At 39.4% G+C, this 72,089-nt stretch overlaps 4 protein-coding genes across 6 annotated transcripts; 2 read left to right on the forward strand and 2 right to left on the reverse strand.

The window, feature by feature from the left end:
• Nucleotides 1-6,853: 6,853 nt before the first annotated feature.
• On the forward strand, nt 6,854-12,809 carry xt6l (XT-6 like precursor). The gene is given in 4 exon segments (NM_001173439.1): nt 6,854-6,916; nt 8,769-8,917; nt 10,960-11,013; nt 12,578-12,809. Coding segments are annotated over 3 exon segments (276 nt in total). The 5' UTR covers nt 6,854-6,916; nt 8,769; the 3' UTR covers nt 12,652-12,809.
• A 15,045-nt stretch (nt 12,810-27,854) lies between these two features.
• On the forward strand, nt 27,855-39,109 carry LOC116411701 (preprocaerulein type-4-like). 2 transcript variants are annotated; one of them, XM_031904489.1, is made up of 4 exons: nt 27,855-27,875; nt 36,793-36,959; nt 37,448-37,504; nt 38,955-39,109. In XM_031904489.1, the coding sequence occupies exons 2-4, from the start codon at nt 36,794-36,796 to the stop codon at nt 39,026-39,028; spliced, it is 297 nt and encodes a 98-aa protein (XP_031760349.1). In that variant the 5' UTR covers nt 27,855-27,875; nt 36,793; the 3' UTR covers nt 39,029-39,109. The 2 variants fall into 2 exon arrangements, with proteins under 2 accessions (XP_031760349.1, XP_031760348.1); XM_031904488.1 differs by lacking the exon at nt 27,855-27,875 and adding an exon at nt 35,418-35,524.
• An 8,330-nt stretch (nt 39,110-47,439) lies between these two features.
• On the reverse strand, nt 47,440-52,386 carry LOC116411698 (preprocaerulein type-3-like). The gene is made up of 4 exons (XM_031904484.1): nt 52,279-52,386; nt 51,020-51,168; nt 48,740-48,825; nt 47,440-47,585 (listed from the first exon to the last, which is right to left on the reverse strand). The coding sequence occupies exons 2-4, from the start codon at nt 51,165-51,167 to the stop codon at nt 47,577-47,579; spliced, it is 243 nt and encodes an 80-aa protein (XP_031760344.1). The 5' UTR covers nt 51,168; nt 52,279-52,386; the 3' UTR covers nt 47,440-47,576.
• A 9,827-nt stretch (nt 52,387-62,213) lies between these two features.
• Nucleotides 62,214-67,562, reverse strand: LOC116411697 (preprocaerulein type-4-like). 2 transcript variants are annotated; one of them, XM_031904482.1, is made up of 4 exons: nt 67,455-67,562; nt 66,502-66,650; nt 64,657-64,742; nt 62,214-62,359 (listed from the first exon to the last, which is right to left on the reverse strand). In XM_031904482.1, the coding sequence occupies exons 2-4, from the start codon at nt 66,647-66,649 to the stop codon at nt 62,351-62,353; spliced, it is 243 nt and encodes an 80-aa protein (XP_031760342.1). In that variant the 5' UTR covers nt 66,650; nt 67,455-67,562; the 3' UTR covers nt 62,214-62,350. The 2 variants fall into 2 exon arrangements, with proteins under 2 accessions (XP_031760342.1, XP_031760343.1); XM_031904483.1 differs by having other exon boundaries at nt 67,314-67,473.
• Between the last annotated feature and the right edge of the window lie 4,527 nt (nt 67,563-72,089).

Genomic DNA, 72,089 nt, shown 5'->3' on the forward strand with positions numbered 1-72,089 from the left:
CCTGGGTGCTGCAGCAAGAAAATAAAAATAAAAATGCAAAAGAAGCCAGCACTTGCACTCACAGGACTTTAAGAAGCTACCACAAGGTAGGAGGTAGGTAGGTAGAAATGACATACTGTACAAATGCTGACTGGTAGAGGAGGTAGCTACCACAAGGTAGGAGGTAGGTAGGTAGAAATGACATACTGTACAAATGCTGACTGGTAGAGGAGGTAGCTACCACAAGGTAGGAGGTAGGTAGGTAGAAATGACATACTGTACAAATGCTGACTGGTAGAGGAGGTAGATACCACCAGGTAGCTCCAGGGTTCCCCTGTATCAATAGACACAGCAGTTCTTGATTAGGAACAGAAGGCAAGAAGGACTGAGCAGCACCAATTGCAACTGAATGGAAGTGCAAAGAGCATATTTTGATGCAAACACCTTCAGTGAAAGTGGTTTTATTCGCAACTGATTGCGGGGAAGGTGCAGAGACTGCAGCCGTACGTCTGCAAGTACTGTTGCAGTTTGTGTACCTTTCTCGCAATTAGTTGCAAGTAAAACCACATGAGCCCTAGAGTTTTTAAGTGTCTCTAAGGTTTCTTTGCACATATGTCTTTATTGCTGTTTTGTAGCTTCCAGGCCATAATAAGTTATTGTAGTACAGGTATGGGATCCATTATCCAAAAAGTTTGAATTAAAGGAAGGCCATCTCCTATAGACTCCATTATAAACAAATAATTCAAAATGTTTGCCTCATTGGAGGCAAAATAAGCCTATTGGGTTTAATTCATGTCTAAATTATTTTTTAGTAGATTTAAGGTATGGTGATCCAAATTACAGAAAGATCCCTTATTTGGAAAACCCCAGGCCCCAAGCATTTTAGATGTATCTGTACTTATGTGTGGTAAGCTTTTATTTAGCAAACATTTATTTGTGTAAATGCAATGACTAGTGATGAAAATTCACTGGAAAATTTGTAGAACTGCAAAAAAATTAGCGAAACTGCAAAAAATTCGCAAAACACAGCTTCCATAAGACTTTTTTGACACATGCGACTTTTTTGATGCAATCTCAACTTTTTTTGACATGACCACAACTTTCTTGATGTGACCACAACTTTTCTGACGCTACCATGACTTTTTCCTCACTCAACAAATGCTTTTGTGGTAAATTTTTGCGCCCGTTTCACAAAAAATCCGCCAATGTTAAGATGCGGAATTTCACCACGAATCCATGCCTTGCACACAATTTTGCTCATCTCTAGCAATGACTGTATTGTGGGAATTCTACATGTAATAAGTTTTATACAGTAACAGTATTTTAGAATTCAAGAAACTCCGATGGCGGACCAGTCCCTGGATTAACTTGTACTACAGCCATCCCCCATAACCCTGTATTCCCTCGCTTGCTAAGAAGCCATCCAGCCCCTTCTTAAAGCTGTATAATGTATCAGCCAGCACGACTGATTCGGGGAGGGAATTCCACAACTTCACAGCTCTCACAGTAAATATTTAAACGGAACCTCCCTTCTTCTAAACAGAGTTACATAGTTACATAGGGTTGAAAAAAGACCAGTGTCCATCAAGTTCAACCCATCCAAGTAAACCCAGCACACCTAACCCACACCTACCAATCTATACACTCACATACCTAAACTATAAATACAACCACTAGTACTAACTGTAGATATTAGTATCACAATAGCCTTGGATATTCTGATTGATCAAGAACTCATCCAGGCCCCTCTTAAAGGCATTAACAGAGTCTGCCATTACCACATCACTAGGAAGGGCATTCCACAGCCTCACTGCCCTCACTGTGAAAAACCACCTACACTGCTTCAAATGGAAGCTCTGTTCCTCTAATCTATAGGGGTGACCTCTGGCGCGTTGATTGTTTTTATGGGAAAAAAGAACATCCCCCATCTGCCTATAATCCCCTCTAATGTACTTGTACAGAGTAATCATGTCCCCTCACAAACGCCTCTTTTCCAGAGAAAGCAACCTCAACCTCGACAGTCTCACCTCATAGCTTAAATCTTCCATCCCCTTAACCAGTTTAGTTGCACGTCTCTGCACTCTCTCCAGCTCATTAATATCCCTCTTAAGGACTGGAGCCCAAAACTGCACTGCATACTCAAGGTGAGGCCTTACCAGGGACCTATAAAGCGGCAAAAATATGTCCTCATCCCTTGAGTCAATGCCCTTTTTTATACAAGACAGCACTTTATTTGCTTTAGTAGCCACAGAATGACACTGCCTGGCATTAGACAACTTGTTATCAACAAAAACCCCTAGATCCTTCTCCATTAAGGATACCCCCAACACACTACCATTCAGGAGATAGTTTGCGTTTATATTATTTCTACCAAAGTGCATAACTTTGCACTTATCAACATTGAACCTCATTTTCCAGTTTGCTGCCCAGTTATCTAATTTTGTCAAATCGCTCTGCAAAGCGGCAGCATCCTGCATGGAACTTATAGTTTTGCACAATTTTGTGTCATCAGCAAAAATAGAAACAATACTGTCTATACCCACCTCCAGGTCATTAAAAAGCAAAGGCCCAAGGACTGACCCCTGCGGTACTCCACTAACCACACTGGTCCAATTAGAAAATGTTCCATTTACAACCACTCTTTGTAATCTTTCCTTCAGCCAGTTCTCTATCCAATTACAAATATTATGTTCTAGGCCAATATTCCTTAATTTGATCATTAACCTTCTGTGAGGTACTGTATCAAACGCTTTAGCAAAGTCCAAGTAGATGACATCAACTGCCATTCTAGCATCAAGGTTCCTGCTCACCTCCTCATAAAAGGCGACTAAATTAGTCTGGCAAGATCTGTTATGCATAAAACCATGCTGGCACAAACTAATAGTATTGTGAACTGCAATGTATTCAAGTACCCTATCCCTTATTACCCCTTCCAAAAGTTTTCCTACTACTGATGTCAGACTAACAGGCCTATAGTTTTCAGGCTGAGAACAGAATCCCTTTTTAAATAACGGCACCACATTAGCAATCCGCCAGTCTCTCGGCACCATGCCAGACCTCAATGAATCCTGAAAAATTAAGTGAAGAGGTTTGGCAATCACAGCGCTCAGCTCATTTAATACCCTGGGATGAATCCCATCCGGCCCTGGACCTTTGTTTACCTTTACATGTTCAAGTGCTCTTGTGTCAGTTGGAAGGACCTACTGGTAAATAAAGCTTTAGAGAGGTTATGATCCCCTTATATACTGTATTTATACATAGTTATGTCACCTCTTTAGCGCCTCTTCTCCAGTGTAAACAGACTCAACCTGGCCAGTCTTTCTTCATAACTGAGACTTTCCATACCCTTTACCAGCTTAGTTGCCCTTCTCTGGACCCTCTCTAACTCAATAATGTCCCGTTTGAGCACTGGAGACCAAAACTGAACTGCATATTCTAGATGGGGCCTTACCAGCGCTCTGTAAATGGGAAGAATAACACCCTCCTCCCGTGAATCTATACCCCATTTAAGACAGCTCAAAACCTTGTTTGCCCTTGCAGCTGCTGCCTGGCATTGCTTGCTACAGCCAAGTTTATTATCTACAAGGACTCCAAGGTCCTTCTCCATTATGGATTGGCCTAGTGCAGTCCCATTAAGGGTATAAGTGGCTTGCATATTTTTACATCCCAGGAAAGCTTTCAGCAACACAGAACAGCAACTGAAATATGTCACTACCAGCTTCCAGTGAGACCCTGAAAGTTTCTGTCTTTTATAGAAGATGTTATACCTTATCTCAAAAGTATATTACACCCCTTTTACAACTTTCTGTGTGCTCTGTGGTTACAGCTGTGCAAATAACAAAGTGCATGTGGGGTCTTAGCTAGTCAACACTATCATGTCAGGCCCTTGTGATTTTATAAGATAGCATACTAGGCTTTTATATTCTATTTTATATTTTGCATATATAGCATATTTATATACTTTTATCTCTTACCTCACCTGCCTTGGGTTGTCTTTATAGGGACACTGGGGGATTTTATGTGCCCCTTTATACAGAACTTACCCGTCATAAGTGAGTGCCTCAACAAACGGTATCAAATGCTTTGGCAAAATCCAAATAGATCACTTATACTGCATCCCCACTGTCCAGCTTTTTACTCACCTCAACATAAAAAGCAGTTAAATTGGTCTGACATGACCTGTCTTTCATAAAGCCATGCTGATTACTGCTCATAATGCCATTCTCCAGTACATAATTTTGTATGTGATCCCTTAACAAGCTTTCAAATAACTTGCCCACCACAGATGTCAAACTTACTGGCCTATAATTGCCAGGCTGAGATCTTACTCCCTTTTTAAATATAAATGAAATTACATTAGCCTTCTTCCAATCCCTAGGTACCATACCTGATGAAAGAGAGTCTGAAAATATCAGAAACAGAGGGCACTGTAAAACTGCGACTAGCTCTCTCAATACCCCAGGGTGTATTCCATCTGGCCCAGGTGCCTTGTTCACATTAATCTTGTGTAACCCTTTAAGCACCATATCCTGTATCAACCACTGGCTAGTTGGAGCTGAGGCAACAGTGAAGCTATTGAGTGGGACTTGGCACTCTGGCTCCTCTACTGTATACACGGAAGAGAAGAAATGGTTTAGCACATCTGCCTTTTTTGTTTCTGCTGTAACCATATTGTTAATATAAATCAACGGGGCCCCACACTCAACCTGCATCTTTTTACTATTAATATACTTAAAAAACTTTTTGGGGTTAGTCTTGGCCTCTGCCGCAATGAGCTCCTCATTTTCTATCTTTGCCTTCCGGATTGCTGTTTTACAACACTTGTTATAGTGTTTATATTCATTAAATTCAGCTTCTGTGCCCTTTGACTTTTATTTCTTCAAAGTTTCCTTTTTTTCCTATTAACTTCTTTACCTCAGAAAAAAGGGGCCCTTATAACTTTGGGAACCTTAGGCTGGCCTTGTTAATATGGCTAGAAATTCTAGTGGTACATTAATATTGTTTTGCTCTCAACTGATTAAGAATAGAAGGAAATAACATAGATTGGAATTGGCCCTGTTTATAACTTTGGCAAATGCACAGAACTGTTGGCATGTCTGAAGTTGATATGCCCTTTATCAGGTTCATTTAGTAATGTTACTGGGATGTCTGGGGTTAATATGCCCTTTATCAATTTAATGTATGTATGTATGTATGTATGTATAACTTTATTTATCCACAAGGGTATGCAGCGCTGTACAATCTTACAAAATACAAAATTACGCATAGGGAGGACAAGTGTTATAATAAATACAATAAATAAGTATAAATGCACAGGGAGTACAGTAAAGTACAGTAAATGTGGTATGAGACACAGTCGGAAGGAGGTCCCTGCCCCGCATAGCTTATAATCTAATGTAGTCATACTGGCACCTTTGAAGTTAATATGTCCTTTATTCTTGCTATTAACCGGCCTCCCTAACTCCCATCTTTCCCCTCTACAGTCTATATTAAATACTGCTGCCAGAATTCTCCTCCTCTAATCCAGGAGAGTTCAGGCCCTTCCCCTGCTAAAGTCCTTATCGTGGCTTCCTATTAAACAAAGAATATCTTACAAACTTCTTCTCCTAGCCTTCAAAGCCCTCCATTCCTCTGCTCCTCATTACATCTCTTTCCTTGTGTCTCTGTACGTTCCTGGTCGACTCCTTTGTTCCTCGCAGAGCAATCGTTTGGTTGCGCCCCCACTACTACTGCGGTTTCCCGCCTTGCTGCCCCTTACATTTGGAATGCCCTCCCTGATTTCCTCTGGAGAGAATCCTCCCCCAGTCTTTTTAAAACTAAAGTTAAAGACTACCTTTTAGAGCACTCACCCAGCACCTGATCTGGAAACTGGCACTTATATTGTAATGTCACCCACTGCGACCTACAGCACTTATATTTGCCTATTTGTGTCTGTTAGTTACCCTCCCATATAGATTGTAAGCTCTACGGGGCAGGGACCTCCTTCCTCTTGTGTCCTCAACTCTTAATTTATTGCAGCTGTATTTATCTGTTATCTGTTATCTATTATTATCTTATTAACACCCTGTTTGTATTAATGTATTCTACTGTACAGCGCTGCGTACATAAGTAGCGCTTTATAAATAAAGATATACATACATACATACATTCTTTTTATTTAGTGATTATACTGGCACATCTGGGGCATGTAAAGCGGGTGTGTCATGTGGGGGCGTGGTCACAAAGCAGTCGTGGGCAAAAAAAATTTGCCGCACTACCCGCGTCACATATTTTTGTCCCTCTTTCTTTTAATGAAATGTTGGGAGGTATGGGTACTATACGCAGGGGCTATACAGAGGTACTATACGCAGGTACTATACGCAGGTACTATACGCAGGTACTATACGCAGGTACTATACGCAGGTACCATACGCAGGCACTATACGCAGGCACTATACGCAGGCACTATACGCAGGCAATATACGCAGGTACCATACCCAGGCACTATACGCAGGTACTATACACAGGTACTATACGCAGGTACTATATGCAGGTACTATACGCACAGACTCTGGCGCAGTGCGTAAAGCGCGCATTCACCATGCAGAGGTGGGAGCACCAGGAAATCAGCAGTGGGGGTAATAGATCCCGGACTAGGGGTTGGCAACAGAGGGACCTGCCTAGCGCCCCCCTCACTGTTGCACCCTAGGCAGGTGCCTCTTCTGCTTACCCCTAGTTCCGGCCCTGGTACATGCACACAATTAAAAAAAAGGTAATAAATGACTTTGTCATGAGTTCCTAGCGTCAAGCTAAGAGTGTGTGATGTGTGATTCTTTATTTGTATGTGCAAAAAATTTCAAGTATAAGTTGCTATATTAAGGTTAGTGAAACTATCAGAGGCATCACAACACTCCTTACTGAGCACCTTGCAAAATCTCTTGCAATTATCTTTGGAAAGGTAAGTGTTTTTTTCTGAATATTTTGTCACCTAATTTACTGTAGGTTCAATGCAGATTTAATGCAGGCTGGAAAATTCGAGGTGAGCTTTGCTTTTTAAATACAATTATATGTCATTTAAAAACAAATCTACTTGTACCTCTAAAATGTATTTTGGACCTTCTTCCATTTTCACACCTTTTATGTTAAAGGAACGGTAACACCAAAAAAAAGTGTTTTAAATAAAAATATAAAGTAGTGTTGCCCTGCACTGGTAAACTGATCTGTTTCCTTCAGAAACCCTACTATAGTTTATATAAACAAGGTCCTGTGTATCCTTGAGGGTAGCGATTCAAACTGAAATTGGCTAAATGGCACAGGTTACATAGCAGTTAACAGATAAGCTCTGTAGCACATTATTATAAAGCATTCTACAAATCTTATATCCTATCCTACTGTATGTAACCTGTGTCTTTTCTTCTTTGAATAGAGGCCCCCTATGGCATTTAAAAAAAAACCCTCAGTGGCATTATAACAACAATGCATAAACACAAGCAGATACAAGTGGATTCTGGGCAGGCGTCTTCCTTTAACTTCCCCATACTCCATTGCAATTATCAGTAACTTCCTGTTCCCCATAATGCATTGTGTCATTATGTTGGCGTATTTACTGTACATCAATGGAATGATACAGGGCACCACTAATAAAGAGTTACACATTCTTGTGAAAAGTGCTGGTGCTGTGTAAAAAAAGCAGTGTATTTCGGTCATGTGTGGCAGTTACCATTGCATTCACAACTTAATGGCAGTTTTTAGCCAATGTCAAAAAATGCATTTGCTAGTTTCACACCCATTGGAAATTCATGTGTTTACCATTTGGCTGATCCAATGAATTGAGGTATTGGTAGCATTATGCCACACAGGAAATCATTAGAAATGTGTCATTAAACTGCCACGTATGGCATTAGTCTAATGTGTTCAAGTCTCAAATAGCTTGGAGCTACTAGTACAGACATGGGACCTGGGGTTTTCGGGATAAGGGGTCGTTCCATAATTTGAATCTATGACCTTTGTCTACTTAAAAATCATTCAGACATTAAATAAAACCAATAGGACTATTTTGACTCTAATAAGGATTCATTATATCTTAGTTAGGATCAATTATAAGTTAATTAGTTCAAAAGCAAAAGCTTACATAAAAAGAAAATACATGGCGAATGCCAAAATACTACGGGTGGCACAACTTCACAGAACTATGAGACCCAGCAACCAGTATGAGTAAGTGCCCTACAAGGCACGAAATGCATTAGGCTGCTCTCTTTTTTTGTTCTAATAAATGATTATTTGAATTTTACTTTACTATCTTGACAATTATTGATGGTCTGTTTTGCCTTTGAACGATTACATTTGGCATTTCTTACCCCTGACTGAGGGTTTATGAAAACTGCTGCACCATCTATGATCTACTTTAATAGATTATTTTTTTCTTTATTTTATTTTTTGTCTCTATACCGTTTAACTATGTACCAAGTACAAGGTACTGTTTTATTTTTACAGAGAAAAAGGAAATCTTTTTTAAAATTTTGAATTATTTGCTTATAATGGAGTCTATGGGAGATGGCCTTCACGTAATTCAGAACTTTCTGGATAATGGGTTTCCAGATAACGGATCCCATACCTGTATAAGTAAAGGATTCAGATATTGCCTAAATTACCCAGTTTCTAATAATCACTTAACATGTCTGTGGGTTTGCAAATATTTCATTAGTAATGTAAGTATATGCATATAAAGTATTGTCACTTTAAAAAGATAAGCATGACACAAACTTAATAAAGCTATTGATCTTGCCTTGTACTTTCACTCTTCCCTTCAGCATGTTCAAAGGGCTATTTCTTTGTGTACTGTTGGCTGTGCTCTCAGCACAGTCAATGGCTCAGCCAAAAGCCTCTGCAGATGAAGAGGAAATAAATGAACGAGTAGCTCGAGGTTTGCTGGGAACACTTCTGAAGACTGGTTTGAAAGGTAAGTTTAAGCAACATTGCTTACCTCCTGTTCTGTCATTGTCAACTATTGTACAAGTGTGTCAAGTTGTACTGAAACTTTAAAGGAATACTATCATTGGAAAACATGTTTTTTTCAAAAAACATCAGTAAATAGAGCTTGTCCAGCAGAATCCTGCATTGAAATTTCAATGCAGGGGCTTGCCATGTTCTTCGAGTAGCTTGAGCATTAGCAAGTGTTCTGGGAAAAGCTTTCAGGGCTGCTATGAATGGTAAGTTTAAGCAACATGCCATACTTAATTTTATGGACTCAAAACGTTAGGCACCTTCCAGTAATTATAATCACTTATCTGATACTCCGGGGTGGCATTCCTGCTAGCAGAAAACTGCACCAGCCCAGGGTACCTCTGAGTAAATGCAACAGTGCTATCTTCTGCTTCTTAATTCTTCAATGGCCTGAGCCGATGCATGTGTGATAGAATGAAAAGCTAACAGGAACACTGGCCTGGAGTATCAGGTAAGTGATTATAATCACTGGGGGGGTGGTACCTTTCCTTGTCTTTAAAGTGAAATGAAAGGGTTTCCAGGGTCTGTAACCCACAGTAATATTAATGCAGATTAGTTTTATGGCTTATTTCATTCTTCCCACTAACAATTAAATAAATACCTGGTTCTCTGTGGCTGCCAACAGATATGACACACAAAACAGAGCAGATGAAATGAAAGCAGTTTCCAGGTCAGGTTTAAAACCCACCCATGCTAGAAATTATTTACATTGATTCTATGGTTAACAGATTTCTAGATATAGCAACTCAGAATATAACTGCTAATAATAGTGTAATAGAAATGGATAAGGATTCAAAAAATGAAAATATCAGTTTCCATTTATATTGATCCAGAGGAAAAAATAATTTCTTCCTTAGCTCATTATGGTAAGCAGATTTTTCACTGCATCACTTACCTAGGCTACCAACCCATCAAATTATTTATTGGATTTAACCACTGAATCATTTGCTGCACCACAATAGACAAGAAATTTTGTAACTTTTTGATCTTACCCTAAAGAAGCTTTTTTTGGCTGGAACATTATACTGCATCATGTACTTCCACCACCATTGCTTACTCTAAATTCCTGAAAGGGAGAGCTGAGCGGTCCCCCAGAGAGTAGAGCGGGGTTGGGGGTAGAATAAGTTGTCTGACTGGCCTGCCTGGGTACCAGGATTTTGCCCTTTGCCCTTTTTTGGAGCACAGAGCATTAACTATTTTCTACATTTTCCAGGTTCTGCTTCTGTTTCATTTATTCCCTGGAGTGAGAAATATAGGAGAGAGTTAGTTAAGGAGTAAAGTGACTGCCGAAGATAAGCAGGAGAATCCAGGGGGGCTGTTAGTTATAAAAGGGAGAGTTTCTCAGAAAGATTTTACACTGTGTAAATGTGAATAAAATGTTTCCCATAAAATCAGTGAATTGACATCTCGTGGGTAAAACCAGTATCTTCTATTCTAATAATCAGTGTCATTTATTTATTTAATTTACTTTTTATAAAATAATAATTTGAACAATGAGCATCTCAAACATGAGGGTACAAGGATTTTTTTCAATAAGAAGAAAAGGTTTTAGGCTCTGGCTGGTGGGTCCTTAATATTAGCTTCTCTGCTTCTCTGGTGGGCCCTTGGTGTCTCAGAGAGGATTAGAAGACTTTTAGACCATGGATAAAAATAATCTGAAATTCAAAGTTAGGTCCAACTAGACACCTCTAAAAGGGTAAAATATTATTATTACTTTATCTGTACCTCATGTCTGTCATCAACTCATGTATCTAGGTCATTACCTTTAGTAGCCTCTGATGTAGCTGTAGTAGTCTTTCCTATTTGTCATTAGAATTTATCTGTAAAAAAAAAGTTAACATCCCTTTCTGCTGTCAGAAAATGAAGATGGCCTCACATACAATCATCAATCCAACCTTCAAACTGTAACATTCCTCCCATTCCCATTTAGATGTCAATATCATGAATTTTGGTAGATAATTTCCATGATACCAAGAGTTATTCATTTTTATTTTTCAGTGGGTTCAAATCTTTTAGGAAGGCGAGAAGCCAATGATCGCCGCTTTGCTGATGGTAATTGCTTTTTCCTTTTCTTTTTCTTATGTGTGCAGAGAACTGTTGAAGAAAGCTACTATTATTTACCCTCTCAGAAACATGGTAGAAATATGGTCAGAAATATGGTAAATAGGTAGAGAACAGTAGCAACATCACCATTCATTAAAGATGACAAAAACATTCTAAAGTAAATATTACTAGGCTATATATATTAACATACTTCAACATATTTTTACAAGCTAAAGCATGCTGGGAGCAAAAGTTCATTGAAGATATAAACATACAAACACTGAACATGAAAAATGCAAATATATCAGTGGAGTGGGGTGGAAAGATGTTATTCCAGATAATAAATATGCTATTATACTGTACATTTCCTACTGCATTCTAAGCAAGGCTTTAAAGCTAAAATACATAAATATTTAGGTCAGTGGAGGTGCAATAAAAAAAGGGGGATGTGGAACATCAACCTGTGGAGCAAAGTATACTTCTTTTATACTGTGGTTATTGGATTAAAGCACTTGCTTTACAACACTGTACGTGTGCCCTATATTAGCTTTAGTGACAATTTATTTGAAAAATTAATAACCCTTTATTAATCAATATGTATGAATGTGGTGCTGCAGCAGAAACCTTTCCAGAAAGAGGGTAATTTAAAAGTCTAACTCCCGTGTGTAATAAAAGGCACTAAGTTTCCCCAGGAGCAGTAACCCACAGCAACTAATTAGATGTTTGCTTTTAAACAGGTGACCAGTGAATGTTACCTGCTGATTGGTTACTATGGGTTACTGCTCCTGGACAAACTTAGTGAGGGTTGTTTCTAAACACTGGGCAAATTTGCACCAGGGTAATAACCCATAGCAACCAGTCAGATGTTTGACTTCATTGTGGTACTTGCAGCTTTCTGAAAAAGTAAACTAAATTAATTACAGATTGGTTGCTGTGGGTTACTGCTCAGGTGCAAATTTCACCATTGTTTAAAAATAAGCCCCAGTGTCTTTCTTACATAATAATATTAAGTGACAAGACAGGTTGTAGACCTCAAAGTGATAGATTTATTATTGTCACTTGTAAAACATAATAATAAGTTTGGATTTACAAATTATTTTCAGCATTTTTAACAATTCACGGTAACAAGGAAAATGATTAATTATGTCCCTCATACATTGCATTGCAGTAAACTTAGAAAATCTGCTATCTTAACATTGCCCTCTGCACTTTAACATCCCATAGGAAAGTATTAACTAAACTGTGAAATGGAGTTGAATTATTTTTGAAGTGGCACATTTAAAAAACAAAAAAAAACAAATTCAGTTTTATAATTGTACCAGCTCCTTAAAAGCTTTCCTGAATTCTTCTCTTTAAACCAACATTACCTTGCAGCTTGATGTGCCCAAAAGAAAGCAATAACAGCACGGAGGTCAGATCTCCCAGCTGCCAATTTTGCAGGTTGATACTTGGGGTCTGTTAGCAGTTGGAAATACTACATTAACTATTCTACATAATGCCAAAATTAGCTCTATAGCTGACACATGTTCACCATTTCATCCTGTTGTTTAAATAAATCTATTTTAATTTCTAGGACCTAATGCAGTGGGTCAAACAGAGTACGAGGGTTGGATGGATTTTGGCCGCCGCAGTGCCGAAGAAGAGTAATACTGTTCTGGAGAACATTAAATATATAAAAATGCATCTGTTTCTGTACAAATGAAATAAAGCATTCCCTACCTGAAGGAATCTGTGCTTCAATCTATATTAATGTCTATGTTCTTAGTCGTGGGTTAAAAATTTGCATTAAAATTTATATTAGCAGACTATTTTAGAACATTTTTATTGATTATATGTTCCATCATGTGCTAGTAATATGCTATGTGACAGATCTATTATGTATCAAATGGGCAAATAAGAAATATTCCTAGCAGTTAAATATTTTTCACATGTATTTCCTAACTCACTTGGTGCTTCACTAAAAAATTCAGAGGAGCAAAATGGAACTGTTTGCGTAGCTGTTACATCGGCCAAACCCCATTCTTTAGAATTGACTTACCTTAAATTGCCTTTTTTGCTCACCTTTTGTTGTAACTCTGATAAAACCAGGACCAGACTACCTAAAATGGCTAGATGTAATTGTTACATATGGTGTGTATAGCGGCCCATTTGGTCCCACTTAATTTACACACATTGGGACAGATTCAGTGAGAAAAATGTTTATCAAGTAAAAACTCATGGCCGAGATTGAATTTGAGATGCAGTTCAATTCAGAAAAACTTATCTCATTGTTTATTACATAAAAACTCTGTTGAAGTCTATGTTAAAAAGTAGAACTGAATTAAGAGAAGTTTTTTGTCCTTGAGTTGAATCTCGTGAATCCCGAGTTTTCATGTGATAAACCATGAGATAACTTTTTCTCACTGAATTTAATCAGGCCCATTATTTTGCATCCAGCACTTTATAAGAACAAAATGTAAAATTAGCTTACATAAAGTCCAAAGTTAAACACACAGCAATTTGACAAGAAACCTCAAGAAAATTAACTGTTCTTGATCTTTATTCCAGTAATGATATAGGTATTAGGGGTCATTCACGACTGCAGTTGCAGTTTTCCCAGCCTGTTGTGTAAAGAAATCCCATTCATTAATGGTATTTGTGTCAAAAGGCACTCTTGCACTTCCATATAGTTGTGCTCAGCCCAGGCTATCTCTTGTTCCGTATTGGCAGTCAGGGCCGCCATCAGAAATCACGGGGCCCCTCACAACCAAATTTTCTGGGCCCCCCTCCTGATGGCCCCTCCCCCAATGGCCCCTCCCCTCAGTACAAAGGACACAGACATGAGCACTAAAACTGAAAAAGAAAGACTTTTGGCCAAAGAGTTATTAAGCCTGCCACCACGTCAAGGTAGACTCTTTAAGCAGGTACCTATTCTAACCTAAGTTGCACTTAGTGTTAGAATTTTTCTGCATTTCAAATATACAAATAAGAGCCATTTGGTTTAATCCCTTGGCCAAAAAAAAAACTACCAGTCCTAATAAGGCTGATAGAACATGGGAATCTGTCTCCAACTTATATCTGCACTGCTAACTTTGATTAGTATGAATAAATAACACAACAATAGAAATATTCAACTTTATTTTTATTAATATAAATATAAACAAGAACTTTGGTTTGAATAAATAATGCAACTTTAAGTATAAATAAATATAAAAAAAAAAGTCTTAGTATAAATAGAAAAAAAAAGTGCTAGGGGTTTTTGACTTAAGTAACCAGGAACCCCACCAACAAAAAAGTTCTTGAAGGGTGTAATGTAAAGTTATTGTCAAGTGCCATATTCTGGAAGTTTATTGCACATTGGGCTCAAAGTCTTCTTACTTTACTTCTTGCAAAATCTTTAATAAGCTCTTTGAAATCCAGCTTATTTGCAAGTTCGTGTTCTATGGAGAGCATTGCAAGGCTATTCAGACTCTGTTCGTACATTGTTGACCGTAGATAGTTTTTTTATCAAGGACAATTTGCTGAATGCTCTCTCCCCTTCAGCAACTGACAAAGGAAGTGTAATAAAAATCCGAAGGGCAACACAAACCTCTCCAAAAATGCCTTCAAGCTGCAGGTCATAAATAGAATTTAACAATTCCAGTGGACCCAAGAACCCTTCAAATGTTTCACTGTAGACCTTTCTGAGATGCTTCAATTCATCCAGTAAGGAGTCTGTAAGATCTTGAGGGTATTTTGAAATCAGCAACTTGGTTGATGTTTCAAGATCATCTTCTGCTATCTTTCTCAACTTCAATATTGGGGCAAATAAACAGCAGACTTCCTCCATTGATTTAAATCGCTGATCTAGGTCAGAAACGATGGTATCTAGTGTCAAAAGAAAAACATTGACCTTGAAAACATTTTCCGGATCTTGAAGTTCACCAGGGCCCTGTGACTTCTTTCGGCGAAGCTGTTGAGTGTTCATTAGTTCTGCCGGAATCTCCATGCCATCAGCAACCAATCTAGCCTCTGAGAGTAGAGCAGGCCACTTTTCACGAAGAGATTTCATTTCTTCTGCAAGTGCTCGAATATTTTCAGCTCCAATTTCCATGGAAACTGACCGTGACTGCAGAATTTTGTTCCTCTCATCAAAACACTGTAGGACTTTCAGCCAAAATGTTGCAAGTAGAATGGCACGGAAAGATGAAAAATAGTTATAAAGTCCCACAGCCTCTGAATGTGCATCATTTGTAAGCCTTCTAGAGGAAATTACCTTTTCAAGAGCTCGAAGAATGCTTGGGAGTTTCTTAGCAACAGGACGAACTGCTTCAACTCTTGAACTCCACCTTGTGTCACTTAGACCATGCAGTGAACCTGCAATTTCCTCAGTCAGGGTATGCCACCTTTCAGGGCTGTTACTAAACAGAGTGTACAGTCTGTTCACACTTCCAAAAAAGGTCTTTACTTCTGGACAGCTGGATGCTGCATGTACACCAACAAGGTTTAATGAGTGTGCAGCACAGGGGCAAAACATAGCTTCTGGATACCTCTCCTGGATTCTGGATTTTACTCCTTTAATTCTTCCAGACATGTTGGCTCCATTATCATACCCTTGCCCTCTGCAGTCTTTAAGGTCAATATTGTGATCACGCATTCTTGATGTTATCATTCCTGCAATTTCATCTCCAGTCTTCTGAAAAAAAATCAAAAAATTCAAGAAATCTTTCTTGAATGCACCAATTTCCACTCCGAGAGTCTCTGTGAACGTAGCGAAGAACAATGACATTTTGTTCGGTGTGAGAAATATCTGGTGATGCATCGCATATCAGGGAAAAGTAGATAGCCTCTTGCCTTTCAGATAGTATAGCATTCAGAACATGTTGTCCACACAGGTTTATGAATTCATTCTGGGTCCCCCATGATAAATAGTGAGCAGGAAGCTTTTTTCCTTTTTCTTGGCTTCTCTTAACTTTGTCCAGATGTTCTCTTAGTTCAGCATCATAATGACTAACGAGCTCTAGAATACCAAGAAAATTCCCATTGTGTATGTCTCCAATTCTTTGTGAACTACCTCTGAATGCCAAATTCCTTGAAGCAAGAAATAGTGTTACATCAAGAAGCCTCTCCAGGAGCACTGTGAATTTTTCAGCTTCCCTTGCCAAAGTTCTTTGCATGTCATTGTCAACACCATGTCCACCCATAGACTTCTGAAGACATCTCCAGCTCCAGTAGTTCTTCCTGTGCTGCGCAGAATGTTCATGTTCTGGTAATTTTTTGTACAATTTGTGCCACTTTGATTTTGTTGGATCAAACCCTTCCTTCTTGCACAGGACACTTCCTGTCTTACTGCTAGAGTCTGATGAAAAAGCAAGACACGGTGTACAGTACAAGGCTTTCTTACCATCACTCCATCTAAGCCAATCCCTTAGGATCTTTTCACGTCCATTTGATGATTTTGAATACAAGTGAAACTCACTAAAGGCTTGGCCGTCACAATCCTTGGGCAAATACTGCACCATTTTCAACAGCTCTTCTTCACTCATTAATACAGCAAGAACAATGCACTCTCTAGCTTTACTTCTCAGAGTGTCTGGCCAAAATGCAGGGTCTTTCCAGTTTACACCTTCTAAATTTCCAAGACTTTCAAAGGACTGGCACAGATGCTTGACAGACTACATGACATACCTTCTTCTATCAATGTGACTTCGGTAACATTAGAGATGCGGCAGGAAGCACTTTCTTCAACTTCTGCACAAGTAGTGGGACTGGAAGTCTTGTTACAGGAAACACTGTTTGAAGACGTACTGTCAATTGCTCCAGTGTTGCAAAAATTGTCCTGTTCCACTATTCCAGAAGAGACTTTGCCAGCATCCACACAATCTTCCCCTGCATCGCGGTCACTTGATTTTTTTGAAGAACTGGAGCAATGGTTTCTTGTTTTTCATCCTTTCATCTTCTTGCTCTCTCTCTCGCTTCTGCTTGCGTTTCTGAGATCCAGACTTATGGTGATACATCCTGGTGTGTTAAGTCCTTAAACCTTTTAACTCAAAATGAAGGGGATGGAGTCCACTTGTTTGTTAGAAAAGTGCAACCAATATACCTCTTCACACACCGCAAAAAAGGTTACGCAAAAATTATGGACACAAAGGCAAGTACAAAAAGCAGCAGAAACGTAATTACTTAAATATGGATGCCAAAAATTAAGTGCAAAATAAAGCTAAATAAAATAAATGAAACCAAAAGTAGTGCAAATGAATTCAAGTGCAAATTTTGCAAGGTAGAAACCAAAAAATCTGACACACACCAAAGTATCTCAAAACACAGAGTAAAGTGCCAAATGAAAATAAAGTGCAACTTTTTTATAAATGTAAACAAAGAACCTAAAAAGGGTAACTACCAAAATTGGAGCAAAAAAAGAAACTGTAAAGAGAACACCAAAGTATCACAAAACACACAGCAAAATAAAAATAAAGTGCAACTGTTTTCGTTTACAGCCGTAAGTGCTAGAGAGTAGCTAAGCAATTAAATGAAAAACCTAAAAAAGGGAAACTACCAAAACCAAAGCCAAAAAAAATGGAAACCAAACACCAAAAACAGCCAGATAAGTGCAGATAAATAACTTAAATAAAAGCAAAACCAATTCAAGTGATTAGAACTAAAGTGCAAAACTATACAAAGAAATGAAACATTACAAAAATACAACTGTTATGATACAATGGCCACAATAAACACCAAGAGGATATATTACTATTAAAGCCAAGGACCACAGCTGCAAACCAAAAATAGCAAGCGCAATAAAAAAAAAAAACTACTTACCTGCTGTTGTCTTCACTTCTCTTCCGCAGGGGGCTTCCAGGCTGAGAAATGAATGACAGCTGCACCACTCCCACTGCGTTCTTGCGTTGCACGGTGCCTGTCCAGCTCCTTTGAAAGAAAGAAAAAAATGCATTTCTTAATTGTACTTAAAATCAAAAGCACTTGCAGACATGCAAACAATAGGTGGTCAGGAGATTTTCAACACCTAGGAAAAAAAAAATCTACAAGTGGCCAGGGGATTAGTAACAGTTTTTCAAAAACAATTGGTTTCAGGGGGATTCTTAACAGATTAAAAAAATATAAAAATTTACAAGTGGCCAGAGGATTAGTAACAATTTTTCCAAAAACAATTGGTTTCAGGGGGACTCTAACAGATTAAAAAAACTGGTTTCAGGAGATTAAAACAACTGGTTTCAGGAGACTTCTAACAGGTTTGTTTCTAAGATTGTCCCATAAAGTTAAAAAAACATTGGTGGCCAGGGCCCCTATACAGAAATAAACATTGGTGGCCAGGGCCCCTATACAGAAATAAACATTGGTGGCCAGGACCCCTAAACAGAAATAAACATTGGTGGCCAGGGCCCCTAAACAGAAATAAACATTGGTGGCCAGGGCCCCTAAACAGAAATAAACATTGGTGGCCAGGGCCCCTAAACAGAAATAAACTTTGTGCCCAGGGCCCCTAAACAGAAATAAACATTGGTGGCCAGGGCCCCTAAACAGAAATAAACATTGGTGCCCAGGGCCCCTACACAGAAATAAACATTGGTGGCCAGGGCCCCTACACAGAAATAAACATTGGTGGCCAGGGCCCCTACACAGAAATAAACATTGGTGGCCAGGGCCCCTACACAGAAATAAACATTGGTGGCCAGGGCCCCTAAACAGAAATAAACTTTGTGCCCAGGGCCCCTACACAGAAATAAACATTGGTGGCCAGGGCCCCTACACAGAAATAAACATTGGTGGCCAGGGCCCCTAAACAGAAATAAACATTGGTGCCCAGGGCCCCTACACAGAAATAAACATTGGTGGCCAATGCCCCTACACAGAAATAAACATTGGTGGCCAGGGCCCCTAAACAGAAATAAACTTTGTGCCCAGGGCCCCTAAACAGAAATAAACATTGGTGGCCAGGGCCCCTAAACAGAAATAAACATTGGTGCCCAGGGCCCCTACACAGACATAAACATTGGTGCCCAGGGCCCCTACACAGAAATAAACATTGGTGGCCAGGGCCCCTACACAGAAATAAACATTGGTGGCCAGGGCCCCTACACAGAAATAAACATTGGTGGCCAGGGCCCCTAAACAGAAATAAACTTTGTGCCCAGGGCCCCTACACAGAAATAAACATTGGTGGCCAGGGCCCCTACACAGAAATAAACATTGGTGGCCAGGGCCCCTACACAGAAATAAACATTGGTGGCCAGGGCCCCTAAACAGAAATAAACATTGGTGCCCAGGGCCCCTACACAGAAATAAACATTGGTGGCCAGGGCCCCTACACAGAAATAAACATTGGTGGCCAGGGCCCCTAAACAGAAATAAACTTTGTGCCCAGGGCCCCTAAACAGAAATAAACTTTGTGCCCAGGGCCCCTATACATAATTAAACTTTGTGCCCAGGGCCCCTAAACAGAAATAAACTTTGTGCCCAGGGCCCCTATACATAATTAAACTTTGTGCCCAGGGCCCCTACACCTTAACAAAAATTTGCAGGCCCCCCTCCGTAACCCCCACCCCCCCCAGGCGCCCCCCATACACATTGGCGTTCAGTGGAACTTACCTATACACTTTCTTTTCTGGATCTTCTTTGCCTTCTCCTCTCCTCCTCGCTTGGCTTCAGGGCAGGCTCCTCGGCAGCTTCGGGCTCCTCCAGCGATTCCTCCAGCGATGCCTCCGGAGCGGTTCCTCTTCTGTTCTGTCTTCAGCCGACCGGCGACAGGCCCTTTTATAAGGTTGCGCCCCGTGCGTACTGACGTCACGTACGCACGGGGCGCAACCAATCAGAATATGAAACTTGGCTTAAAGGGGCCCGAAGAAGTTAGCAGCACGGCCGGGCCCCCTTCACAAGTCAGAATCCGCCGGGCCCGGTACAACTGTACCCCCTGTGCCCCCCTGATGGCGGCCCTGTTGGCAGTAGTACCAGGCTTCCAACAATGGGCTGCATCAACTGCCACAATGCACTTGGGCCCCAGGAATTGGATGCATGGCATGAAAGCAAACGGACCTCACTTTAAAATCATCTTCTCTTTGTGACTATAATTAAGTTGGCGTTTTGAGAAGATTAATGCATTGTGGCTTAAAAAAGACGTTGCTTCCAAAAGTGCCCTTTGCACACAGAACTTGTGGGTCATAAATTACCGTAATCCAAAGGTAAAATATTTATATTTTGCTTTACTGTGCCCCTATTGTTGAAAGATTAAAGGAGTAAAGGAATACTGTCATGAGAAAACATGCTTTTAAAAAAAAAAAAGTTAATGGAGTTACTCCAACAGAATCAGGCATTGAAATCCGTTTTTTAAAAGTACAGATTTTTTTATATATAATTTTCTCATGGGGCTAGCCATATTCTTCTTTTCCCAGGGTGCTTCAGCCATGTGACCTGTTCTCTGATAAACTTCAGTCACACTTTACTGCTTAGCTGCTAGTTAATATCACCTCCCCAGCAACCGATCAGCAGAACAATGGGAAGGCAGCAAGATAGCAGCTCCCAGTAGATATATTGGAGTAGGAGAAACAATAGGTTACCTGAAAGCAGTTCTAATGTGTAGCGCTGGCTCCTTCTGAAAGCTCAGACTCAGGCACAATGCACTGAGATGGCTGCCTACACACCAATATAACAACTAAAGAGAAATACATTTGTTGGTTCAAAAATAACATTTTGAATAGTAGAGTGAATTATTTGCTATGTAAACAATGTAATTTATAAAAAAAAAAGCATGACAGAATACCTTTAAGCTGAAGCTTTCTTGGAATTCAAAATCGAAAGATTTGAGTGCTTTGTTGTTTGCACAGATGTCTGCAAGGATTTAGGGTCTTTTCTTTCACCAGCAATGAGGAAGATAAGTGCACAGCATTGAACAAAATTATTATAATTACTATCACGTGTTTTTAAAATGCCATCATAAAATACAGTGGTGTACAAAAAAAGTTTTTTACATCAGCCATAGAAATGACATACTGTACAAATGCTGACTGGTAGAGGAGGTAACTATCACAAGATAGGAGGTAGGTAGGTAGAAATGACATACTGTACAAATGCTGACTGGTAGAGGAGGTAACTACCACAAGGTAGGAGGTAGGTAGGTAGAAATGACATACTGTACAAATGCTGACTGGTAGAGGAGGTAACTATCACAAGGTAAGAGGTAGGTAGGTAGAAACCACATACTGTATGTGAGGCATGGGGAATTTTTTCACAAAGAAACTTCTTGTCGTGATGTAAAAAATCAGAGGTTTATTTTATTTCACAAGACCTCTATCAAAAAAACAAATAGGCAAGGCTCTTATTTACACATGTAGCAGAGACTTGCAAAGCAAAGTAGACTTTGATACAGAAAAGAAAAATAAAACAAAAAACATCCTGCTATTCACAGCATACAGCAGCTCTTCTGAGAAACAGCACTTCCCATTTACCCTTTACAATGACTCCCTGCTTGCAGAGTCCTCCAGCCTTTTATAGGAGTCAGAGCTCCCACAATGCACTGCAACATTCCCTTTAAATTCCAGGAAGTGCTGCTGGCCTGCCTCTTAGAGGTGCAAGCCACCACACCCAGCTGGATCAGAGGTATGGCAATACTTTTAAGTTTAAAGCTGCACTTGTAATTAAGTATTTTGAATGCCTTGCTAGCAATACATCTAACAAATGCATTACTTTTCCATACATGCGTATCTTGCACATTTAAATAAAACACAAAATACATTTCAGGTTTTTAACACAAACTAGCTAGTTAAATGCATGGTTCACAGGTGCTGACAGATTCAGAGTAAAGACCCAAAAGAGATCTCTCAGTCCATGTGAACACTTGCATTAAAACCAATGTAGCAGACTTTAGCACACATTACAAATTATAGTTTTACAATTCACATCTCCACATTCCTCCCTCCTTATAAGGAAGCTTGTCCTTCCACACACATCTTTACCTCAGCACCATATCTAGACAAATGGTCTGCATTTTGGTGCTTCTTTCCTGATCGATGACCAATCTTAAACTTAAATGGTTGTAATGCAAGATACCACCTAGTGATTCTAGCATTTTTGTCTTTCATAGTATGAATCCAAGTTAGAGGATGATGATCTGTAATTAAAGTGAACTCTCTCCCAAGTAAATAATAACGTAAGGATTCCAAAGCCCATTTAATTGCAAGTCCTTCCTTCTCAACAGTGGAATATTTCTGTTCACGAGGGAACAGTTTTCTGCTTATGAAAAGGACAGGGTGTTCCTCACCATCTATGTCTTGACTAAGGACTGCACCCAGCCCTACCTCTGATGCATCGGTTTGCACAATAAATGGTTTTTTAAAATTTGTAAAACTGGTTCCTTACACAGACAATTTTTTACTTTCTGAAAAGCTTGTTCACATTCTACTGACCATATAACCTTCTCTCGCTTGTTCTTTTTAGTTAAGTCAGTCAATGGGACAACCATAGCAGCAAATTCAGGTATAAAGCGCCAATAGTATCCTGCAAGCGCAAGAAATGATCTGACTTCTTCCTTTGTAGCTGGAATTTTGGCAGCCTGAATAGCTTGAACTTTTGAGACTTCTGGTTTTACTTTCCCATTACCCAAAATAACTCCAAGATATTTGGTTTCATGGAAACCCAGTGAACATTTTTTTGGATTAATGGTGAAACCTGCCTGCTCAATTTGGGCAATTACTTTTCTCAAGTGTTCCAAATGATCTACCCATGACCTACTGTAGATCACAACATCCAAATAAGCAGCATTATACCCCACATGGGGCCTGATTCACTAAAGTGCGCTAAAAATTATCACACGCTTTTTTGCGGTAAAAAAGACGCGATAATTTGTGCGCGATTCACCATAGTATTATCGCGTGCGATAAATCGCCATTTTCGCATGCGGTATTTCTCGTGCTAGTTTTACCGCATGCATAAATTTCTGCGCTGAAAAGAATACGATCGCATGATTCACTATAACTTTTGCGCGCTAAATATCGCATTCGGCTATGCGAAAATTAACTCCTACTACAGGCAGGTGAAAAATTATAGAAAAGTACAGTAAATGATTTTTTTGCAATAAAATATGGACTTACAGTGTTATTTATTCAAGTATGTGTCTTTTTACTCAATTTTACTCAAAATTAACACCTACTACAGGCAGGCGATAATTATAGAAAAGTGCAGTAAATGAGTTTTTTGAAATAAAATATGGACTTTGCAGTGTTATTTATTGAAGTCTGTGTTTCCCCTAGAGTGACGCAGCCGCCAGTTTGCAGCGAAATGTTCATTTTTAATACAGTAATTTTCCGCAACATGGCGTGCGTTCATTTGCGCAACTTTTTATATTTGGCTACAAGTGATGAAATGTTTCGCCAGGCATGGATTTGCAGCGAATTTTTGGACGTGCGTTGAATTTTTTCGCGGTGGATTTTTTCATGCGTTTTGCAAAACAATCCGCCAATGGCAAAATGCATGAAAAAATTCGCCACGCAAAAATTCAACGCACTTACAAAAATTTATACAAGCATCAAAAAATAATAGTCACGGGCAACAATTTTTTTGCCCGCACAACATTTTTGCCGTTCCGTGGATCTTTCGAAAGATTTGCTAATTTTTCACTAAAGATAACCAGAACACATTTGTTCATCACTAGTGGCTACTATTTATAAGCATCTACTATTTATATGATACCATTTATATGCTACCATTTATATGTGGCTAATATTTATATATACCATTTATGTTTGGCGACAATTTTTATACACTATTTCTATGCTACCATTCATATGCGGCGACTATTCACGTGCGTAATTTAGCGTATGTACCGGCAAATACTGCATTGTAATAGTCTTCGCGAGTTAATTATAGAATGCAATATCGCGCGTAAAAAAGCGCAAGTATGCTTATAGTGAATCGTGCGAAAAATCGCCAAAATTAAGATGCGGTAAAATTTATAGCACACACTAAAAATAGCGCACATTTTATCGCACTTTAGTGAATCAGGCCCAAGGTCTCTTAGGAGTATGTCCATAGCCCTTTGGAAAGTTGCTGGAGCACCATGTAATCCAAATGGCATTGTTTTAAATAGATACAAACCACTAGGCATTATGAAAGCAGTTTTCTCCTTAGATTTGACCAATACCCTTTTGAAAGATCTAAGGTAGTTATGAACACTGCTCCCCCCCAATTGGTCAATGAGATCATCTATGCGTGGCATTGGGTAACTATCAAAACTGGAGATTGCATTAATTTTACGGAAGTCAATGCAAAATCTCATCTTTTTTCCTAACCATCACTACTGGTGAACACCAAGGACTGTTGGAAGGTTCAATAACTCCCAATTTTAGCATTTCATATACTTCATTTTCAGCTGTTTTCTGAAATTTTTCAGGTATTTGATATGGCTTTTGTCTAATTGGAGAATGAGTCCCAATATCTATCTGATGATATACTAGAGACACAAGCCCAGGTTTACTTACAAACACATGAGCATATGACTTAATCAATTCTTTTAAGTCCCCCTGCTGTTCTTTAGTTAACTCAGGGTTAATTTTTAAATCCTTCCATTCAGCATGACTATTTAAAAGGTCATAAATCTGTTCAGACATCCTCTGTAGACTCTGAGACAATATAATTAGTAATATTTCTCTCTGTTTTAAAGTTAGGTTCAAACCAGCGCTTTAGCAAATTTACATGGTACACTTTACTGGTTGATTTTTTACCTGGAGTTTCAATTTCAAAGTCAACAGGACTGGTTTGACGAAGGACTTTATATGGACCTTGCCATTTAGCCAATAGCTTATTTTCACTGCTAGGAAGCAGAAGTAAGACTTTATCACCAACACTAATGGTCTTATTCCTGGCATGCTGATCATACCATTTTTTCTGATTTGTTTTCGCCTTCTCAACATTGTCTTGTGCTACTTTAATCAACTTTTGTAACCTTTCCCTCATTTGTAACACATAATCAACAACATTTTTCTGATGACCAGGTTTACCTTCCCATACTTCTCTTATGACATCTAGGAGACCTCTGGGACGTCTACCCTATAAGAGTTCAAAGAGACTAAAACCTGTTGTCTCTTGTGGCACTTCTCGATATGCAAATAAAAGAAATGGCAACCATTTATCCCATTGTTTTGGATCATTACGAACAAATTTCTTAAGCATTTTCTTTAAAGTCTGATTATACCTTTCTACAAGGCCATCTGTTTGTGGGTGGTATGGAGTTGTTCTGAGTGGCTTAATACCCAAAAATTGGTACACTTCTGACAAAAAGGCAGATGTAAAATTGCTACCTTGATCAGTAAGGATATGTTTTGGGAGCCCAACTCTACTAAAAACATTCAAACCCTCTTCAGCAACCCTTTTAGCTGTAATTGTTCTCATTGGTATTGCCTCGGGATACCTTGTACAATAATCCACTATTGTAAGAATAAAACTATTACCTTTTGAGCTTTTTTCCAGTGGACCAATTATATCCATGGCAATAGTATTAAATGGCTCATCTATAATTAGTAGTGGTACCAAAGTAGCTTTAGGGGGAACAGAAGCTGTGTACTGGCATTCTGGACAAGAATGACAGTGAGCTATAACATGGTCATAAACTCCTAAGGTTTTTTTGTAACCAAAATGACCAGCTGTAGGAACATTATGAGCAAAGTTCACTATTTGTTCTCTAAACTTTTTAGGTACCACCAACTGTTCTACATGCTCTCCTGTCTTGGGATGGACACATTTTCTATACAGTATTTCATCTTGGACTATATAATAAGGTTGCACAAGTCCCTTCCCATCTGTATTACAGTTATTTACTGTTAAGTTCTTTTCCTGAACTTGTAAATCAATATGTGAACTTGGGTAGGTTTTTGTGTCCCCATGTACACAAGTGATTGGAATTCTTGGACACTCCTTGTTTTGATGGACCATATCAGCCTTTACCAAGCTGAGTTTACTGCCAGTATCCAACAAGGCATTTACTGTGTGTCCATTCAGTAGTACCGGCATGGTATAGTCATTGTAACCACAGAAAGATGAATGTATTGAAGTCTTTCTACTTTTCCTGGGACAGAATGTAGCTAGGTGCCCTCTTTTATGGCATTTAAAACACACTGTTCCACTTGAATCTGATTTTTCTGGTGGCTTAGTCTCCTGATTAGTCATTTCACTTTGCACTTGTAATTGCTGGAACCTCCTTGTGTGTTTACCAGCATTTTTCTTGGCTAGTAGATAATCCTCAGCCAACAAAATAGCTTTCTCAGCCGTATTTGGTCTGTGTTTCTGCACCCATGAGCTTACATCCTCCGGCAGAGGCTGGTGGGTTTTCAGTTCTGGCTTCATCCATTTTTTATACAGGTCTGTGAGATGAGTGAAGACTTCTCTTGGACTATCTTCTCTTGGTCTCTTCACTGATATTATAACGTCTTAGAATTGCCTCCTTCACTAGATCATATTGCCCAGATTCATGGATCTCCATATTACTGTAGGCCATTTGGGCTTGACCTGTGAGGTATGGAGCAAGCCTTATTACCAACTGTTCTTTTGGCCATTTACAAGCATGTGCTATCCTCTCAAATGTTGTAAGATAGGCCTCAATGTCATCCTCTTGAGTCATTTTTGTCAGCTTTGGGTCTTTCCAAGGAGACACTGCTTCCTGTGGAGGAGGAGGAACTACAGGTTGCTCGGGTCTCAGCATCTGGATCAAATCTTTCCAGCTTCATCCTGTCTGTGCAGTTCATTCTGATACATCTTTTCCTCATGATGTCTCCTCTCAGCTTCAACTTGCTGAACTGCCAGCCATCTCATCAGTTCAGTAATACTTTCAGATAAAGTCTTTTCTGGAAGTGCAGGGTCAGTTTTTTCTGCTGCACCAGAAACAACAGTTTTTATTTTCCTTGGAATAGAGCCCTCTAGTTCAGCTTCCTTCTCTGAATCAGTTCCTTCCTCATGCAACTGAAGAGAAGCTTGAACTTTTCTAGATTCATCAGCTGCTTCACTTGCCATTTTCTTAGTCTACTTTACTCTGGCACCTTGGCTCACAACCCCTTTGGCTCCAGCAGTGCGCTTTGCAGGGGAGGCAACTTTTTGCTTAGTGGTAGACCAGGAATGGGTCTTGTACATAACTTCAGTTTCTTTAAGTAGAAGTATTTGGAGCAATACTCTTCATTAATCCCACCATTTCTGACACCATATGTGAGGCATGGGGAATTTTTTCACAAAGAAAATTCTTGTCTTGATGTAAAAAATCAGAGGTTTATTTTATTTCACAAGACCTCTATCAAAAAACAAATAGGCAAGGCTCTTATTTACACATGTAGCAGAGACTTGCAAAGTAAAGCAGACTTTGTTACAGAAAAGAAAAATAAAACAAAAAACATCCTGCTATTCACAGCATACAGCAGCTCTTCTGAGAAACAGCACTTCCCCTTTACAATGACTCCCTGCTTGCAGAGTCCTCCAGCCTTTTATAGGAGTCAGAGCTCCCACAATGCACTGCAATATTCCCTTTAAATTCCAGGAAGTGCTGCTGGCCTGCCTCTTAGGCTGATGCCACACCAGGCGTAGGGCTGATTTTTTCGTCAAGTGGAAAACGCTTGCCGAAAATTCAGCCCTACGCCTGCTACTTGTGCCTGCACCCGAATGAATGAGAGACGCTCGGGTGCAGGCACATGTAGCCGATATATGCATGAAAACGCGAGACTTTGCATTCTCACGCGTTTTCATGCGTATATCGGCTACATGTGCCTGCACCCGAGCGTATCCCATTCATTCGGGTGCAGGCACAAGTAGCAGACGTAGGGCTGAATTTTCGGCAAGCGTTTTTCCGCTTGCCGAAAAAATCAGCCCTACGCCTGGTCTGGCATCAGCCTTAGAGGTGCAAGCCACCACACCCAGCTGGATCAGAGGTATGGCAATACTTTTAAGTTTAAAGCTGCACTTGTAATTAAGTATTTTGAATGCCTTGCTAGCAATACATCTAACAAATGCATTACTTTTCCATACATGCGTATCTTGCACATTTAAATAAAACACAAAATACATTTCAGGTTTTTAACACAAACTAGCTAGTTAAATGTATGGTTCACAGGTGCTGACAGATTCAGAGTAAAGACAGAAAAGTGCATTAGGTGGCCAGCCTACTGGAGAGAAGGAAAAATAGTAGATAGGAAATTTACATTCACCCAAAAGAGATCTCTCAGTCCATGTGAACACTTGCATTAAAACCAATGTAGCAGACTTTAGCACACATTACAAATTATAGTTTTACAATTCACATCTCCACCAAATACTGACTGGTAGAGGAGGTAACTATCACAAGGTAGGAGGTAGGTAGGTAGAAATGACATACTGTACAAATGCTGACTGGTAGAGGAGGTAGCTACCACAAGGTAGGAGGTAGGTAGGTAGAAATGACATACTGTACAAATGCTGACTGGAAGAGGAGGCAGCTACCACAAGGTAGGAGGTAGGTAGGTAGAAATGACATACTGTACAAATGCTGACTGGTAGAGGAGGTAGCTACCACAAGGTAGGAGGTAGGTAGGTAGAAATGATATACTGTACAAATGCTGACTGGTAGAGGAGGTAGCTACCACAAGGTAGGAGGTAGGTAGGTAGAAATGACATACTGTACAAATGCTGACTGGAAGAGGAGGCAGCTACCACAAGGTAGGAGGTAGGTAGGTAGAAATGATATACTGTACAAATGCTGACTGGTAGAGGAGGTAGCTACCACACGGTAGGAGGTAGGTAGGTAGGTAGAAATGACATACTGTGCAAATGCTGACTGGTAGAGGAGGTAGCTACCACAAGGCAGGTAGGTAGAAATGACATACTGTACAAATGCTGACTGGTAGAGGAGGTAGCTACCACAAGGTAGGAGGCAGGTAGGTAGAAATGACATACTGTACAAATGCTGACTGGTAGAGGAGGTAGCTACCACAAGGTAGGAGGTAGGTAGAAATGACATACTGTACAAATGCTGACTGGTAGAGGAGGTAGCTACCACAAGGTAGGAGGTAGGTAGAAATGACATACTGTACAAATGCTGACTGGTAGAGGAGGTAGCTACCACAAGGTAGGAGGTAGGTAGGTAGAAATGACATACTGTACAAATGCTGACTGGTAGAGGAGGTAGCTACCACAAGGTAGGAGGTAGGTAGGTAGAAATGACATACTGTACAAATGCTGACTGGTAGAGGAGGTAGCTACCACAAGGTAGGAGGTAGGTAGGTAGAAATGACATACTGTACAAATGCTGACTGGTAGAGGAGGTAGCTACCACACGGTAGGAGGTAGGTAGGTAGGTAGGTAGAAATGACATACTGTGCAAATGCTGACTGGTAGAGGAGGTAGCTACCACAAGGCAGGTAGGTAGAAATGACATACTGTACAAATGCTGACTGGTAGAGGAGGTAGCTACCACAAGGTAGGAGGCAGGTAGGTAGAAATGACATACTGTACAAATGCTGACTGGTAGAGGAGGTAGCTACCACAAGGTAGGAGGTAGATAGGTAGAAATGACATATTGTACAAATGCTGACTGGTAGAGGAGGTAGCTACCACAAGGTAGGAGGTAGGTAGGTAGAAATGACATACTGTACAAATGCTGACTGGTAGAGGAGGTAGCTACCACAAGGTAGGAGGTAGGTAGGTAGAAATGACATACTGTACAAATGCTGACTGGTAGAGGAGGTAGCTACCACAAGGTAGGAGGTAGGTAGGTAGAAATGACATACTGTACAAATGCTGACTGGTAGAGGAGGTAGCTACCACAAGGTAGCTCCAGGGTTCCCCTGTATCAATAGACACAGCAGTGTTTGATTATGAAAAGAAGGCAAGAAGGACTGAGCAGCACCAATTGCAACTGAATGGAAGTGCAAGGAGCATATTTTGATGCAAACACCTTTAATGAAAGTGGTTTTATTCACAACTGATTGCGGGGAAGGCGCAGAGACTGCAGCCGTAAGCCTGCAAGTGCTGTTGCAGTTTGTGTACCTTTCACGCAATGAGTTGCAAGTAAAACCACATGAGCTCTCGAGTTTTTAACTCTTTTACTGCCAACGACGTATGGGATACGTCGTGGCAGTAAAAGGGCTTAAATGCCAACGACGTGTCCCATATGTCGTTGGCATTTAAAGGCTTCAGAGAGTTTCTATCGATGACAGCCCCCCTGGGCAACGTGCCAGGGGGGCTGTCATGAGGGTCCTGCGAAGCGATCGTGTCGCAGGACCCTCCAGGAAGCAGCAGATGCAATCCTGCTTCCTACTTCTCCCCTTAGCGCCGGCCCACTGGAGGAGGAGGCGATCAGGTGCTGCAGATAGGTAAGGTGTTTGGGTTTTTTTGCATTTACACACTTACACACACACTTACATACATTTATACACACTTACATACATTTACACACACTTACAGCACACATTTTAGCAGTTTTTTTTTGTTTTTTTTTCATTTTTTACACTTTTATACACTTATTTACACTCATATACACACTTACACACTATCACACAACTTTTACACATGTACACACATGTATACACAAACACTTTGTTTTGTTTTTTTCATTTTACCACTTTGTTTTAAGTTTCTTTTACCTAAAAACTGTTTATTTTGACAGCGTGACTATTGGATCAGTTATTCTGACCACTAATTACACTGTCATGTGACTTATTTTGCTGTTTCACTGATTTGCACAATTTTTGTGGTTTTATCGCATTCTATCCCTGTATAAGTGTTCCTGATTTAGCGTAGCTTTGCCAGGTGTAACTTTGGTATAGAAAAATAACTTTGCCTATTTTGAATTCATCAGAACGTGTACTTTCCACAAATATATGGTTTTCTGGGGGTCTCTGTATAGTTGGGGGGGGGGTTACTGCACATAATACGCTGTCAGGGGGCTCTGTATGCAAAAGCTGAGTTGGCAGGCGAGAAATCCATATGCACTATTTTCATTTTGGGGTCAGTACATACCGCAGACTTTGGTATATCTATGCATATTGGGCATCAAACTGTTCAGTAGACCTCTGGTGTTCCTATTTGGGGTGACTTGCCTTTGTACGCAAGAAATTGTGTGAGATAAATGCGGCAAATTGCAACATTTTTAGGTGATTTTCTGAAATGTCATAAAAACCAATAACTTTAGGAAAGCTCTGCAGATTGGTACTTTGGTGTAGAAAGGACTCTTTACCCTTGTTGGATTTGTCAGAATGTGTACTTTCCAAAAATATATGGTTTTGTGGGGGTCTCTGTATAGTTAGGGGAAGTTTCGGCACATAATACACTGACAGGGGGCTCTGTGTGCAAAAGCTGAGCTGGCAGGCAAGAAATCCTTATGCGCTATTTTCATTTTGGGTTCAGTACATACCGCAGACTTTGGTATATCTATGCATATTGGGCATCAAACTGTTCAGTAGACCTTAGGTGTTCCTAATTGGGTGACTTGCCTTTATCTGATCTTTATAAAGAAATTGTGAGAGATAAATGCGGCAAATTGCAACATTTTTATGCGATTTTCTAAATGTCATATAAATCTGCAAACTTAGGAAAGCTTTACAGCTTGGTACTTTGGAGCAAAAAGAAATGTTTACCCATTATAGATTTGGGGGGATGTGTACTTTCCAAAAATATATGGCTTTCTGGGGTGAGTGTACTTTTTTGTAGCATTATCCCACATAAAGGATGTAAATGTGTTGATTTTGCAGGAGCTGAAATGATACATCATATGGAGGTATGTTCCCATTGGGGCCCCTACATGCCACATACTTAGGTAAACCTATACATATTGGGCATCATACTGTTCAGTGGACCCCTGGCATTCAAATTTCTATGTGGGAGATAAGATGCTGCGAATTGGAAGCTTTGAGGGGATTTTTGGAAATGTCATTAAAATTGCTAACTTTAGAAAAGCTGTGTGGCTTGGAACTTTGGAGTAGAAAGACATGGGTACCCATTTTAGATTCGGGGGAATATGTACTTTCCAAAAATATGACTTTCTGGGGTGAGCGTACTTTTTACTAGCTTTATCCCACATATAATGATGTAAATGTGTTGATTTTGCAGGAGCTGAAATGACAGAAATGATAGATCATATGGGGTATGTACACATTGGGGCCCCTACATGCCACATACTTAAGTAAACCTATACATATCGGGCATCAAACTGTTCAGTTGACCCCTGGCGTACAAATTTAGGGTGTTTTATTTGGTTACTTTATGACCTGTAGGAGATAAGATACTATAGACTGGAAGCTTTGAAGCTATTTTTAAAAAAAATCACAAATTTTGATAAAAACCAATAACTTTAGGAAAGCATTGTGACTTGATAGTTTGGAGTAGACAGACAGTTGTGCCTATTCTGTATTCCCCAGTATTCTTTCCAAAAATGTACAATTTTCTGGGATAAACTTTCTATGGAATTTTTGTCTTTGAAATCTAAAGTATGCAGCTTTCTGGAGCAGTGCTTTGGATATTTGGTAGTGAACTGCTGGGAGTTTTTGACCTATACAAGTGAGAAATCTCCATAAAACTATATATATTTGGTATTGGCATGTTCAGGAGACATGTGACTTTCCAAATCAGTTGTATATTCGTGCATAAAATAATTTTTGTTTCTTGTATGTGTGTTTATATTATGGAAAATTTTAATTTTTTTTGCATTTTTAGACATTTAGAAGCTTATATCTTGTTACAGATTGGAATTACACAAAAATTCTACCATATTTTGAAAGCTTAGGTTGTTCTGAAAAAAACGATATATTGTTTTCCTGGGTAAACTAAAAGTCCTCCCGAGGAAAGGCCCCTAAAATGAAACAGTGCAAAATGTTCAAAAACTGTCTGGCAATACAAGTTCCGCTTTGACCAAAACGGCTGGCAGTAAAAGGGTTAAGAGTGTCTAAGGTTCCTTTGCACATACAGTATGTCTTTTTGTTCTTTTGTAGCTTCCAGGCCATAATTAGTTCTTGTAGTACAGGTATGGGATCCATTATCCAAAAACCCATTAACCAAAAAGCTTTGAATTAAAGGAAGGCCATCTCCTATAGACTACATTATAAACAAATAATTCAACATTTTAAAAATGATCTCCTTTTCCTCTGTAGTAATAAAACAGTACCTTGTACTTGATCCCAACTAACATATTATTATGCAAAACAAGCCTATTAGATTTTATTGGTGTCTAAATTATTTTTTAGTAGACTTAAGGTATGGTGATCCAAATAACAAAAAGATCCCTTATCTGGAAACCCCAGGCCCCAAGCATTTTAGATGATAGATCCCATACCTGTACTAATGTGTGGTAAGCTTTCATTTTTCAAACGATTATTTGTGTAAATGCAATGGCTAATGATGAAAATTCACTGGAAAATTTGCAGAACTGCAAAAAAATTAGTGAAACTGCAAAAATTTGCAAAACACGGCTACTGTACAAATTTTTTTGACATGACCACAACTTTTTTGAAGTGACCACAACTTTTTTGATGCGACCATGACTTTTTCCTCACTCAACAAATTCTATTGTGGTAAATTTTTGCACCCATTTCACAAAAAATCCGCCAATGGCAAAATGAAGAATTTCCCCACAAATCCATGCCTTGCACAAAATTTTGCCCATCACTCGCAATGACTGTATTGTGGGAATTCTAGAAGTAATTGATATACAGTGTTATACAGTAATAGTATTTTAGAATTCATAGGCATTGCCCAGTCTGAGATGCGAAGGTGATAATAGGCAACAGAGCATTAACTAAACCAAATGAAAAGGAAACTTAATCCCCACTTGAATAAACCCAAATGACTCATAATCCAATTGAAGATATTTTTAAAAGAAGCATTCATTACGTATATGCTCTATCTAGATGATCCAGTTGAGACCATCATTAAAGAAGAACATACTGGGGTCAATTCACTAAAGGCTGAAAAAATGAGTGCTATTCTTCTTATTTTTTGCAAGTTAACGATCGATTCACTAAAAGGACACTTGTCTGAATTAAGAAGCAATGTTCTTGGCGTTATTTATCTGGTAATGAGTGATTTTAAGCGAAATTTTAACGCATGTGCGATAATTTCCGCCGCACAGTAATTATCGCCACATTTTACACGATTAACGATTCATGTGTGTTTGTGAATCATGCATTAGTATTATTTCTATGCGATAATTACCGCAATGCAATATAAATGACACATTGCGATAATACACTTGTTAACATGATAACGCATGCAAAATTACGTTGATGAATCGGTACTTATTTATCACATGCTTTTTAACGCAAAAAAGGATGCGATAATCGTTAATGACCTTTAGTGAATCGGCCCCATTAAGTATATGCTTTATCTAGAAAGCTCATGGCCAGACCCTGATGGCAACACCTAAGGTGCCCTTCTTAGCACTCACTCTGGCCCTCTTTGGCTGTAATAACTGCAATCTCCTATTCCCTTCCCTTACGCTCTTCCTAAACTAAAATGAACAACTTTTGACATTTTCTGACATATATTTTCACTTTTCTTGGGTAACGTTTGATGGCTAAAATCAATAAAAACTAAAATAAAAAAATGATATGCCCATAAAATTAAAATAACCCTAACCCTTAAAATCATGCTGTAAGGGGGGGCTCCTAATATTGCTGACACTGGTTTTATGGCAAACAGTCCCAGACAGAGAATACAGTTACTGTACACAGTGCTGAAAATCAAAACTCCTACAGATCTGGTGCTACCTATGCACCATTTGCAAACATTTGTCTGAAAATGTAAAAATCCTTGTAAATATATATGCACAATGTATATACTCAGCAGTATATATTAAAATCAGCAAAACATTGCAGGGGCAACTGCAAAGAATGTTGCGCTTCAAAATTGATACTTAGTTTGATGCATGAAACACTCCAACCAAAATAACAAAATTAAAAAAGAAAAAATGTGCTCATCACTAACTATGAACTACAACCCTCCCCATATAACTATCCTTTCCAGAGATCCAGCAGGCAAGGTGGTGGCCCACATTTCAGAGATGGGAACATTCTTCTTGTGCTAGTTCTTCTCTCTTCCAGGCTCAACTCCCCCACTGCCCCTAACTGGCAGATCCCCAGCCACCAATACTCTGTCAGGACAGCCTTGCTGCCCCCCACTAGAGGTGGTAGATAATCTGTCCTTGTCGCTCAAACTTGCTAGGAGCAGTGCTAAGCACCAGAGTGTGTTCCATTTTCTGTGGCGCCTGACTCTAGGTAATATATGTAGAGCAGCTTCAGATCAAGTTTTTTACTGGTGGGGCCTGTCACTCAAGGATCCACCTGTATGTCATAAGCTGTCTGTCTAACTGGCATCTGTAAAAGCTGTCTGGCAAACTAAACAAATGCATCATGCAATGTTGTTTTAAACAATAAATGACTTTGTCATGAGTTCCTAGCGTCAAGCTAAGAGTGTGTGATATGTGATTCCTTATTAGTATGTGCAAATAATTTAATGTATAAGTTGCTATATTATGGTTAGTGAAACTATCAAAGGCATCACAGCTCTCCTTACTGAGCACCTTGCAAAATCTCTTGCAATTATCTTTGGAAAGGTAAGTGTTTTTTTTCACTGCAGGTTCAATACAGATTTAATGCAGGCCGGTGAACTGTTTTTTTTAAATATAATTATATGTAATTTAAAAACAAATCTACTTGTACCATTAAAATGTATTTTAGACCTTCCATTTTCACACCTTTTATGTTAAAGGAACGGTAACACCAAAAAAAAGTGTTTTAAATAAAAATATAAATTAGTGTTACCCTGCACTGGTAAACTGATCTGTTTGCTTCAGAAACCCTACTATAGTTTATATAAACAAGTTCCTGTGTAGCCTTGGGGGTAGCAATTCAAACTGAAGCTGCTTGGAGTGTGCTGCACTCGACCCCACCCCCCCACTCCCCCAGTTCCACCCCCCCTGCACTCTATCGCCAGCCACCCCCCCTGCACTCTATCGCCAGCCACCCCCCCTGCACTCGATCGCCAGCCACTCCCCTGCACTCTATCGCCAGCCACCCCCCTGCACTCTATCGCCAGCCACTTCCCCCTGCACTCTATCGCTAGCCACTCCCCCTGCACTCTATCGGCAGCCACTCCCCCTGCACTCTATCGGCAGCCACCCCCTAAGCACTCTATCGTCAGCTACTCCCCCTGCACTCTATCGTCAGCCACCCCCCCTGCACTCTATCGTCAGCCACTCCCCCTGCACTCTATCGCCAGTCACCCCCCCCTGCACTCTATCGCCAGCCACCCCCCCGAACTCGATCACCAGCCACCCCCCCGCACTCGATCACCAGCCACCCCCCTTGCACTCGATCGCCAGCCACCCCTCCTGCACTCGATTGCCAGCCACCCCCCCAGCAAGTGACAAGTTGCTTCACCCAATTCCCCCCCCCCCGCACCTGCAGGCATCCTCTTCTTATGGCCTCAGCTCACCTGCATCCACTTCTTATGAAGACATCATGGGGAGCTTACTGCGCATGTGCTTGCTAAGGAACTGGTCCTAGTGTCAGTGCAGGAGCAAGGCATTATGGGAATCTTCTCTACCCAGCTCAGCGTTATTTTTCCTGTTTGGCTTCTGATCATCTGAACGATTGAAATATGGGGAGACTTAAGGGCACTATTGAGACAAATGAAGGTATGCCTGTAGCTTGAGATTAACTCTTTACTAGCCTTTCCTTCTCCTTTAACATGTCTGTGGATTTGCAAATATTTTGTAATGTAAATATATGCATACAAAGTGTTGTCACTTTAAGAACATAAGCATGAAGCAAACTTATTAAAGCTATTGAACTTGCCATGTACTTTCACTCTTCCCTTCAGCATGTTCAAAGGGCTATTTCTTTGTGTATTGTTTGCTGTGCTCTCAGCACAGTCAATGGCTCAGCCAACAGCCTCTGCAGATGAAGAGGCAAATGCAAATGAACGAGTAGCTCGAAAATTGGGATTTGAAAATTTTCTGGTAAAGGCTTTAAAGACTGTAATGCATGGTAAGTTTAAGCAACATGCCTTACTTAATTTTATGAACTATGAACAAATTCTTGCATTGCCATGGTAAAGTGGAACTTTTAAGGAACGTTATGCACCTTCCAGTAATTATAATCACTTATCTGACACTCAGGGCCGCCATCAGGGGGGCACAGGGGGGATAGTTTGCTCATTGCTGATTTTCATGGTGTCCGGCACAACTTGACCCTTCTTGCCCCGATGGCAGCCCTGGGCTCTGATGTAGCTTTAGTAGTCTTTCTTATTTGTCATTAGAATTTATCTGGTGGCAGTAAGTAAAAAAAAGTTAACATCCGCTGATGCTGTAGTGACTGCTCTTTTTTGCTGAAGGTGGCCTCACACATGATCATCAATTCACCAACCTTCAAACTGATACGTTCCCCCAATTCCCATTTAGATGTCAATATTATCAATTTTGGTAGATATTTTCCTTGATTCTAAGATTTATTCATTTTTATTTATTCATTTTCAGTGCCTACAAGTCCTTTATTAGGGCGACGGGAAGCCAATGATCGCCGCTTTGCTGATGGTAATTGCTTTTTCCTTTTCTTTTTGTTATGTGTGCAGAGAATTGTTGAACAAAGTATTAATGACTAAATGACTTGACAGGTATCTCTACATACTACATACTACTTTATTGACTGAATAGATATATTAATTGTTGTGCTAACAATAAGCTACTTTTATTTACCCTGTCAGAAACATGGTAAAATGTTTATCCTCAATAGTCAGAGAACAGTAGCAACATCACCATTCATAGGCTATATATAGCAACACACTTCAACATATTTTTACAAGCGAAAGCATGCTGGGAGCAAAAGTTAATTGAACATATAAACATACAAACACTGAACATAAAAAATGCAAATATATCAGGGGAGTGGGGTGGAAAGATTTCTTCCCAGATAATATTACATTATCTGTACAGATTATACTGTACATTTCCTACTGCATTCTAAGCAAGGCGTTGTGTATCGTTCCATGTCTTAAATGAGAAAGAAAGGTAAAAACTAAGTAAGCTTTATCAGAAAGGTCTATGTAAATACAGCCATAAACAATCACAGAAATGCTGCACTGACTTCTCTGTCAAAAGATTTGTTGTGTCTGTAATTCCTGTGGTTATCGGATTAAAGCATTTGCTTTACAATAATGTACGTGTGCCCTATATTAGCTTTAGTGACAATTTATTTGAAAAAATACACTAAACACTGGGCAAATTTGCACCAGGGCAGTAACCCATAGCAACCAGATGTTTGACTTCATTGTGGTACTTGCAGCTTTCTGAAAAAATAAACTAAACTAATTACAGATTGGTTGCTGTGGGTTACTGCTCAGGTGCAAATTTCACCATTGTTTAAAAATAAGCCCCAGTGTCTTTTATTACATAAGCCATAACTTTGCATCTACAACAAGTGACAAGACAGGTTGTAGGCCTCAAAGTGATAGATTTATTATTGTCACTTTTAAAACATAATAGGTTTGGATTTACAAATTATTTTCAGCATTTTTACTAATTCACGGTAACAAGGAAAATTATTAATTATGTCCCTCATACATTGCATTGCAGGGAACTTAGCAAATCTGCTATCTTAGCATTGCCCTCTGCACTTTAACACCCTATAGGAAGGTATTAACTAAACTGTGAAATGGAGTTGAATTATTTTTGATGAATTGGCACATTTAAAAAAATTAAAATTCAGTTTTATAATTGTGCCAGCTCCTTAAAAGCTTTCCTGAATTCTTCTCTTTAAACCAACATTACCTTGCAGTTTGATGTGCCCGAAAGAAAGCAATAACAGCACGGAGGTCAGATCTCCCAGCTGCCAATTTTGCAGGTTGATACTTGGGGTCTGTTAGCAGTTGGAAATACTACATTAACTATTCTACATAATGTACAGTAGTTGCCAAGATTAGCTCTATAACTGACACATGTTCACCATTTTATCCTGTTGTTTAAATAAATCCTATCTAATTTCTAGGACCTAATGCAGTGAGTCAAACAGAGTACGAGGGTTGGATGGATTTTGGCCGCCGCAGTGCCGAAGAAGAGTAATACTGTTCTGGAGAACATTAAATATATAAAAATGCATCTGTTTCTGTACAAATGAAATAAAGCATTCCCTACCTGAAGGAATCTGTGCTTCAATCTATATTAATGTCTATGTTCTTAGTCGTGGGTTAAAAATTTGCATTAAAATTTATATTAGCAGACTATTTTAGAACATTTTTATTGATTATATGTTCCATCATGTGCTAGTAATATGCTATGTGACAGATCTATTATGTATCAAATGGGCAAATAAGAAATATTCCTAGCAGTTAAATATTTTTTACATGTATTTCCTAACTCACTTGGTGCTTCACTAAAAAAGTCAGAGGAGCAAAATGGAACTGTTTGCGTAGCTGTTACATCGGCCAAACATCATTCTTTAGAATTGACTTACCTTATATTGCCTTTTTTGCTCACCTTTTGTTGTAACTCTGATAAAACCAGGACCAGACTACCTAAAATGGCTAGATGTGATTGTTACATATGGTGTGTATAGCGGCCCATTTGGTCCCACTTAATTTACACACATTGGGACAGATTCAGTGAGAAAAATGTTTATCAAGTAAAAACTCATGGCCGAGATTGAATTTGAGATGCAGTTCAATTCAGAAAAACTTATCTCACTGTTTATCACATAAAAACTCTATTGAAGTCTATGTTAAAAAGTGATAAACCATGAGAACTTTTTCTCACTGAATTTAATCAGGCCCATTATTTTGCATCCAGCACTTTATAAGAAAAAATGTAAAATTAGCTTACATAAAGTCCAAAGTTAAACACACAGCAATTTGACAAGAAACCTCAAGAAAATTAACTGTTCTTGATCTTTATTTCAGTAATGATATAGGTATTAGGGGTCATTCACGACTGCAGTTGCAGTTTTCCCAGCCTGTTGTGTAAAGAAATCCCATTCATTAATGGTATTTGTGCTCAGCCCAGGCTATCTCCTGTTCCGTATTGGCAGTAGTACCAGGCTTCCAACAATGGGATGCATGGCATGAAAGCAAACGGACCTCACTTTAAAATCATCTTCTCTTTGTGACTATAATTACGTTGGCGTTTTGAGAAGATTAATGCATTGTGGCTTAAAAAAGACGTTGCTTCCAAAAGTGCACTATGCACACAGAACTTGTGGGTCATAAATTACCCTAATCCAAAGGTAAAATATTTAATCTTATATTATTGCATGCATAAAAACATTTGACATTATAATACTTAAAAGTTACATCCTGATATATCCTTTTTATCATCATTGACAATAATCCTGTTAAAATCCAGTTGACCATTCATCCTAGTGATGTTGCCTTTTTGTCATAACAACAGGAAATTAATTTGAAATCTGGGGTGTGCATGATATTTCTTGTCTCCGTCGGATATAATGAGGATTATCCTCCTGCCATTCAACTGAAGTCAAGTTACAGGCAAATATAAATGCAATTGTAACTGAAAATTACTATTTTGCATGCAAACTTGGGTGCCCATTGACTCAACTCTCAAAAGGTACTTATGCTCATACATGCTCCTAGGAACCTGTAGTGAGCACCAGTCTTTAAAACATTTATATTTTGCTTTACTTTGGCCCTGTTGCTGAAAAATTAAAGGAATATTGCCATGGGAAAACGAGCTTTTTTAAAAAAAAAAAAAAAGTTAATAGAGTTTCTCCAACAGAATCAGGCATTGAAATACGTTTTTTAGAAGTGCAGATTTTTTTTAATTTTCATATGGGGCTAGCCATATTCTTCATTCCCCAGGGTGCCACAGCCTTGTGACTTGTTCTCTGATAAAATTCAGTCACACTACTGAGCTGCAAGTTGGAGTGATATCACCCCCCCCTAGCAACCAATCAGCAGAACAATGGGATGGGAAGGTAGCAAGATAGCAGCTCCCAGTAGATATCAGAATAGCACTCAATAGTAAGAAATCCAAGTCCGGCTTGGGACTCCTCCAGTTACATGGGAGTAGAAGAAACAATAGGTTACCTGAAAGCAGTTCTAATGTGTAGCACTGGCTCCTTCTGAAAGCTCAGACTCAGGCACAATGCACTGAGATGGCTGCCTACACACCATTATTACAACTAAAGAGAATTACATTTGTTGGTTCAAAAATAGCATTTTATATAGTAGAGTGAATTATTTGCTATTTAAACAGTGTAATTTAGAAATAAAAAGTACATCATAAAAATCATGACAGAATCCCTTTAAGCTGAAGTTTTCTTGGAATTCAAAATTAAAAGATTTGATTGCTTTGTTGTTTGCAAAGATGTCTGCAAGGATTTGGGGTCTTTTCTTTCACCAGCATTGAATTGAATTATTATTATTACTATCAAGTGTTTTTAAAATGCCATCATAATACAAAGTTTTTTACACATCAGCCATAGAAATGACATACTGTACAAATGCTGACTGGTAGAGGAGGCAGCTACCACAAGGTAGGAGGTAGGTAGGTAGAAATGACATACTGTACAAATGCTGACTGGTAGAGGAGGTAACTACCACAAGGTAGGAGTTAGGTAGGTAGAAATGACATACTGTACAAATGCTGACTGGTAGAGGAGGTAGCTACCACAAGGTAGGAGGTAGGTAGGTAGAAATGACATACTGTACAAATGCTGACTGGTAGAGGAGGTAGCTACCACAAGGTAGGAGGTAGGTAGGTAGAAATGACATACTGTACAAATGCTGACTGGTAGAGGAGGTAGCTACCACAAGGTAGGAGGTAGGTAGGTAGAAATGACATACTGTACAAATGCTGACTGGTAGAGGAGGTAGCTACCACAAGGTAGGAGGTAGGTAGGTAGAAATGACATACTGTACAAATGCTGACTGGTAGAGGAGGTAGCTACCACAAGGTAGGAGGTAGGTAGGTAGAAATGACATACTGTACAAATGCTGACTGGTAGAGGAGGCAGCTACCACAAGGTAGGAGGTAGGTAGGTAGAAATGACATACTGTACAAATGCTGACTGGTAGAGGAGGTAGCTACCACAAGGTAGGAGGTAGGTAGGTAGAAATGACATACTGTACAAATGCTGACTGGTAGAGGAGGTAGCTACCACAAGGTAGGAGGTAGGTAGGTAGAAATGACATACTGTACAAATGCTGACTGGTAGAGGAGGCAGCTACCACAAGGTAGGAGGTAGGTAGGTAGAAATGACATACTGTACAAATGCTGACTGGTAGAGGAGGTAGCTACCACAAGGTAGGAGGTAGGTAGATAGAAATGACATACTGTACAAATGCTGACTGGTAGAGGAGGTAGCTACCACAAGGTAGGAGGTAGGTAGGTAGAAATGACATACTGTACAAATGCTGACTGGTAGAGGAGGTAGCTACCACAAGGTAGGAGGTAGGTAGGTAGAAATGACATACTGTACAAATGCTGACTGGTAGAGGAGGTAGCTACCACAAGGTAGCTCCAGGGTTCCCCTGTATCAACAGCAGTATTTGATTATAAACAGAAGGCAAGAAGGACTGAGCGGCACCAGTTGCAACTGAATGGAAGTGCAAGGAGCATATTTTGATGCAAACACTTTAATGAAAGTTTTGTTGTTTTGTAGCTTCCAGGCCATAATTAGTTCTTGTAGTACAGGTATGGGATCCATTATCCAAAAACCCATTAACCAAAAAGTTTTCAATTAAAGGCCATTTCCTATAGACTCCATTTTAAACAAATAATTCAACATTTTTAAAATGATATCCTTTTCCTCTGTAGTAATAAAACAGTACATTGTACTTGATCCCAACTAACATATAATTAATTCTCATTGGAGGCAAAACAAGCCTATTAGATTTTATTGATGTCTAAATTATTTTTTTAGTAGACTTAAGATATGGTGATCCAAATTACAAAACATCCCTTAGCTGGAAACCCCAAGCATTTTAGATGATAGATCTTATACCTGTACTAATGTGTGGTAAGCTTTCATTTAGCAAACGTTTATTTGTGTAAATGCAATGACTGTGATGAGCGAATCTGCCCCCTTTGGCTGACAGACATGCATAGACAGTTGGATGGTATGGTCAAAACTCTTCAAACTGTCCAAATGTTACCACACAATTTAAATACCCCCCACCTTTTGCATGAAAATCGGTGCCAAATAATTTCACAGTAATCATATGTTACAATGGCACCACTGCCAAGTGGCATTAAAGTTTACCTTACATAATGATACTACAATAAAATAGATGTCTGCTAAGTCCCATATACATTGTGTTATTAGAAAATAGTTTTTTTGTTTTTTTATTGTTATTCTACAGGATTGTTTATGTAGGATATGTCCATTAAGAAATATCCAAAGTATCCACAGAATGGACTTTAATCATTTAAAAGCCCACTAGTGGCATTTATTGGTGAGATACACTATATAATCACTAGAAATCCTTATAATATATTATATTCACTCAAATGTGTATATAGAGTTCAACTGGTACCCACCATTTAGGTGGTGTGGTTACATTGTTGTACAGATCCCATATCTGTAGTACTTGCGAACGGGTTCTTTAAATCTCGTTGTTTACTATGTGACAATGACAATAAAGATATATTCTATATTCTATTCTTAATGAGGGGAAAAAAGCACAACCATATTTTTCCTCATTTAAATATATCTTCCTGATCAGTGCTAGCTTCAACTAAATGTACAAGTGCTTTTTGGTCCTTAACTATCAATTGTTCATTGATAGTTACACCTTGTTGACACCTTGTCAAATAACAGAGGGAAATGCGAAGTTCAATTCTGTCCCTGTGTCACTCTGAGACACAATTCTTAAATCTGCCCCCTTGCCCCTTGCATTTATAGTTTCTGCAGAACGAAGAGGAGAGAGGTGGGACACATCGCTAGTGCAGGGAGGGCAGTTTCACTCTCTGCAATAGAAGATATACATTTCAGGTAAAAATGGAATTGTGACTCTTGCTGTTACTAGGAATGCCTATTTGTTACCCATGGCAAGCTGCCGCACACTGGTTCTTGAGGCAAGGTTCTGGGTTAATGCAGAGTACAAAAACTTGGTAGAACATGGGCATGTATTTACAATTGTGTGAAATTTGAGAGGAAAAAAATGTATGTGTGGGAACAGTGCCCAAAGATGGTGCTGTAATTTATGGCTAGTAAATGTCAGGGATACAGGGCAGCCCAGGACGAGGCTGTCCAATGAATTTTGAATTAATTATGAAATATTTACTCTGTAAACACTGTATTAATAAAAAAATGTTGATTTCCTGTCCCAATCTCTGACTCTCTCTTTCCCTTTTTTTTTCATCTACCAATAAGGGAAGGCTCTGGTCATACTGTAGAACTTCCAAGTGATGGAACCATAGGACATAAAGTTCACATCAGACCATTATCACTATACTATACAACAGGGCTTCTGGGGAGTATGTTACTGAGCAAGCCATTTGTGTGAAATTTTAAATAAAAGGCCCTCAGACACCAATGACATTGCCTTCTTAATAGTTCATTCTGTCCATTGTAGATCCTCCTTCTGTGAGTATTCCTGTTCTTTTGGTCTAAAGATTTGGGTGACTGCAATTCCTTAACCAGTCCCAGCTACCCTCCTTCACCCTTTTGTTTGGTGCCAGCTGCCTGTTGTTGCTGAGTAGTTATAAACAATTTTTTTGCCAGGCATGGATTGTGGGTGCGCCAGAAAAGTCACCTAAAAAAAACACAGTCGTATCAAAGGTCTCTGTAGTGTCAAAAAACAAGTAGCGCAGTAGCTGTATTTTGCCATTTTGCTAATTTTTTTGCAGTTTTGTAAATTTTTCCCTGAAGTAAAATGGATAGATTTGCTCATCGCTATTCCTGAGCTGGGCCTCCAGCCAGGAATAGCGACCCCCCTGCCCTGTGCCTAACACAGTGCCAGGCCTAGCCTAGCCAGCTGAGGCGCCCTTTCTCAACTCACCTCATATAAGCAGCACCCCTGCCTCCAGCTGCCTGTTGTTCCTGGGCCAGCCCTGCTGCCTGCTGACCCAATGCTGGCTTCTCTCCAGATGCCTGCTGATCTACTGTCAGCTCCTCTCCAGCTGCATACTAACTCACTATCACCTTGTTCTGTTTTATTGCTAATAATTATAGGATTTGTACAATAACTATTATTGGAGAAGCTATATGGGTGAATGTGAATAAAGATGTTCCTGTGTTCATCTGTTAGCTGTGTGGACTTGTTTATTTTCCATTGTGTAACTACAAGAGCATTTGTTTCTGTGACGTGCTCGTGTATATATTAAAGGTTTAATTAGACCAAATACAGTTAAACATTATCATTGTACATTATGTTACATGCACACCAGAAACCTTTAAAAGGCTTAAAAACTTTATACAGGTATGGGACCTTTAATCCACAATGCTCGAGACCTGGGGTTTTCTGGATAATGGTCTCTCCATAGGGGATCTCCATAACTTAAGTCTGCTAAAAATCATTTAAATATTGAATAAACCCAATTGGATGGGTTTGCCTCCAATAAGGATTAATTATATCTAAGTTGGGATCAAGTACAAGGTACTGTTTTATTATTACAGAGAAAAAGGAAATCTTTAAAAATTAGAATTATTTGCTTATAATGGAGTCTATGGGAGATGGCCTTTCCGTAATTCGGAACTTTCTGGATAATAGGTTTCAAGATAAGGGATCCCATACCTCTACTTAATGCTTTAAAAATAACAAGTACTTTTGTTTTTGTCTGCCCGATGATTTCATTATTACAACTTTGGCTGCAGATTTCTATAACGGGCTACACACGGGCTTTTCACCCTGCATTCTCCTGTGGTGGATTCTCCTGCGTTCCACCTCGGGGCAGCACAGGACAAAATATAATTCATTATTTCTTATCAACTTGAGCTGACACAGGAGCATCCAAGCACCGAACACAGGTGGGGCACTCTCTTGGGCATTTTCTTATATTTACAATATGTCTTTTTGTAATTAAAAACTGTCGTCAACAGAAGTATAACATTTTTATCTTTTACAGACAAAACTTAATTCCTTACATTTCTGTGGATTTTCCCATGGGTGTGTTACTCACAGAACACGCAAAGCATTGTAAGATTTGGAGTCTTGCCTGGAGAGCTAACGTCTGAAACAGTATATGGCCCACCTACCTCCAGTAAGATAAATGTGTGTTTACAAGCAATGTGAGGCAGGGCCACAACTAGGGTTAGGCAGAACAGGTAGGTGCCTAGGTTGCAACAGTTGAGGGAAAATGGCCACATACCTACTCTGCCTGCATTCCTGCTAAGTTCAGCTCTATTCACAGTCCAGCGCATGAATCTCCCCTGTGGTGCTGTCTCACTGCAGGGGGCTTTGGTACGTGAGTTGTTGGGGGGAGTCATTGGGGATTGTGTAGTGTGACTGGAGGCCGAGCTAAGGTGTCACATGATAGGGGGTGGTGGGACAAACAATTTGTGTCAGAACCTAGTCTTGGCCTTGTGTGCCATCACCAGTAGGCCCAGCACTGATGTGATAAGTTCATTTTAAGGATGAAAATAGCTGTGTAACAAGAACTTGCCAGGCCCCTCTGCAAAAGAATCTTCAGAAGGGTCTGACGCACACACCTCTGCCAAGCTGCCACATACTCCCACCCACTCACAAGTACGTGCTTGCTTGCTGCTGATAGTTTGTGTCAGCATGCAAACATTTTGGAATAAGATCAGCTATAGAGGAAGAAGACCCCACATTCTGGGCCCCCACGACAGCAGTGTCTACTTCTTCTATAGTTATGCCATTGGATGACAAAAAAAATGTCTTCCTGCTGTGAAGAATGCAAGGGTGACACGGTGGTTTCTTTCCTTGCAGAACTTCAACTTTGCGGTGGAACACCGAGCAGGCCAGCTGCAAGGTAATGTATTATCAAGGTCCTACTGTATGGTTGTAATCAGTGTCCGAACCCACTGGCTCGAACAGAGGGGGAAGGTATGTGACAAAAAGGTTTGTTTCGGTGAGAAGTGTCTGTTTGATGGCAGATATATAGGACCCAGGCTGAGGTACTGGCTCCTTTAAATCTCCAGGGCAGGAGAGGCTAGGACACTGAAGTATGGCTATAGTGGTCAGTTTCTGAGAGAGACTGAGAGGGGCAGGCTGGACTGATTACAAGCTCCCCTGATTCTGGAACTCCAGAAAAGGACTGCTGGGCATTGGCAGTGAGGATTTGGGTTATCCCATTTGTCAAAACTACAGTCTGGTGAGACTTTGTTTTCTTGAACTGTTTACTTGCAAACACCAAGTTGTGAAATATACTGTTTTGCTGTGGAAAATAAAGCACAGGCAGGAGCCTGATCATTTTGGTTGCAAAGCAGATTTGCCTGTCTCATCTGTGAAGCCCAGATTTCCATCCACTACCGGCTGCTACCAGCTAAATCCCCACACTGCACATATGTAGTACACAACAGTCCACAATATAAATTAGACACAAAATAATTGAGATAAGTTCAATTTGCTCAGTTATGTTTATTTATCATTTACAGAAACAGGCTGGTAGTTTTGTAGGTCTGGATGCTTTCAAATGAATCTTCCTACTGTCCAACCTTAATGCAGTCTTGTACGTATTGTGCAATCGCATTTCAAAAGATCTGCCATGGGGAAACAAAACATTATTACTAGAACATGCTGACAAACATCAAATGTAGGAAGTGTTAGCTTATATATGGAGGGCAAAACACCGGGATTAGTGATGTGCAGGTCAGGATAAATTAAAACCGCACCCAACCCTAACAAGCAAAATCTCTGGAAAGCGAGGAGGGACAGCTACAATTTACAGTAGCTATGGTTTCTCTGGTCACAAATAACAAAAAGTCTACTCCGCTTCAAGTTCACTGAAATTACTGTCTGGATCACTGCATAAATCCTGAATCAATTTCGAATTGCTCTAATACGTTACCAAGATATATTTAGGACAATGTGCTCCTCCCTGCAATCGCTGAAGCATAATGTGCACTCCTTTATTAGTTGTGGTGCAATTAGTTGGCCATAATTTAACCTTGTTACATATAAACATTCTATGGGTTATGGGGGGGAAGGTATTATTAGGCGTACTTAACCATTAGAGCCCAGGGCACATCAGGCTGCCTCTCTTTTGGAGTCCTTGCTTACTCAATGATTGAACTTTATATCCTGACCAAGTTGGGTAAGTAATTTTAATGTTTTACAGTAAGTAAGTACAGTAAGCTCTGAGGATCCATCCAGACTCATCTTAAAGCAGGAACCATGAATTTGATTACAGAAAATTCTATAATGATACTCATGCTCAGCAATACATCGGTTATTTATAATAGTGAGGCTACAGATTTTGGTGATACAGAAGAATCCCAGAAAAATGAATATAAGTCTGGGTTAGGTATTCAGAGTTCAAAGAAATAAGTTTTATGCATCCAGTGATACTTGAATAAAAACATGGCAGCCTCATTTGAGAATCCTCTGGCTCTGGAGAGCTGGAAGAAATTTTATTTAGCAGAAAATCATAAAGCCATCCCTGATATTGCAGGACTGGAGTTCCCAGCATGTTTTACTCCTTAATAATATGTTGATGTATGCTAACATATGGAGTCAAGCAACACTTTAGAAATGTTCTTGTCACCTTTAATGATTGGCAATTTTTTCACTGATTTCTAGCTACTAAGGATATTACCATGTTTTTGACATGGAAGAAATGATAGCCAATTTGGTTTTAATATATTTGTTTAACGTTCTCTGCTTGCACAAGGAAAAAGTAAAGGCAAATACTTACAAGTTCTTCAGCAGAGCGAAGATCTAGATCATTGGCTTCCCGTTGTTGTCTTGATGGAAGTAAATGTGGAATTAATTTTGAAGCTCCTAAAAAAAAAGATAATTACAGTAATAAAATAAGAAGCCTGGTATTTAGGAAAATATCAACCAAATTGGTGATGCAGAGATTTAAGGGGGAATGTAAGAATGATTAATTTTAGGGGTTGGCAGGGGATATGATTGGGCAGGAGGGCAGGGGGTGAGATGCACAGGTTGGATGTGTGTGGACGTGCAATCTTTTTTCCGTGGAGGTGGGGCAGCACCCCTTAGTTATGCTGCTGGGTTGGCGGACGAATAATAGTGCATTAGAGGCCAGAAAAACTGTTACAGAAAATTAATAGCAGCACAGTACAGCATCCTCTCTACTTATCACCAGGCAAATTCTCATGACAAGCACAGCTATATCAGCTGAGGCCTATTTGTTTTACAGATTGAGCAAAATCATTTTAATAATGATCATGGAAATAAAAGATGACCTCCACTAAAGATACAGGTAAAAGGACAATAACTTCCATTATAAGTTAAATGGGAATTACCCAGAAAGGGCCACTCTGCATAATGACCCATATAGGTTACTCTGCATATGACCTATATTATTAAACCACAGACAGGAACAGATATAATGATTAGTGATGAGTAAAATTTTTCACCAGGCATGGATTAACAGGAAAAAAACGTGTTCGAAAAAAGTCCATTGACTTCAATGTATGTCAAATATTTCCCTGGTTCTGCAAATGTTTCCATGCTTTTGTGTGAGTAGTAATATACAAAGGCACACCTTAAGTGCTTCTACTTACATACAGGGGACTGTATAAACAGAAAAATAATTTATAAGATCATTTTGCATTATTATATTTGCATGTCACTGGCCATAGCAAACACATTGGATTTGAAGATACTTTTGTACATGGGCAGGATTCAAAATTAAAGATATCAAAATTGCAAAAAGTCAACTTAATTTGCATTAATGTAATTATAGCTCACATATAATTATAGACCAATGGTTAATTTGCTTTCAGCTCTAACATACTGAAGATGAACTTACCCTTGAAATGTGCAATAGTACCCTTAAAGAGATACTGACACCAGAAATTAAACTATTTTTACATCGATTATAACACTGCCTTTGCATGCTATCTATAATGTTGCCTTATAAGGATTTGCCTGATTCTTTTACATTATCTATCTGATCCCCCATGTCCCTCTATTTGTGCAGCAGGAGTCTGTTAGAATTAAAAGCTGCAACTGACAGGCTGAAAAGGGACAGTCAGGTTGGCAGCACACTCAGGTGTAGGAACAAATAACAGTTACTTACAAAAGCAGCCCTATCAGTGAAAAATTATCAACATGATCTATAGGTAACTTTTCATGTACATTAATATTATGAAGAGTAGTTTATTCGTGTCAGTATCACTTTAAGGTACAAACTACTGTATATTATATGAAATATTTTTCATTTTGTACAGTCTATCTATTTTACCCAGTTTCATTTTTACACTAAACTGGTATAATGGCTATTGCTGTTACATTACTCTTAAAGGGATTCTGTAGTGATTTTTTTTTTTATGTCATAATTATGCTGTTTACACAATTCACTCTACCATTTTATTTTGTTCCTGAACCAACAAATGTATTTTCTTTAGCTGTAATAAAGGTGTGTAGGCGCCATCTCAGTGCATTGTGCCTGAGTCTGAGCTTTCAGAAGGAGCCAGCGCTACACATTAGAACTGCTTTCAGGTAACCTATTGTTTCTCCTACTCCCATGTAACTGGAGGAGTCCCAAGCCGGACTTGGATTTCTTACTATTGAGTATTATTCTGGTATCTACCACTTTAAGCAATACTAGTGTCAGGGAGCTGCTGTCTTGCTACCTTTCTATTGTCCTCCTGATCGGCTGCTGGGGGGGGAAAGGGAGGGGGGTGATATCACTCCAACTTGCAGCGCAGCAGTTAAGTGTGACTGAAGTTTATCAGAACACAAGTCACATGGCTGTGGCACCCAGGGAAATGAAGAATATGGCTAGCCCTGTTAAAATATCAAAATTAAATAAAACAAAAAACTGTTTGCACTGTGGAAAAATGGATTTCAATGCAGGATTCTGCTGGACAAGCTCCATTTACTGATGTTTTTTAAAAAAAATATGTTTTTCCAATGACAGTATTCCTTTACAGTTTCAATACAATTGGACCCACTTGTACAATAGTTGACAGAACAGGAGGTAAGCAATGTTGCTAAAAATTACCTTTTAAAGCAGCCTTGGCAAGTAATCCGAAAACACCTCGAGCTACTCGTTCATTCATTTCCTCTTCATCTGCAGAGGCTTCTGGCTGTGCCATTGACTGTGCTGAGAGCGCAGCCAACAGTACACAAAGAAATAGCCCTTTGAACATGCTGAAGGGAAGAATAATAGTAAAAGTCAAGATCTATAGCTTAAACAGAGTTTCTTTGCACTAACAATTTGAATCAATAAGGTTGCTTTACTTTGTATACATCATTTTTCATATAATTAATCAATTTTTTGGTGTGAAAATGGAAACTCTTAGGGTGTTATGTAATGAAAGGCACTAAGTCTGCCCACCAGCAGTAACCCATAACAACCAATCAGCAGGTAGCATTTAGGCTGATGCCACATGTGGCGTAGAGCTGATATTTTCGGCAAGCGGAAAAACGCTTGGCGAAATTTCCTGCACCCGAATAAATGGAATACTCTCGGGTGCAGGCACATGTAGCCAATATACGCATGAAAACGCATGAGAATATCAGCCCTACGCCTCATGTGGCATCAGCCTTACTGTTCACCTGTTTAAAAGCAAACATCATATTAGTTGCTATGGGTTACTGCACCTGGGCAAACTTAGTGCCTTTTATTACATATAGGGGTTAGTAGCTGGTGGAAAAAAACGCAGGTCTTAGTACAAGTATAGGATCTGTTATACGGAAACCCGTTATCTAGAAAGTTCCAAATTGCAGAAAGACCATTTCCCATAGATTCCATTATAAGCAAATCATTCTAATTTTTAAAAATGATTTCCTTTTTCTCTGTAATAATTAAACAGTACCTTGTACTTGATAAAAACTAAGACATCATTTGTTTTTTTTATTTGAAGCAAAACAATCCTACCGGGTTTATTTAATGTTTAAGTGAATTTATCATCTGGAAAACTCCAGGTCCCACACATTCTAGATAACTGGTCTCTTACCTGTTTTTAAAAGTTACCACGTGAAACTGGTCAGACATGATAATGCATTCCCTTTAAAACACTTCTATTGTGCGTTTTTTTTTTATAAATACGCGTGATCTTCAAAACTTATTTTAAAGGTACAAGGTAAAAGTAGATAATTTTTTGCATGACCTAAAATTATATTAAAAAAGTCCAGTTCATTTCAGATTTTCCAGTCCACTTCAAACACTGTAGAGAACCTTTCAGCGCGGCGGAATATGTTGGCGCTTTATAAATAAATGTTAATAATAATAATAATAATATGAAAGAAAACACTTACCTTTCAAAAGTTAGTTGCTTTTCAAGAGAGCTTTGGCAAGGTGCGTAGAACAGATTGCTGTATTGCCTCCCTTGTTACACTAACCCTTATATAGCAAACTTTAATTCCAATTTATTTGCACAAACAAAGTCAAATGGAGCATCGTACAACACACACAGCGTCATACAACACAAGCATAGCTTGACGCTAGGAACTCATGACAAAGAAATTTCACTCCAGGCAAAAAGAAGCTTGTCCAGGATTTCCTGCCTAATTTAGTTAAGTTTTTGCCAATATTACCTTCTCTTGTGTATGAGTGCAAATTCTTCAAGGCTAGTTCTCTATTTTCTCTATATGTACATCTATTAAAGCAGCTTACTGTGCCTCCTGATATACAGTAAATTCTCCTTGAAAAAAGAAACTTAAAACAGTAGAATTATGATAATCGTGCCTTTTTGTATGGTTGGATCATTCAGGTACAGGGCACTTTTATGATACAACATTGAAGTTGCCTGTAAACATCTTCACCACAGCTGATAGTCCTGGAATATAAATATATAACCAAACAGCATTTCAAAATCTTGACATATTCCTTTGTTCTTAAACTCTTTGGAACACTAAAAGGCCCATTTAGTGGGCCTACCTACCATCTCCTGACCTTCACTGTTTGACCCAACAGCAGCTGATACAGCAGGGTAGCTATCCTAACAAAGTCCTTAATTCTAGCACCAATAATATCCAGTCAGGCCTAAAAATTACCACACCTGTGACACTATATAGAGCTTGCTATTTACAGGACCTCACCTGTGTGAAAGGATAAACCATCCAAAATATGAAACATAAGGGTCCTCTGAAGTGTTTATTGCCTAATATGGAGCTTGCTATTTACAGGACCTCACCTGTGTGAAAGGATAAACCATCCAAAATATGAAACATAAGGGTCCTCTGAAGTGTTTATTGCCTAATATGCACAGCATGTGAAAACCTTGTGGTAGTATGAGCCAAAATGAAAATATTGCAAACTAAGTTTCCCCAGACAAAAACAAGCTATCACGAACAATGCAGAATCCAATAAAACCAAAGCATAATGGCAGATATACATTTACTTACATAGGCACAAAAAGCACTTTACATGGTTAGGGATGAGCACATTTTGCTCGGCAGGCATGGATTCACAGCGAATTGGCGCATTTTGCCATCAGCGAAACTTCCGCAAATATTTAACGTGGAAAAATTTGTCGCACAGCAAAAAAAATTGCAGTCTCTGCAATTTAATTCGAGGACAGACTTAATTTAACAAATTTGTTCACGAGTTTGCTTCTGTGACAGTGTATGCGAGTGTGTTTAAGAGGAGGCGCATCTGTAGTGAGCAAGTGCTCAAGTGTTTAAGAGTGTTTCCATGAGAGTGAAAAGATATATGTGTATGTATGTGTAAGTGCAAATGTGTGGCTGCATATATCTACATGAGAATTCATATTTGTGAGCAGATATGTGTGGAGGTGCCAATGTTTACCTTTAAGAAAGTGCTTAATTCTGTGAATTCTGGGCAAACTTAGTGCCTTTTATTACATAGCCCCAATGAAATGCTCCATATCAGTGATGTAAGTACAGTGGACTCGGAAACTATGGGGTTTCTAAGTAAGAAGGTGCCTGTATGTCTATGAAGATTCTCATTCATCCAGGTTGTGATATACAGTACAGGTATAGGACCTGTTATCCAGAATTCTCGGGACCTAGGACTTTCCGGATAAGGGATCTTTCTGTAATTTTGATCTCCATACCTTAAGTCTACTAAAAAAATCAATTTAAAACCATTTAAACCCAATAGGATTGTTTTGCTTCCAATAAGGATTACTTATATCTTAGTTGGGATCAAGTACAAGGTCCTTTTTTATTATTACAGAGAAAAAGGAAATCATTTTTAAAAATTACAATTATTTGCTTATAATAGAGTCTATGGGAGATGGCCTTTCCGCAATTTGGAACTTTCTAGATAACGGATTTCCGGATAAGGGATCCTATACCTGTATCTAGTTGAAGTTTAAAGTTTCACCACTCCTAAGGATTGATGTGAAATAAAGCGTTGTTTCCTAACCACATTCATTTGTGTTTGGAGTGTGCACCGATCTGAGAAATTGTGCTTGTGAATACAGTCACAATGAACTTATTCAGTTAAGTGTTGGCTAAAACTCACAGAGGTAAAAGTGTGATCCAGTAACAATGGTACCATGATTCTCATTAATATTGGACCTATGTCTTAATTCCACTTACTTCAAACACAAAAGGAGGTTTTCTTTGTAGACAAAAACATGGCTGTGTCATTATTTCACCTGTGTCTCCAATTGTAGCAAACCTTTACATGGAAGAAATGGAAAAGAATGCCCTGAACACCTTCAAGTGAACAGCACCAAGTCATTGGTTCAGATATGTGCATGACACCTGTGTGTAAATTAAAGCACATGAGATTACAGCCTTCACTGAACACATAAACTCAGTGGAAAAAAACATCAAGTTCACAAGGGAAGCTGTGTAAGACAGCAAACTGGCATATATGAACTGTGCAGTAGTTATCAAAGGGGGAGGGAACCTGGATATTAATGTATATAGGAAACCCACTTATACTGATTGATATTTACTGTTTGTTACCCATAATCCCTGGAACATAAACTGGGAGTTATAAGAACGCTACTCCATCGGGTTGAAGCTGTGGCAAACAATGCAGAGGTTAAAGTGAAGAAATATAAACATCTGAAAGGAGCTCTGAAATAGTGATGTGCGGGTTGACCCTAAACCGCCCTCTCCCAACCTGAACCCTATTCAATCCGACACCCTCCCTCCATTTATAGACCTGCTTTCTGGGAAAAGCCGGAAGAGAGCTGCCGGCAGTGTAAGGTTGCAGGCGGGGAGCGTAAGAGCTCAGCCCGCATTTGATGTTCTGAGGGCGGCCCAACCCGCCAAAGCACATGAAAATGAATGTGGTTTGTACTGCCCAGTGTAGTGAAGAGTGCACAGATCTACACATTTGGGAGACAAAACAACCTCTCTGTAAGAGAATGGCCCAACATAGGAGGGCCTCCTCCTCAGAACAAGACCCAGCAGTCTATCTACACCTCAAGGAAAAAGGACACTCCTTTAAGGAGAGCAATGTGCAGATTTTGGACAGAGAAGATAGATGGTTTGAAAGAGGTGTGAAGAAAGCCATTTATGCAAAACTGGAAAAACTGTCTCTAAACAAAGGAGGGGGCCTGCGACACCGCTTGTCAGCAACATACAATGTCGCATTGACACCCTTACCCCAGAGGTTTCACAACAATTCACACTTCCAATGTACTTTTTGTACACTTTCAGCCATCTGTGAGTTTCAGCCCACAACTAACTGAATAAGTTCAATGGATCCATTGTGATTGGATGTCTGTGTCTGTACTACCCTTTAGGGTTTAAATTCCAGGGAATTCCCTACCTCTCTGAACTGAAGAAGCTGCTCAGATGAGTGTTGAAGCATTTAAAAAAAAACCAGAAAGTCCAGTTGCTTTAGACTTTAAGGCACCTGCATCTACCCATCTCTATGTGCAACGGTCAAAAGGAGAGCAGAAAATTGGCTAACGTGTTGTGGAGGGGACAATGATATTTTCTTTGCTTAAAGCCTGGGCAAGTTGTGACGTGCATACAAAGTCACCTTACCCATGCTCCACAGGGTGTAATGAACCATGTAGTAATTACCAGTAATTTCTGGTAGGATTTTCTGGTGACTAAAGAGACCTAATAGGAGATGCACATAAAGTGCACTAATTCTTGTTCAGAGATTTGTCAGAGATTTGGTACAGTTGTACATGCTTTTATGCATGGCCTGAGAGTATACTGAAAACTGTGCAAATCTGCACAAACCTAGAGTACTTGAACAAATTTTCAATAGAGCCCAGAAACCAGAACCTGGCCCAACTGGTTTTTGTTTTTGTGCTCACATTAGAATCCATGTAGAACTATGTTTTTTTGCACCAATGTTATTTGAGTGAAAAACAAGGGCTAGTTAATAATTATTTCTGTATTTTTTCCCACAAAACAGACATGATAGTTAAATTCTAGTACAAACTAGAAAGGGAAATTTGAGAACAAACTTGTCACTGAATGAAATCTGATCTGTTGTTGGCTCTGCCCACTTTTTCTAACCTTGGACCCCAGTTATATAGTAAAAACCACTGAGCAAAGTTTTGGGACCCTGGTTTTAATAGTGTCTGAATGGCAGCAATTTAAATCAACGAGTGACTTCTGATTGGTGGTTGGTGGCTCCGCCCACTTTTTCTAACCTGGAGCTGCAGTTACCCAGTGACTAACTCTACAAAGTTTATGGACCCTAGGATTAATAGTTAAAGAATGGCAGCAGTTTAACTGGTGACTAGTTTTGCAAAGTTTGGGGACCTTAGTATTATATTTAAAGAATGGCAACAGTTTAAATTTAAACATATGAAGTCTATAGGTGAAATCTGATTGGCTGTTGCTGGCCCCTCCCACTTTTCTAAGCTTGGAACATAGTCACCCAGTGACAAACTGTGCAAAGTTTGGGGACCCTGACATTACACATGTGAGAATGGCAGCAGTTAAAATTTCCCCACTGAAAACAAAGAAAGAAATGTGATTGGCTTTTGGCGGCCCTGCCCACTTTTTCTAACCTTGAGTACATAGTCACCCAGAGACTGACTGTGCAAAGTTTGGGAACCCTGGCATCTAACCAATAAAATTCAATAGGTGAAATCTGATTGGCCGTTGGTGACTCCGCCCACTTTTTCAAAACAAAACTGCAGTCCCCTAGTGACCAACTGTGAAAAGTTTGTGGACCCTGGGGTTAATACTATGAGAATGGCAGCAGGTTGAATTTCCCTATTGAAAGTCAATAGGTAAAATCTGATTGGCTGTTGGTGGCTCCACCCACTTTTTATAACCTTGAACCGCAGTTACCTGGTGCCTAACCCTGCAAAGTTTGGGGACCTTGTGGTTATTACTGTGAGAATGGCAGCTGGTTGAATAGGTAAAATCTGATTGACTGTTCACAGCTCCACCCACTTTTAGGCATCCAACAATCATCATATTTTCATTCAGGCTGAGCCCATGACTATGTGATTCAAGTTTGGGGAGTGAAGCCTCAAAGCTGTAAGATTGGCAGCAGGTTCAATTTCCCCATAAAAGTCAAAAAAATAAATAAGGTTGAGGAGACTGCCTCATTCAGACAAAAGCAAACAAAAGGAATTCTGGGAATGAATTCCAAACTCTTAAAAAAATCCCATTTACATGGGTTTATCCTATAGGCTACAGCTGGGAATCTGATCAGCTATTATCCTGGCTTCAGCTTTAAACCCAGTAGGTGAGCTGTAGCCTATAGGATAAACCCATGTAAATGGCATTTTTTTAAGAGTTTGGAATTCATTCCCAGAATTCCTTTTGTTTCCCATAAAAGTCAATGAGTGAAATTTGATTGGCTATTGTTGGCCTCTCCCACTTTGGGGTCATCCAACAAATGTTGCTGTTTCATTTGGGGTGACCCCATTATTATATTATTCAAGTTTGGGGGGTGTAGCTTCAAAGCTGTAAGAGTGGCAGCAGTTTGAAAATCTTCCCTGTCAAAGTCAATGGAAAAAGTGGGGTGTTCCAAAAAGATGGGGGACGCAATCGCTTAGAAAAGCACAAGCAACCTGCTCCGCTATAGGGCGAAGAAGTGTGGAAAGTTTGGGTGTTGTACCCCTAAAACTGTAGGAGGAGTTCTTCTAAGAAGAAGAAGAAGAAGCGGAAGAATAAGCTGAAGTGGAAGAACAGTATGTTGGGGTTTTCAACCTAACATAATTTACAAAATATTACATGTGTTTTTTTGCATTTTTTACCTTTCTTGTAAATCCTTCACTGATGTATGGAGGGTGGAATTCAGCATTCCTGGCTCCTGCCACCCCTTCCCAGTGCACCAAAGTAGGGGGAAAAGAAGATCATGGGACACATTCAGTAGTGGGAGGGACAGGGGCCTCTTTCTATTGGCCCCCCATGGCCGCAGGGTCTCCCCCCCCCCTATTGTTATACCACTGGATGTATGTTTACCAGATCATCTGATGACTAGAAAGTACACATAAAAATGAATTTAGATTGCACTGATCCATAATGAATATGGGTGGTCTCCTACATAGAAGGAGTCCAAGAATACAACATGGGAACTGGATTTTGCCATGCTATCCTAAGGTTAGGCTTTGAGCAGTTATTTCTTTTGCCTCCACAAGCAACACTCAAGCCAGTATTTTTGCAGTGAGGTCCGGCTGCTTTTATTTATTTACATTAAAAACAGTGATAGGTAGTGATGAGCGACTATTCTTTCATCGCGCGACTATTCTTTCGTTGTGCGGCTATTATTTTGTCGCGGGCGACAATTTTTGGACGCGCGGTGAATTTTTCAGCGGCGATTTTTTTCATCCGTTTCACAAAACAATCTGCCAATGGCAAAACGCGGAAATTCGCCGCGAATCCATGCCTGGCAAAACATTTCGCCCATCACTAGTGATAGGCACACAGCAGGTGATTTGAAAACCACAGTTTTCTGCTAAATGGAATCGGGGATCAAAACACCTGATCGAGCTCACACAAGGCCGATAAGCTGCCTATTTGGAAGCCTCTGTATTGACATCTTCAGATGTTCTGCTTATAGAGAGCTAGGCTACTGGCAAAGCAGCAACATGAGAAATGTTTTTAGTTAGATACCTATTTAAAATGTTTTCACCTGCACACATCTTTATACCAGCACTCACAGCAAATTTGGCAGCCACAGAATATTTTATATGCATACACAAAATTCAAAACTTGCTCAGATGTACTGACCAATCAACTTTTAAAAAGTCTGTGCAAAGGTTTTGCATACAGGGCCTAGAATAAATTACAAGCGCTGGTCTAAACAGCTGCCCCCTTGCCCCTTGCATTTATTGTTTCTGCAGAACAAAGAGGAGAGAGGTGGGACACATCGCTAGTGCAGGGAGGGCAATTTCACTCAGCAAAAGCAAAAGCTATACATTTCTGGTTAAAAAATGGAATTGTTGCTGTTACCAGGGATGGCTATTTGTTGCCCGTGACAAGCTGCCGCACACTGGTTCTCGAGGCAAGGTTCTTGGTTAATGCAGAGTACAAAAAATTGTACCTTTACTGTTATTTTTTTTCCTACAAAGCTGTCCTTTTTTTCCTTAAATTCCAGTGTGGTTAGGTCCTTTAAAAACGTGGTAGAACATAAGCATGTATTTACAATTGTGTGAGATTTGAGAGGGAAAAAAATGTAGGTGCTGTAATTTATGGCTGGTAAATGTCAGGGATACAGGGCAGCCCAGGACAAGGCTATCTAGTGAATTTTGAATTAATTATAAAATATTTAAACACTGTATTAATAAAAAAAAACTCCTGTCCCAATCTCCAATTCTCTCTTTCTCTGTTTCTTCTCATCTACCTATAAGGGAAGGCTCTGGTAATAGCGCTCTCTAGTGATGGAACCAGAGGACATAAAGCTCACATCAGACCATCATCACTGTACTATACACCAGGCTTCTGGGGAGTATGTTATTGAGCAAGCCATTGGTGGGAAATTTAAAATAAAAAGCCCTCTGACACCAATGACATTGCCTTCTTAATAGTTCATTCTGTCCATTTTAGCTCCTCCTTCTGTGAGTATTCCTGTTCTTTTGGTCTAAAGATTTGGGTGACTGCAATTCCTTAACCAGTCCCAGCTACCCTCCTTCACCCTTTTGTTCAGTGCCAGCTGCCTGTTGTTGCTCAGTAGTGATGAACAATTTTTTGCCAGGCCTGGATTGGCTGCAAAATTCTGCATTTCACCATAGGTGAACAAATGCCCATTAACTTTAATGTATTTGGAGTGAGAAAAAAGTTGTGGTTGCACAAGAAAAGTCACGGAAAAATGCGGTCATATCAAAAGGTCTCTGCCGTGTCAAAAAACAAGTTGCTTGCTTAGAAAAAAGTTGCCATTTTGCTAATTTTTTAGCAGTTTCGTAATCTTTTTCCTGAAGTAAAACAGAAAGATTTGCTCATCACTATTTCTGAGCTGGGCTTCCAGCCAGGAGTGGGCTTTCTGATAGCGACCCCCACTCCCTGTGCCTAACACAGTGCCGAGCCTAGTCGGCTGGGGCTATTATTGGAGAAGCTAAACTGGTGAATGAATGTGAATAAAGATGTTCCTGTGTTCATATGTTAGCCGTGTTGGCTTATTTTTATTTTCAATTGTGTAACTACAAGTGCATTTTTTTCTGTACTGTGCTGGTGTATACATTAAAGGGTTAATTAGACCAATTACAGTTAAACATTATCATTGTGCATTACGTTACATGCATACCTGGAACCTTTAAAAGGGTTAAAAACTTTATACTAAACACTATGAAAATAACAAGTAAAAATACTTTTGTTTTTGTCTGCCTGAGGATTTCATTGTTACAACTTTGGCTGTAAATTTCTGTAAGAGTTCTTACACACGGGCTTTTCACCCTGCATTCTCCTGTGGTGGATTCTCCTGCGTTCCACCTCGGGGCAGCACAGGACAAAATATAATCCATTATTTCTTATCAACTTGAGCTGACACAGGAGCATCCAAGCACCGAACGCAGGTGGGGCACTCTCTTGGGCATTTTCTTATGCTTACAATTTGTCTTTTTGTAATTAAAAACTTAAAGGTCCCCATACACTGGCTGATTGTAGCTGGGGACCTCAATTCCTTACACTTCTGTGGATTTTCCCATGGGTGTGTTACTCACAGAACACGCAAAGCATTTTAAGATTTGGAGTCTTGCCTGGAGAGCTCACTTCTGAAACAGTATATGGCCCACAAACCTCCAGTTAGAAAACTGTGCCATTTAAGCAATGTGAGGCAGGGCCAGAACTAGGGTTACGCAGGACAGGTAGGTGCCTAGGTTGCAGCAGTTGAGGGAAAATGGCCACATACCTACTCTGCCTGCATTCCTGCTAAGTTCAGCCCTACTCTTAGGGGCTGATTTACTTACCCACGAACGGGTCGAATGGAGTCCGATTGCGTTTTTTTCGTAATGATCGGTATTTTGCGATTTTTTCGTATGTTTTGCGATTTTTTCGGATTCTTTACGAATTTTTCATTACCAATACGATTTTTGCGTAAAAACGCGAGTTTTCCTATCCATTACGAAAGTTGCGTAAAAAGTTGCGCATTTTTCGTAGCGTTAAAACTTACGCGAAAAATGCGCAACTTTTCGCGTAAGTTTTAACGCTACGAAAAATGCGCAACTTTTTACGCAACTTTCGTAATGGATACGAAAAACTCGCGTTTTTACGCAAAAATCGTATTGGTAACGAAAAATTCGTACAGAATCCGAAAAAATCGCAAAACATACGAAAAAATCGCAAAATGTTCGTTTTCAAGTCGGAACTTTTCCAATTCGGGTCGGATTCGTGGGTTAGTAAATCAGCCCCTTAGTCCAGCGCATGAATCTCCCCTGTGGTGCTGTCTCACTGCAGGGGGCTTTGGTACGTGAGTTGTTGGGGGGAGTCATGGGGGATTGTGTAGTGTGACTGGAGGCCGAGCTAAGGTGTCACATGATAGGGGGTGGTGGGACAAACAATTTGTGTCAGAACCTAGCCTTGGCCTTGTGTGCCATCACCAGTAGGCCCAGCACTTATGTGATATGGTAATTATAAGGATGAAAATACCTGTGTAACAAGAACATGCCAGGCCCCTCTGCAAAAAAATTTTCAGAAGGGTCTGCCACATACTCCCACCCACTCACAAGTACGTGCTTGCTTGATCTTGCTTGGAATAAGATCAGCTATAGAGGAAGCAAACCACACATCTTGGCCCCCACGAGAGCAGTGTCTACTTCTTCTATAGTTATGCCATTGAATGAAAAAAAAATGTCACTTATGTAGTACACAACAGCCCACAATATAAATTAGGCACAAAATAATTGAGATAAGTTCAATTTGCTCATTTATGTTTATTTATCATTTGCAGAAACAGGCTGGTAGTTTTGTAGGTCTGGATGCTTTCAAATGAAACTTCCTACTGTCCAACCTTAATGCAGTCTTGTACGTATTGTGCAATCGCATTTCAAAAGATCTGCCATGGGGAAACAAAACATTATTACTAGAACATGCTGACAAACATCAAGTGTTAGCTTATATGCAAGCAAAAAGAAAATGGATAGCTTAAATTCAATGGCACAAAAGGGCCATTGAGTGTAACCCATCTTGGCAAATTGAGGGCAAAACACTGGGATTAGTGATGTGCAGGTCAAGATAAAATCAACTCGCACCCAACCCTAATCAGCAAGATCTTAACCCACCCAACTCTAACCTGCCTATTATTGCCATTGTAGGACATCTTTGTCTGTGTCTTTCCACTCTGTACACTACTTCTGCGCGTGCCTTAGGTTCCAAGACAGGGACACTTTGGGAGCAGAAAATGATTGTACTCCCCCAGTGTGACTTACACCCAACCAGAACCTGCAATGGGCACCAAAATTTCATCCCTAACTCGCTTGACCTTAGGGTAAACCTGCAGGTCCCATGGGTTGCTAGTCAACCTTCACATCACTAACTGGGATTATATTCATTTAATCATAATTGCATGTCAAGTGATTACTAGATGGAAACAATTGCAGTGAGCAATTTAAGGTGATAATCATTGGACCCACTAGTGCACCTGTAGGGTCTAATAATATCATTAAAATCAATGCCTAGAGTTTTCTGCCTACTCATTAAGCTAAAAAAAATTCTGCTAAACTCTGGCAACAGCCCTGTGAGTCTGTACTCTTAAATGCTACAGATGCTTCACATTTTTTAAGCAATATCCAAGTATATCTATAAATAGTTATACATCTATAATACAATGGAAATGGATAAGTAACATTTGAACCTCCATCAAATGGCCACTCTCGGTGCAATTATATAAGTGTTTTGTAAGGCTGTATCATATGTCTTATAATATGTTGCTGCATAATACAGTATCTCTTTTTATTGCATTGCCTTTTTTATATATAAATACATTTTAATTTGATTTTCCAAATATATATACGTAAAAGGAGAACAGAAAAAACTAATGTGACCAAAGATTGAAGCCTCTCTAGATCTAGGCCAAATAAAATTTACCAGGTAGTGAATGAAAGATTAAGTAAATAATTTAGATGAACTAACAAGTAATTTTTTTACCCATAGTCGGTGGTTGGGAGGTGGAAACAACAAGCCCATCTCTTTACAAGTTAAAGATGCTATGAAAATATACTTCCTACTGTAACTCAGTATTTCATTATAAAATAATGCATTTTCTAGACTGAGTGTTGGGCTGCACCCAACCCGTTGTGGTTATATAGTGAAGCTCTGCTTCCCATATTCAATAAATATTGTTTTTATCTAGTGTGATACTGGCTTTTAGCTGACAAATATTTAGTTTGGTTAGTTTTTCAAATTTTTTTTCCATGGTGTATGGAAAGCGAGGAGGGACAGCTACAATTTACAGTAGCTATGGTTTCTCTGGTCACAAAGAATATAAAGTCTACTCCGCTTCAAGTTCACTGAAATTACTGTCTGGATCACTGCATAAATCCTGAATCAATTGCAGTGCTTTATTAGTTGTGGTGCAATTAGTTGGCCATAATTTAACCTTATCACATATAAACATTGTATGAGTTAACGGGGGGGAAGGTATTATTAGGCGTACTTAACCATTAGAACCCAGGGCACATCAGGCAGCCTCTCTTTTGGAGTCCTTGCTCACTCAATGATTGAACTTTATATCCTGACCAAGTTGGGTAAGTAATTTTAATGTTTTACAGTAAGTAAGTACAGTAAGCTCTGAGGATCCATCCAGACTCATCTTAAAGCAGGAACCATGAATTTGATTACAGATTTAAGAGAATTCTATAATGATACTCATCCTCAGCAATACATTGGTTATTTATAATAGTGAGGCTACAGATTTTGGTGATACAGAAGAATCCCAGAAGAATTAATATAAGTCTGGGTTAGGTATTCAGAGTTCAAAGAAATACGTTTTATGCATCCAGTGATACTTGAATAAAAACATGGCAGCCTCATTTGAGAATCCTCTGGCTCTGGAGAGCTGGAAGAAATTTTATTTAGCAGAAAATCATAAAGCCATCCCTGATATTGCAGGACTGGAGTTCCCAGCATGTTTTACTCCTTAATAATATGTTGATGTATGCTAACATATGGAGTCAAGCAACACTTTAGAAATGTTCTTGTCACCTTTAATGATTGCCAATGTTTTCACTGATTTCTAGCTACTAAGGATATTACCATGTTTTTGACATGGAAGAAATGATAGCCAATTTGGTTTTAATATATTTGTTTAACGTTCTCTGCTTGCACAAGGAAACAGTAAAGGCAATTACTTACAAGTTCTTCAGCAGAGCGAAGATCTAGATCATTGGCTTCCCGTTGTTGTCTTGATGGAAGTAAATGTGGAATTAATTTTGAAGCTCCTAAAAAAGATAATTACAGTAATAAAATAAGAAGCCTGGTATTTAGGAAAATATCAACCAAATTGGTGATGCAGAGATTTAAGGGGGGAAGTGTAAGAATGATTAATTTTAGGGGTTGGGGCTGTGGTGTAATACGGGGTGGGGTTGGACGGGGGCGGGGGCAGACTGAGAGGTCTGCTTCCTCTATAGTATGGAAATCCCACCTCCCCAGTTACACTCCTACCTGAGAGTGGCAGGGGATATGATTGGGCAGGAGGGCAGGGGGTGAAATGCACGGGTTGGATGTGTGTGGACGTGGGATATTTTTTCCGTGGAGGTGGGGCAGCACCCCTTAGTTATGCTGCTGGGTTGGGGGACGAATAATAGTGCATTAGAGGCCATCTAAAATTTCTGACTGTAAAGTCAGAAGAACTGTTACAGCAAATTAATAGCAGCACAGTACAGCATCCTCTCTACTTATCCCAGGCAAATTCTCATGACAAGCACAGCTATATCCGCTGAGGCCTATTTGTTTTACAGATTGAGCAAAATCATTTTAATACTGATCATGGAAATAAAAGATGACCTCCACTAAAGATAAAGGTAAAAGGATAAAAACTTACATTATACGTTAAATGGGAATTACCCAGAAAGGGCCACTCTGCATAATGACCTATATAGGTTACTCTGCATATGACCTATATAATTTAACCACAGACAGGAACAGATGTAATGATTAGTGATGAGTAAAATTTTTCACCAGGCATGGATTTACAGGAAAAAAATGTGTTAGAAAAAAGTCCATTGACTTCAATGTATGTCACAGATTTACTTGTTTAGGAACAAATAACAGTTACTTACAAAAGCAGCCCTATCAGTGAAAAATTATCAACATGATCTATCGGTAACTTTTCATGTACATTTCATATTGTGTATATTTAAGAATAGTTTTTTCGTGTCAGTATCACTTTAAGGTACAAACTACTGTATATTAGAAATATTTTTAATTTTGTACAGTCTATCTATTTTACCCAGTTTCATTTTTACACTGAACTGGTATAATGGCTATTGTTGTTACATTACTCTTAAAGGGCTTCTGCCATGATTTTTTTTTTTAATGTCATAATTACGCTGTTTACATAGCAAATAATTCACTCTACCATTTTATTTTGTTCCTGAACTAACAAATGTATTTTTTTAGCTGTAATAAAGGTGTGTAGGCAGCCATCTCAGTGCACTGTTCCTGAGTCTGAGCTATTGTTTCTCCTACTCCCATGTAACTGGAGGAGTCCCAAGCTGGACTTGGATTTGTTACTATTGAGTGTTATTCTGGTATCTACCACTTTAAGCAATACTAGTGTCAGGGAGCTGCTATCTTGCTACCTTTCCATTGTCCTCCTGATCGGCTGCTGGGGGGGAAAGGGAGGGGGTTATATCACTCCAACTTGCAGTGCAGCAGTAAAGTGTGACTGAAGTTTATCAGAACACAAGTCCCATGGCTGTGGCACCCAGGGAAATGAAGAATATGGCTAGCCCTGTTTGAAATATCAAAATTAAATAAAACAAAAAACTGTTTGCACTGTGGAAAATGGATTTCAATGCAGGATTCTGCTGGACAAGCTCCATTTACTGATGTTTTTTGTTGAAAAAAAACATGTTTTTCCACTGACAGCATTCCTTTAAAGTTTCAATACAATTGGACCCACTTACAAAATACAACACTTACTTAAAATAGTTGACATTGACAGAACAGGAGGTAAGCAATGTTGCTTAAACTTACCTTTTAAAGCCATCTTGGCAAATGTTCCAAACAAACTTCGAGCTACTCGTTCATTCATTTCCTCTTCATCTGCAGAGGATTTTGGCTGTGCCATTGACTGTGCTGAGAGCGCAGCCAACAGTACACAAAGAAATAGCCCTTTGAACATGCTGAAGGGAAGAATAATAGTAAAAGTCAAGATCTATAGCTTAAACAGAGTTTCTTTGCGCTAACAATTTTAATCAATAAGGTTGCTTTACTTTGTATACATAATTTTTTATATAATTAATCCATTTTTTGGTGTGAAACTCTTAGGGTGTTATGTAATGAAAGGCACTAAGTTTGCCCAGCAGCAGTAACCCATAACAACCAATCAGCAGGTAGCATTTACTTTAAAAGCAAACATCTTATTAGTTGCTATGGGTTACTGCACCTGGGCAAACTTAGTGCCTTTTTTTCCTACATATGGGGGTTAGTAGCTGGTGGAAAAAAACGCAGGTGTTAGTATAAGTATAGGATCTGTTATCCGGAAACCCGTTATCTAGGAAGTTCCAAATTACAGAAAGACCATTTCCCATAGACTCCACTATAAGCAAATCATTCTAATTTTTAAAAATGATTTCCTTTTTCTCTGTAATAATAAAACAGTACCTTGTACTTGATCCCAACTAAGACATAATTTGTTTTTTTATTCAACGCAAAACTATCCTAATGGGTTTATTTAATGTTAAAGTGATTTTTTTAATAGACAAGATATGGAGATCCAAATTACAGAAAGACCCCTCAGCTCGAAAACTCCAGGTCCCAAGGATTCTAGATAACTGGTCTCTTACCTGTATTTAAAAGTTACCTAATGACCTAATGACCTAAAATTATATTAAAAAAGTCCAGTTCGTTTCAGATTTTCCAGTCCACTTCAAACACTGTAGAGAACCTGCAGTAGGTGACAGAATTATATGAAAGAAAATACTTACCTTTCACAAGTTAGTTGCTTTTCAAAGAGAGCTTTGGCAAGGTGCGTAGAACAGATTGCTGTATTGCCTCCCTTGTTACACTAACCCTTATATAGCAAACTTTAATTCCAATTTATTTGCACAAACAAAGTCAAATGGAGCATCGTACAACACACACAGCGTCATACAACACAAGCATAGCTTGACGCTAGGAACTCATGACAAAGAAATTTCACTCCAGGCAAAAAGAAGCTTGTGCAGGATTTCCTGCCTAGTTTAGTTAAGTTTTTGCCAATATTACCTTCTCTTGTGTATGAGTGCAAATTCTTCAAGGCTAGTTCTCTATTTTCTCTATATGTACATCTATTAAAGCAGCTTACTGTGCCTCCTGATATACAGTAAATTCTCCTTGAAAAAAGAAACTTATTATGATGATTGTGCCTTTTTTATATGGTTGGATCATTCAAGTACAGGGCACTCTTATGATAGAACATTGAAGTTGCCTGTAAACATCTTCACCACAGCTGATAGTACTGGAATATAAATATATAACCGAACAGCATTTCAAAATCTTGACATATTCCTTTGTTCTTAAGCTCTTTGGAAGTCTAAGTTCAGATATAACATGGTATGGTTATCAATAAAAATGTCCATATGTCCAATTTATCACAACCCACAACTAGCATAGGTCACAATCTGCTCTTTGCTCTTAAATTTGAGACAATACTTGCTTGAGTTTCTCAAAAATAGTCTACTGCTGCCCCCCCCCTCCATTTAGTGGGGCCTACCTACCATCTCCTGACCTTCACTGTTTGACCAAACAGCAGCTGATGCAACAGGGTAGCTATTTTTTTTTTATTATTTATTGTTTTTATTGGTGAATAAAATGAAATTAACATCAAAAAAAAAAAGTTACATTGATCTTACATTATACCATATGAAGTATAAAGAAACAAGGTACAAAACGTGCCCAAGGCACTAGAATATGATGTAACACTGTTGTGTTGTTTCCATAGCAGGTAGGTGAACACTAAACACAGTTTCACCAGTTTTTTATTTTTTAACTATCTACAACTAAACAACTAAACAGATCTAACAGAAGGATAGGGTAAAGAAGTGAAGTGAAAAAGAAAATGAGAAGGGCAAGAAAAGAAAAGAAGTCAAGGCGCATAAAAAAGCATATCAACAAATAGTGTATTAATTATTTAGCTGCATCCAAGGCCTTACAGCAGAGACATTTTTCAAATAAAATTCCTAATTGGATTTTCCCCTACATACTTGCTGTTATTCCATAAGTCCCATTTTGCGTGGTATTTGTGCAGAAGGTGATTATTTCTAGCATTGAAGTATTCCAAGATGCTGTGGTTGTTGAGAATTATAGTTACCTCTTTTAGTGAAGGAGTCGTGGTCGACTTCCAGCATCTTGCTATCAATAAACGCGTTGCAGCTAGGATATGAATTAGGAGCCGTTTTTTGTTCCAGGGAATATGGTCTAAGTCTAGATTAAGGAGGGCCAGTCTGAGAGAGATTGGAATATCGATCCGAAATAGCTCTGAAAGGATGGGGAATATTGTAAGCCAAAATTGCGATATCACAGGGCAGTCCCACCATATATGAGTGAGCGTTCCAATTTGGTTGCAATTTCTCGAGGGTAGCTATTTTAAAAAAGTCCTTCATTCTAGCAATAATATCCAGTCAGGCCTAAAAATTACCACACCTGTGACACTATATTGAAGCTTGCTATTTACAGGACCTCTCCTGTGTGAAAGGATAAACCATCCAAAATATGAAACATAAGGGTCCTCTGAAGTGTTTAATGCTTAATATGCACAGCATGTGAAAACCTTGTTGTAGTATGAGCCAAAATGAAAATATTGCAAACTAAGTTTCCCCAGACAAATACAAGCAATCAGGACCATTGCAGAATCCAATAAAACCAAAGCATAGTGGCAGATATACATTTACTAACATAGGCACAAAAACCACTTCACATAGCTAGTGATGAGCAAATTTTACTTGGCAGGCATGGATTCACAGCGAATTGGCGCATTTTGCCATCAGAGAAACCTCTGCAAATGTTTGATACGGAAAAATTCGCTGCACAGCAAAAAAACTAATTTGCAGTCTCTGCGAAATGGGTGTGGATGGGGAAAAAAGAAATTGCAGAGCCACACTCACGTTTTGCGAATATTACGCCGTTTCGCAAATTTTTCTGTCGTTTACAAACGACAGATTTGGTCATCACTATATATAGCCTCACAGAGACTAAAAATATACATACATCTTCACAGGCTGGCAATTCCCAACTGCCAGATATACATGTGCCATTCTTGCTGACACACTTTACATGCTTCCATCTAATTCTAGGACAGACTTAATTTAACAGATTTGTTTATGAGTATTCTGTAACAGTGTATGATTAAGAGGAGGCGCATCTGAGCAAGTGCTTAAGAGTGTTTCCATAAGAGTGTAAAGAAATGTGTGTATGTACAGTATGTGTAAGTGAATATGTGTGGCTGCATATATCTACATGAGAATTCATATTTATGAGCAGATATGTGAGGGGGTGCAAATGTTTACCTTTGAGAAAGTGCTTAATTCTGTGAAAAAGCATTTAATATATTATGCCAAGTCCGACCAACCCATTTAAAGACATGCCCTCATATGTAGTAAAAGGCATTAAGTTTGCCCAGGAGCAGTAACCCATAGCAACTAATAAGATGTTTGCTTTGAAACAGGTGACCAGTAAATGCTTCCTGCTGATAGCTTGCTATAGGTTTCTGCTCCTGGGCAAACTTAGTGCCTTTATTACATAGCCCCAATGAAATGCTCCATATCAGTGGTGTAAGTACAGTGGACTCTGAAACTATGGGGTTTCTAAGTAAGAAGGTGCCTGTATGTCTATGAAAATTCTCATTCATCCAGGTTGTGATATACAGGTAAAAGTGTGATCCAGTAACAATGGTACCATGATTCTCATTAAGGTTGGACCAATGTCTTAATTCCACTTACTTCAAACACAAGGAGGTTTTCTTTGTAGACAAAAACATGGCTGTGTCATCATTTCACCTGTGTCTCCAATTGTAGCGTACCTTTACAGCACCAAGTCGTTGGTTCAGATATGTGCATGACACTTGTGTCTAAATTAAAGCACATGAGATTACAGCCTTCACTGAACCCATAAACTCAGTGGACAAAAGCATTAAGTTCACAAGGGAAGCTGTGTAAGACAGCAAACTGGCATATATGAACTGTGCAGTAGTTATCAAAGGGGGAGGGAACCTGGATATTAATGTACATAGGAAACCCACTTATACTGATCGGTATTTACTGTCTGAAAGGAGCTCTGAAATAGTGATGTGCGGGTTGACCCTAGTACAAATTTGCAAAAAAATGTTTTGCGTTTTTTACCTTTCTTGTAAATCATTCATTGATGTATGGAGGGTGGAATTCAGCATTCCTGGCTCCTGCCATCCCTTCCCAGTGCACTTGTTATCTATTAAGCTCAAAGTAGGGGGAAAGGGGAATCATTGGGCACATTCAGTAGTGGGAGGGACAGGGACCTCTTTCTATGGGCCCCCCCATGGCCGCAGGGTCTACTTCCCCCCCCCTATTGTTGTGCCACTGGATGTATGTTTGCCAGATCATCTGATGACTAGAAAGTACACATAAAAATTAATTTAGATTGCACTGATCCATAATGGATTTGGGTGGTCTCCTACATAGAAGGAGTCCAAGAATACAACATGGGAACTGATTTTTTGTAACTGGATTTTGCCATGCTATCCTAAGGTTAGGCTTTGAGCAGTTGTTTCTTTTGCCTCCACAAGCAACACTCAAGCCAGTATTTTTGCAGTGAGGTCTGGCTGCTTGTGCCCCAGATGGGGTACTTTTTATTTATTTACATTAAAAACAGTGATGGGCACACAGGGGTGATTTGAAAACCACGGTGTTCTGCTAAATGGCATCAGGGATCAAAACATCTGATAAACCATTTGCTTTTTAGCAAGTCAAGCACACACAAGGGCCAATACGCTGCCTACTTGGAAGCCTCTGTATAGACAGTTGCTAGGCTACTGGCAAAGCAGCACCCCCACATGAGAATTGTTTTTAGTTAGATACATATTGTCAAAAAGTGTTCAACTGCACACATGTTTATACCAACACTCACAGCAAATTTGGCAAAATATTTTATATGCATACACAAAATTCAAAACTTGCTCAGATGTACATACAGATGAAGCGCAGGTTTTCCCAAAACTTAACTAGTTACAAGATAACACAGGCTATCCTGTTGTGTTATCTCGTGCCATCTCCCTGCTGTGTCAGGGGAAAAAAAGCCTTCTTAGGGCTCTGGCACACGGGGAGATTAGTCGCCCGCGACAAACCTCCCTTGTCACGGGCGACTAATCTCCCCGAGTTGCCATGACCCGCCATCCCACCGGCGAACATGTATGTCGCCGGCGGGATGGCACACGCGGCGGCGCGATTTCCCGAAATCGCGTGTGCCATCCCGCCGGCGACTTACATGTTCGCTGGTGGGATGGCGGATCATGGCAACTCGGGGAGATTAGTCGCCAGTGACAAGGGAGATTTGTCGCGGGCGACTAATCTCCCCGTGTGCCAGAGCCCTTAGGCTGTTAGTATGTTTTCAGA

This window comes from Xenopus tropicalis, chromosome 6 (assembly GCF_000004195.4).
Source record: "Xenopus tropicalis strain Nigerian chromosome 6, UCB_Xtro_10.0, whole genome shotgun sequence".
NCBI classification, from domain to species: domain Eukaryota; kingdom Metazoa; phylum Chordata; class Amphibia; order Anura; family Pipidae; genus Xenopus; species Xenopus tropicalis.

Excerpts from the sequence above, each read along its gene's own strand:
- LOC116411698 (XM_031904484.1), bottom strand. The coding sequence starts at position 51,167 with ATGTTCAAAGGGCTATTTCTTTGTGTACTGTTGGCTGCGCTCTCAGCA. Across the intron at positions 48,826-51,019 it reads TGCCAAGGCTGCTTTAAAAG|GAGCTTCAAAATTAATTCCA; the intron begins GTAATTTTTAGC and ends CTTTTTTTTTAG.
- LOC116411697 (XM_031904482.1), bottom strand. The coding sequence starts at position 66,649 with ATGTTCAAAGGGCTATTTCTTTGTGTACTGTTGGCTGCGCTCTCAGCA. Across the intron at positions 64,743-66,501 it reads TGCCAAGATGGCTTTAAAAG|GAGCTTCAAAATTAATTCCA; the intron begins GTAAGTTTAAGC and ends TATCTTTTTTAG.
- LOC116411701 (XM_031904489.1), top strand. The coding sequence starts at position 36,794 with ATGTTCAAAGGGCTATTTCTTTGTGTATTGTTTGCTGTGCTCTCAGCA. Across the intron at positions 36,960-37,447 it reads TTTAAAGACTGTAATGCATG|TGCCTACAAGTCCTTTATTA; the intron begins GTAAGTTTAAGC and ends ATTCATTTTCAG. Across the intron at positions 37,505-38,954 it reads TGATCGCCGCTTTGCTGATG|GACCTAATGCAGTGAGTCAA; the intron begins GTAATTGCTTTT and ends TCTAATTTCTAG.